The 70,070-nt window shown below is 39.8% G+C and overlaps 3 protein-coding genes, 2 long non-coding RNA genes and 1 pseudogene across 7 annotated transcripts; all 6 read right to left on the bottom strand.

Moving 5' to 3' along the window:
* Positions 1-10,540: 10,540 nt before the first annotated feature.
* On the bottom strand, positions 10,541-16,156 carry LOC130989184 (receptor-like protein kinase FERONIA). The gene is made up of 6 exons (XM_057913126.1): positions 13,429-16,156; positions 11,929-12,914; positions 11,684-11,819; positions 11,427-11,569; positions 11,107-11,230; positions 10,541-11,012 (listed from the first exon to the last, which is right to left on the bottom strand). The coding sequence occupies exons 1-6, from the start codon at positions 16,031-16,033 to the stop codon at positions 10,705-10,707; spliced, it is 4,302 nt and encodes a 1,433-aa protein (XP_057769109.1). The 5' UTR covers positions 16,034-16,156; the 3' UTR covers positions 10,541-10,704.
* Positions 16,157-32,395: 16,239 nt separating this feature from the next.
* Positions 32,396-33,648, bottom strand: LOC130989190 (uncharacterized). Its single transcript, XR_009090527.1, has 3 exons — positions 33,276-33,648; positions 33,042-33,119; positions 32,396-32,642 (listed from the first exon to the last, which is right to left on the bottom strand). It is a non-coding gene; the product is annotated as an uncharacterized LOC130989190 (long non-coding RNA).
* Positions 33,649-36,630: 2,982 nt separating this feature from the next.
* Positions 36,631-46,523, bottom strand: LOC130990800 (putative receptor-like protein kinase At5g39000; annotated as a pseudogene).
* Positions 46,524-50,604: 4,081 nt separating this feature from the next.
* On the bottom strand, positions 50,605-52,648 carry LOC130989191 (uncharacterized). Its single transcript, XR_009090528.1, has 2 exons — positions 51,891-52,648; positions 50,605-51,857 (listed from the first exon to the last, which is right to left on the bottom strand). It is a non-coding gene; the product is annotated as an uncharacterized LOC130989191 (long non-coding RNA).
* Positions 52,649-52,991: 343 nt separating this feature from the next.
* Positions 52,992-59,481, bottom strand: LOC130989183 (receptor-like protein kinase FERONIA). Of its 3 annotated transcripts, XM_057913125.1 has the most exons (7): positions 59,350-59,468; positions 56,784-59,309; positions 56,093-56,382; positions 54,974-55,109; positions 54,745-54,881; positions 54,506-54,629; positions 52,992-54,424 (listed from the first exon to the last, which is right to left on the bottom strand). In XM_057913125.1, exons 1-7 carry the CDS (start codon positions 59,351-59,353, stop codon positions 54,066-54,068), a joined length of 3,576 nt encoding a protein of 1,191 aa, XP_057769108.1. In that variant the 5' UTR covers positions 59,354-59,468; the 3' UTR covers positions 52,992-54,065. The 3 variants fall into 3 exon arrangements, 2 of the variants coding, with proteins under 2 accessions (XP_057769108.1, XP_057769107.1); XM_057913124.1 differs by having other exon boundaries at positions 56,784-59,481; XR_009090526.1 differs by lacking the exon at positions 52,992-54,424 and having other exon boundaries at positions 54,949-55,109; positions 56,784-59,480.
* A 966-nt stretch (positions 59,482-60,447) lies between these two features.
* On the bottom strand, positions 60,448-64,952 carry LOC130989182 (probable galacturonosyltransferase 3). The gene is made up of 9 exons (XM_057913122.1): positions 64,713-64,952; positions 64,094-64,146; positions 63,951-64,011; positions 63,517-63,555; positions 63,324-63,446; positions 63,068-63,202; positions 62,655-62,989; positions 61,618-62,563; positions 60,448-60,815 (listed from the first exon to the last, which is right to left on the bottom strand). The coding sequence occupies exons 1-9, from the start codon at positions 64,839-64,841 to the stop codon at positions 60,540-60,542; spliced, it is 2,097 nt and encodes a 698-aa protein (XP_057769105.1). The 5' UTR covers positions 64,842-64,952; the 3' UTR covers positions 60,448-60,539.
* Between the last annotated feature and the right edge of the window lie 5,118 nt (positions 64,953-70,070).

The following is a 70,070-nucleotide window of genomic DNA, read 5'->3' as shown; positions in this document are numbered from 1 at the left end:
AGTCAGCTCGGACACCAGAGTAGAATGACTCGTCAGAGCATAGCAGAACAGTCAGCTCGGAGGCCAGAGCTGCCTCAAAAACATTTTTCTTAAACCAAAGCACAAAAGACATGAAAGTCCCGATTTTTTATAAACAAGACTTTTTGAAACTTCACAAATTCAAATGAAACATTAATCTAACCTTAGATCTATCATTATAGGCCACTTAATCACATACATAAATCATCAATTAACCATTTAAAGCATAGAGACACATATACCTAATTTTCATCAAACTAACTCATTCCAAATTCCATCCATCACTTCCAATCATCAATCCAATCCATCAATTATAATGTTAATCATCTCATAAGCTCATACTCATCATCAATTTATTATTCAAACCATAAACTCAAGATCTCCCAATTTTTAGTCAAACTAAACTATGCAAAAATTTGCATCACAAGACCAAGCTTTGCAATACACACATCAATCATCTCAAAACACCTCATTAAACATATTTCTCATCCTAATTTAAGAAAAGAACAAGAACGATTTTTGAAGGGGAAAAACTCCCTATTTTCGAAAATCTCACAAAAGGGGTGAGGGAGTGTTTTCTTGCTTCAATCATGCATACACACACATATCTAACTCAAATATGATTAGATCTAGAGATATTTAACACTTGCTCAAGAATTGTTAAGAAAAGTAGAATTTCTTCTCTCTAAACTTCAAGCTCAAAACTCTACTAATCTCTTTGAATCAAGTATAGAAAGTGTTTAGGGCTTGATTTAGTGAAGGATTATTGCATAGATGTGATTTTAGGAAAGCTTGGAAGGTTTCGTCGATGGTGATCAATGGAGGAAAGAGAAAGGTGAGGGAGAGAGAGAGAGGGGCGAAAGTGAGGTGTGAGGGAGAAGTGAGAGGATTTTCTTTGATTTGCTAAGATACACTTTGATCTCCAATTAATGCTTTGTCTCTCCAAATCTCTACACTCTAATCCACTTGCCCACTTGGCAATTAGCACATGTCTTAAGGAGAATAAAATAATAATTGTGAGTGGTGATTGTGTAGTAACTTTATAATCATGAAATGTTACTCATTAATTAAAGACATACTATAGCATAATTACACATGTGACCATAATTAAAAATAATAATAGCACTAAACATTAGTGCACTCACTCAATCAATTAATGACATCATCTTAGGAAAAATAAATTAAAAACATATTGTTGGAAAATTTTTATAAATCGGCACTTTTCGATTTCTCGATGAAATAAATCTCGTTCGTTTTGAAAACTCAAAATAAAACTCACGTGCTATCATTCTCAAGAAAAATCATAGTCACTCAATCATAAATGCACACATAACAAAAGCTACATAATCAGTCAAACAAATAGTCTCACATAACATCATGTCAAAAACAAACGACATTCAAAGTTAAACAAATCATCTCTCAAAACGACTCTTCTCTATAGGTGATGTGTGTATTTTAGCTACTTAGTTTAGTGTGCGTTTCGCCTTGGTTTCATGTGATTTTGCATAGTTTGCAATGATTTGGCGCAGGGATGCGAAGAATTGGAGATGGAGCTGTTGATGGAAGGAATTGATGAAAGACGAGCTTTCGATGGAGTATTGACGTGTAATTTGAAGATAGTTAGAGATTGGGCTTTTAAATACTTGTTATATTTTTATGAAGCTCAAAACTCTTGTTGATGAGGACTAGAATACTCATCAGCGCTGTGCTTGGCAATACAAGAGCATCTTACTTGATTACTATTATTGTTATTAATTATAATAGGAACTAATGAACGCAGGGCTAACTAAAAAGACTTGCTAACAAATGAATACGAAGAGTCAATCAGCCTTGACCAAAGTGCAGAGGTGCTGCCTTGCTAAAGTACAACACCACCAGCGCAAACCAGAGCAGCGCAACAGAGCTGCGCAGCTAGAGCAGAGCTGCGCAGCCAGAGCAGAGCAGCGCAGACCAGAGCAGCGCGGCAGCGCTGCACAACCAGAGCAGAGCAGCGCCACCAAAGTGTCTTTCCACGCAGTCACGTATGATGGTTCAGCTTGGGGATTAAGATCATTGTACTAAGTTTTGGGCCTAAATCCAATCATTAAAGTTCATGGGCCTAAGGCCTTTAGGGTTCACTCTCACATCTATAAATAGAAGGTTAGCATTAGCATTAGGGATATAGTTCACTTGGGAGCAACACTTGTAATATGTAAATACTCTCTCAAAGTATAGTGAAATCAACGAAGAACTCCCGTGGACGTAGATCATTTATGATCGAACCACGTACATCTTGTCTCGTTTATCGTTTCTTAGATTAGGCGTTGATTTCATGCTTCACCAACTGGCGCCGTCTGTGGGAAACGAGGGCTACGTCGTGAGTTCCGACGAGCCTCTAAAATAAAATGGGAAATTGGGATGCTGGGGTCACTGTTCATCGGAGGGTTACTGTTCATCGTCATACACCAATTGCTCAATATCCAGATCTCTTCAAATCTCTTCAAATCGGCGATTATCGTCGTGCCCAGATCGAGTATCCTAAGTCTCTCACAGCAAATCGACGATTACTAGCGTCATTGCCGGAGTTTTGTCGATTTGATCGGCAACAAAAATCCCAAATTAGGGATCGATAAACACCTCTGATTCTGGGATGAATCTCTTGATTTGCTTGGAAGAGGGGAAAGTCCCCAATTTTCTTATTCATACGTATTCTTCAACAATTTCATACAAATCTTGATAAAGCCTGATATCTCTTTGTATTTCTTTGTATTTCTTTGTATTTCAAAGCAGATCTTCGGTAATTTTCTGCAATCGAAGTCCGGCGAGCACCGCCGCCGTTCTTGAGTTTCCATTGCAAGAAATTTCAAATTCCTCCGAGCGGAATCCAGCATAGAAGTTCGGCAGTGCAGCCAGCTCTGGCCGCCTCTTTCTCTTGTTGCCGCTCGGCAGAACAGTGCAGCCAGCGCTGCCTCTTTCCCTCGCAGCGGTTCAGCAGCGCAGCCAGCGCTGCCTCTTTCCCTCGCCACGGTTCAGCAGCGCAGCTGCCTCTTTCCCTCGCAGCGGTTCAGCAGCGCAGCCAGCGCTGCCTCTTTCCCTCGCCATGGTTCAGCAGCGCAACTGCCTCTTTCCCCCGCCACGGTTCAGCAGCGCAGCTGCTTCTCTCCCTCGCCGCGGTTAAGCAGCAATGGATCCAGCATCAATGGTCCCTTCTCACATATTTTCTCATAGTCCCTTCTCACCCTCAGTGTGTGAGATGGATCCAGCATCAATGGTCAAAAGTTTCAAGTACAGCTCCACACAGCAGCAGCAGCCCATGTTTGGTGTCTTGGAAGCTCCTCTTCATTACAGATCCTCTTCATCTCCACACAACGCCACCTCTTTCCAAGATGCATCTTTCTCCTCGTACCTCAAATCCAACGAGCATAAATCCTAACAAAAGATCCTTACCGCCGTCGACGACACGGAGATAAGCATCTTCGACGCGCAGAAGTATTTCAGCGAGAATTCAGACCCCAAAGAGATGATCAAGAAGCAGCCCATGCCGTATGATACGCTCTCGTCGGTTCCCAGGCTCTCGTCGGTCTCCTCCACAGATGGATATGGCGGTCGGAATTTCAGGACCCGCTCGTTCCACGCCACGCCCACGGCGTCGTCGGAGGCCAGCTGGAATAGCCAACGCTGCCTCTTTCCCTCGCCGCCGTTCGGCAGTGCAGCCAGCGCTGCCCCTCTCCCTCGCCGCGGTTCAGCAGCACGTCAGCGCTGCCCTCTCCCTCGCCGCGGTTCAGCAGCACGTCAGCGTTGCCCTCTCTCTCGCCGCGGTTCAGCAGCACGTCAGCGCTGCCCTCTCCCTCGCCGCGGTTTAGCAGCACGTCAGCGCTGCCTCTCTCCCTCGCCGTGGTTCAGCAGCACGTCAGCGCTGCCTCTCTCCCTCGTCGCGGTTCAGCAGCGTAGCCAGTGCTGCCTTTCTCCCTCGTATTTGGGAGTTCTATCTAGTTGTTGCTCTTTTGCTTTTATGCTCTCATTGTAGAGACTCGATATCTATGTTTGTATGTTGTTCTTGAGGATAATTGCTATGTTTCCATATTGATTGAGCAGCTTAAGCTTCATATTGAGACGGTAGCTGAATCCGAGACTACTCAATCGAAGGACTTGGAATCTGAGCAAAGCGATCTTCTTAAATTGAAAGAGAACTTGTCCAAAACACTCTTGATTGTGGAAGAAATGAAACAGCAGGTAATGCATAGCAAAGAATCCGAAGCTGAGGCGCAGGCGCTCGTTGGAGAAACTATGTTGCAGCTGGAAACAGCGAAGAAGATGGTGGAGACGCTTAGGTCAGAGGGACTGAGAGCCACGGAAATGTATAACGCCAGCGCTGCCTTTCTCTCTCGTCGCGGTTCAGCAGCGCAGCCAGCGCTGCCTTTCTCTCTCATCGCGGTTCAGCAGCGCAGCCAGCGCTGCCTTTCTCTCTCGTCGCAGTTCAGCAGCACAGCGCTTCAGCTGCGCAGCCAACTCTGGCTCATCCTTATCTTCGTCTACTTGCTTTTGTTATAATCTTTGGGTTCGAATCTGTCTTTGAACTAATTTTGCTCTATTTTTACTTTATTCTTTACAAGGGCCATCAAAACGGGTATTTCCACACTTATATTTATTCACGAGAACTCTCGAATTAGTGGGCGGTATGCGACAGCGCTGACCGAAATTTTTGGGGACTGCCAGCTCTGCATTCATCTCAGTGCAGCCAGTGTGGCTATCTTAGCTCAGCCAGTGCGGATCATCTCAGCGCAGCCAGTGTGGTTATCTTAGCTCAGCCAGTGCGGTCATCTCAGCGCAGCCAGTGTGGTTATCTCAGCTCAGCTCAGCCAGTGCGATCATCTCAGCGCAGCCAGTGTGGCTATCTTAGCTCAGCCAGTGCGGATCATCTCAGCGCAGCCAGTGTGGCTATCTCAGCTCAGCTCAGCCAGTGCGATCATCTCAGCGCAGCCAGTGTGGCTATCTTAGCTCAGCCAGTGCGATCATCTCAGCGCAGCCAGTGTGGCTATCTCAGCTCAGCTCAGCCAGTGCGATCATCTCAGCGCAGCCAATGTGGCTATCTCAGCTCAGCCAGTGCGATCATCTCAGCACAGCCAGTGTGGCTATCTCAGCTTAGCCCAATCAGTGCGATTGTATCAGTGCAACTAGTGTGGTTATCTCAGTGCAGTCAGTGTGATTATCTCGTTTAAGCTACCACAGATTACCTAAGTTACCTTCGACACAGATCGTCTAAAGTTATCTTAACTAAGGCATTAATGGCAAAACTTCGGGGCATTAATTGCAAAATCCAAGGCATTAATTGCACGACGAGGGCATTAATTGCACAATTCAAGGCATTAATTGCAAAATTCAAGGCATTAATTGCACGACGAGGGCATTAATTGCAAAATTCAAGGCATTAATTGCACGACGAGGGCATTAATTGCAAAATTCAAGGCATTAATTGCATGACGAAGGCCTCAATGTCTATGTTCCGCGCAGAAACGTCGTAAGCCGCGAAAGTTAGACTGGGGATGAGCCTTAAGTGGCAACTCAGCCGCTTTGCGGATATTTGAGCCTTAAGTTAGTCATCTTTGATGGCATCCAAACAATCCGAAGGAAAAACTACTCTCTTTTATCTTAGTTCATTTGCAGCGCTGAAATACTTTACTATTTTTACAAAGATTGACAAGTTCTTATCTAACAAGTGCAGGGAATCATGTATACTAATTTGACACGGGAGAGCAGCACAGCGCTGACTCTATATCACACACCACTGGTTGAACAACAAAGAAGACACGGTTCAACCAGACTAGGGGGAGTAGCTGATGAGGACTAGATTACTCATCAGCGCTGTGCTTGGCAATACAAGAGCATCTTACTTGATTACTATTATTGTTATTAATTATAATAGGAACTAATGAACGCAGGGCTAACTAAAAAGACTTGCTAACAAATGAATATGAAGAGTCAATCAGCCTTGACCAAAGTGCAGAGGTGCTGCCTTGCTAAAGTACAACACCACCAGCGCAAACCAGAGCTGCGCAGCCAGAGCAGAGCTGCGCAGCCAGAGCAGAGCAGCGCAGACCAGAGCAGCGCGGCAACGCTGCACAGCCAGAGCAGAGCAGCGCAGACTAGAGCAGTGCGGCAGCGCTGCGCAGCCAGAGCAGCGCCACCAAAGTGTCTTTCCACGCAGCCACGTATGATGGTTCAGCTTGGGGATTAAGATCATTGTACTAAGTTTTGGGTCTAAATCCAATCATTAAAGTTCATGGGCCTAAGGCCTTTAGGGTTCACTCTCACATCTATAAATAGAAGGTTAGCATTAGCATTAGGGATATAGTTCACTTGGGAGCAACACTTGTAATATGTAAATACTATCTCAAAGTATAGTGAAATCAACGAAGAACTCCCGTGGACGTAGATCATTTATGATCGAACCACGTACATCTTGTCTCGTTTATCGTTTCTTAGATTAGGCGTTGATTTCATGCTTTATTTTATTTTGGATTTACTTTGGAAAGGGCCGAAGCCCATGCTTTATTTTTAGCGGCACTTTTAGGGATTAATTCCCTAAACTTTTGGGAGGAGGCCGCATAGCATATATTAGTTAGGTTAATTCCCTTTTCATTCTACACACTTTGCAGCCGCAACTTTTGAATTTGTTAAGATAGTAGTTGACTTTTTTAATTCATGCAATTTTGAAGTTCATGCAAAATTCACCTCTACACGTTTTTAGCATTAGAATTCCCTTGCTTTAGTTTTACTTTAGATTAGTTCGTGTTCTCTTCATTCATAATTGCGGCTGGATTGGAATTGACGTGCTCTCAAGTTTTAATTTAAATTCTTGCAATTTATTTCATTAGCTTTTGTTCGATTATTTTCTTTATGTTTATTTTTATTTATTTGATTGTTCTTATTTTAAGCATGAGTAGCTAAACCTTTTAATTCGGCGAGAATAATGAAACTCTAATTTAATGATCTGTGAGACCTAATTGGTTTAAAATTGATTCCTATTGATTCCGATTAATTCCTAGGGTTTAAAGATAATTTTGATTTTATTTAAGTCTGGCCAACTTAAGTTTAATTGGATTACAGTCAATTAGTTCCTGCCAATCCGTAATTGTTGGAATAGGGCTGATTAGTGATAAAACTACCATGTTCGTAGTAGGAATTAATTGGTATATTAATTATTACTAGCGTCTCTAGGATAATTGATATAAACTGGGTTCCTTCATCGTAATGCTGTTAGAATATTAAATCTAGGTCTGACGTCTCCAGCTAGGTTATATTTTAATAAGGGAAATAAGCAGGTCTGGCGTCTCCAGCTGTTTATCGACACAGTAAGTAGGAATTGGGGTACGTCCGTTGCGTTTCACGGTATCCTATAACTGGTTGATTGATAGGGATTGATTAATTATTGCGTCAATGATCAGAGTTTGAATTAGAGTGGATCTATTTGAGCCGAATTACCCTTTTTATTGATTTACTTCAAGCATATTTTATTTGATTAATTCTGCATTCTTAGTTTAATTAACTCTTCTAAAAAATTAAGGCGTGGTGGCATCACCGATTTTATAGACCTAGGGATTTGAATGAATTTTAACTGCTCTCTGTGGGATCGACCCTGCTTACCATTGTGCTAATTTATTTTGGTAATTCCGCAGGAATTATTTGGTGGTTGGCGACGTCCACCAATAGGGATTCTCACTCACTTTCTTAGCTCTATATCTAATCAAATGTTCCTGCGAACATATCAAGATCATCGCTCTTGCGGATAACTAGGTATCCGTCATCGGAATAAACTATAATCTCTTCCCAATTCAAACAGCATCTCTATCTCAACTCGTTTTCTCAAAGCTATTCAATTTCTAACTCTGTCATTGGTTCTAACAACTCATATCTCTATCTATAAAGAAACTCTGTCTCATCTAAAATAATAAAAAATCTAACATCTCAATATCTCAGTACTCTCAATAGTGTCTTGGCACTATTACTAATAATGAAAAGTACGGGGTGTTACAATCAGATACTGTGAAGCCAAGCGAGCTAGGAAAATTCCGAAGTTAAAAATTTCATGGAAGGAGATCTTAAAGATGGAAATATATTTTCTGACGCTAAATTAAAAGGAAAGGTAAGGCAGTTATACGAAAAGAAGAAAGCCATGTATACAGATCTTGCCAGATCCCAGGTGAGAGAGATGAAAGCCAACGAATAAATGAAAGCTATAAGACATAAATTTCGGAATGCAATCTTGAAGGAGGCTTTGGGAGATTTTGATTGTGAAATCGGAACATTTTGATTAATGTTTTTGAATTCACATCCAAATCTATAAATTCATAATTTAATGTAATTGAATTTATAACTACATCTATGAATTCACAACTTAGTGCTCTTGAATTCACAACCAGGTATATGAATTCACAACTTAGTGTTCTTGAATTCACAACCAAATCTAACGCTAAATTTGGCAGCCTTTCACACACAAACATAAACAAGTTGCATCATAGAATGCTTCTTTACTTGCAATCCTACTGTCAAACTCAAAAGGTCAATTTTATTCTCTCCAGATACATGGTTGATAGGAACATCTAACAAAACAGAGTTCTAAAATATAGAAGCAAAATCATTCAAAATACTTCAAAATAACTATCCTTCAAAACAACTCCCGATTCAATTGGGTAACAAATTCGAGTCGTGCTTCGTCATCAAGGCAACTATCCTTCAAAACAGCTCCCGATTCAATTGGGGTAACAAATTCGAGCCGCGCTTCATCATCGAGGCTACGAAAGAACACCAATTCTTCTCCATTTTTTGCAAGATATCTCCCTATTGCAACCTTTGCGGGCATTGTTAAGGGAAACACGTTCAACATTTCGAAGACAGATCCTATGTCGTCATCCTTGACTGGCTCCAAGCTTTTAACAATTTGCAAAAGAGTCTCATCTGTTTTTCCAACGAGTCCAGAGACTACTTCAATGAAACCATCTTCACTTGCAACTTTACGCTTCTTTCTTGCTAAAGTTGAACCACTTCCACTAGCAGAATCACATGTCGTCTCAGCTTCTGTTGGATGAATGGTTGGAAGAGAGTCTTCATTTATTGGCATGGACGCATCAATGTTGTTAAACTCGGCATTATTGTTCACATTCAAAGCATCATTCACATCACTTCCCAACAATTCGTTCACAGCCTGAGCGAAATTGACAGAATTGTCACCAGTAAATATCAACCCAATCTTCATAAAGCGGTCAAGATTGATTCATCTTGTTCTTCATTGGTTTATAAGCCTTGATACCATTAGATAAATTGATTTTAGAAAACACATTTAGCATAAGCTTCTACAAGTTTTTGCAATAAAAGTGAGAATAAAGATTAATATTACCTTGCACTGTTCATCCCATGATTCTTGTGTGCATTTAACCTTTTTTTAATAGGGTTCCAATTTGCTCCACAGTTGGATAGAACTCCACACAAGAATCCATATTGTCTTTTCCACACTTGAACCATTGATTTTATGTGGGGATCCGCTGAAATTATAATTCCTGGAATGGTAGCCTTCATTTGTCCCTCAAGGAAGGTATTATGCCCGGTGCTGAATCCATTTTCTCCTCGCCAACCCTTGACAACGCTAAACTTCAGTGCATCAACTAATGCTGCCTGTTCTTCGTGGGTCCAAGACCGTCTTGATTTGCCCATCTTCATTTGACAAGAAGTAATAGATCAAACTCTATCAATTAAAAGCAACGGCACCACGACCGATCAACCAGTACTTCACAACGGTAACAGAAACTGCTCCCACATTTGTAATCAACATTCAAACTCTCGTCTTATTGCAGGGACATTTCTTCACATGGTTATCTACTTCCTAGAGGCTGAGAGAATATATTAAGTACAATACATCATTTCCTCTTTTATGGATTCAAACAAGTACCAAATGAGTAGAAGCTAAACTAAAAGTGCATAAACATGAATTTATATTCAAATATTTTTGTAGGCTCTCTATCTGTTTTTAATTACCATACAAGCAATACAAGCATTTCCCAACAATAGTGAAACTTTGCCATTTACTTTAACTATCTTTAATTTGATTCTCTTATAGCTGGAAACTTTTGGTGAATATACGTACTTACAAAGCCTAATATTATACTCACCTCGTAGCTAAATGATCGTTGTTATCATAACTGCACACAAATTTGATCCTCTTAGAATATGTCCAATAAATATCCCCTAAAAGGGCCATAAAAAGGAATAAATGCCAAAATGTAGCTGAGCTTCTACACTAGATGCATAAAGGTTTTAACTCTCAACAATTCACCCCATACTGATATTATGTGCTGTATGTTCATACATACATGAATTTAGTAGTAAAATACTCGCAAGGAGCTCACCAGTAACAAAAGAAATTTGGATGAGATGATTATGGATAGTGAAATGCCTATGTATGCGCACATTTCATCCTTGAAATCAACAAAAAATATATGGATATTGCATCGTTTTGAGTAGTAAAGTTAAAGAAACCCAAAAGACCAAGTTTGCAAACATAATATGGAGTATATGCATATCAAAGCAAAGAAAAGAAGATTAGACAGCGTCAAATTCAGCTTACGGTATATAATACAACTCGAACTCTCTATTTACTATCACAATAGCAACTTCACAGACCAAGAGACTAAAGACTACGCTTTAGGTCTCTTACTAGTTACTATCAATTCTTTCGAGTGTCTTAACTATCTCCTGCATGGATGGTCTGTTTCTGGGTTCATTTTCAAGGCAAGTTATGGCAACCTTTGCTAATTGTTGTGCTGATTTACTAGGATATCGTCCCTCTAGACGGACATCAATCATTTGCTTCAACTTCCTTTCATTGGATAAATGTGGCTTCAACCAATCAACAAGATTCTGTTGCCCAGAAGGACGACGATGGTCATGTGCGCGCAGCCCTGTCAGAATTTCTAGTAACACCACACCGAACCCATATACATCACTCTTCACATACAAGTGCCCTGCAACAATAATACTAACCAACTCAGTTCGATATGCATGCCCACAATTCATTGGATTCAACGACTAAAAGTATGATATTGGGCGTGTGTTTACCTGTGGCAATGTATTCTGGAGCTGCATAACCATATGTTCCCATAATCTGTGTTGTCACGTGGGATATACTATCTGTTGGACCTATCTTCGCTAAGCCAAAGTCGGATAACTTGGCATGGTATTTCTGAGGATAAAATCACTCAAGCTTAATCAGATATATGTATCATATCCACTCAGCCAGCTCAGAACAAACAGCTCAACAAGGAAGATCCCTTGATAAATTATTAAAATATATGCAATCTATAGGTTTAAAGGTGGAAACATTCATGAATGAAATGGCCTATACTTTAACAGCACTTGACCAGAAGCCGATAACTTACTTCATCAAGCAATATGTTAGATGTCTTGAAGTCCCTATAGATAATTTTTCTATCTGATGCGTGCAGGAACGCCAGGCCCCGAGCTGCTCCAATTAATATCTTAAGCCTAATGTCCCATGGAAGCGGCTGAATAGATGCGCTCCCTTACCAAGAAAAACTCAGTAAGCAAGAAGTAGACATGAAGTAGCTGCCGATGTCCAATGTGAAATAACATGATAAGATATGATTATAGCGAATAAAATGAATTAATCCCTTACTTATAAGGAGATGGTTCTCCAAGCTGCCTTTGGGCATGAATTCGTAGACAAGAAGTAGCTGCCTATCCTCATGGCAATAGCCCAACAGCTTCACCAGATTGGGATGAGAGAGTTTTCCAAGGAAGTTCACCTCAGACTGCAAATTAAGGTACGCAACATTCATTCTCAATCTCATACATATATTATCAAGCTAAGCTAAGTAGAGAAGAGGTGAAAACATATAAGTGAGTGAATTATGTTCATACCTGCCACTCTTGCAAGCCTTGCATACTTTCATAATTCAACAGCTTGACAGCAACAATGGTTGTTTTGGCGGTGGCTCTGTCATCTAGACACCCCTTGTAAACCTTGCCAAAACCTCCTTCTCCCAGAACTAAATCACTTCTGAAATTCCGAGTCACAGCCTTGAGTTCATTAAAGCTGAAAACCCTCAAATTGGGTCGAGATAACTCCTTCCCTGCTGGACTGGAACTTGCATCATCGGCAACATTTATTTTCTTATTTGATTCAAAAAGTTTCGCGTCCGCCTTCTGACATGTACCAGTAGATGAGAGCACCTGCCCTGCCAGACTGTAACTTGCATCATCGGCAACATTCATTTTCTTATTTGCTCCAAAAAGTTCCATGTTAGCCTTCTGAGATGTACCAGTAGATGAAGACACCTGCCGTGCTAGACTTGGACTTGCATCATCAGCAACATCTATTTTCTTGTTTGGTTCAGAAAGCTTCATGTTCATCTTCAGAGATGTACCAGTAGATGAAGACACCTGCCCTGCCGGACTTGGACTTGCATCATTGGCAACATTTTTGTTCTCATTTGGTCCAAAAATTTTCATGTTCGCCTTCTGAGATGTACCAGTAAATGAAGAACCATCCTCAACACTAGTTCTGTCTTTCGGTGGCGAAGATTCTGCCATCTCCTGCTGTTGAATTGCAAGCTCAATTTTTGTTAGAATGTGTATGGTTCTTGGCCGGTTCTTTGGTTCATCATGCAGCCATCTTTCTGCAATGTTGACAAACGTCCTCAGGCTATCTGGTGAGATTTCCCCTCTCAGAGTTGGAGCCACAATACGATCAACTTGTCCCTCACTAATGTTATCCATTACCTGCATAGTTCGACTATGCTGTTCTTTTTCATTTGATGACACCGTTGCTGGAGTCAAAATCATCCCATCAGTTCTCTCAGTATTGTCATCCATTGGAATGCTGCTGGTCCCATGTGATATTGGTGCTGCAAAACTTATAGTGAGAAAAATGCATGGTAAACAATCCAGTTATATCAATGAACAAGTCCATCCTTTCACATTCTTCTATCACTTCAAATATGGATAGTATAACTGGAACAAATTAAAAACCATCCATCAAGTTACCAAAATATGAATTAAGTACATTAAATCTATTCCTTGATTAGCTATCAATAAAGTCGAAGCTCTATTGACAAACTTGAAAAATACATAAAAGACCATATGTACAAATTAAAAGAAATTGTAATGGTCATAACTAAGATGAAAACTCTTCAGAATTACTATCTGCTAAGTGTGTTAGATGAAGTTTGCCTCATTTAAACGTGTCTAGCTATAATACCTATTGGCTGGATACTCATTCATGTAGCATAATAACCAGTATTAAATCCTTATCAAGATTCAGCCACTTATGCCAATTGCTAAGTTTGCAGGTGCTGTGCTATCTACGACGTAGACTAATGTGAACCGGTACAGAATTTACTTTTAGCAGCCAAAACATACCTGATACTGAGGTGCCAAAAAATTCCCTTTTGTTTTTTGAGGGTTTCCTGGTCTTCCAAAATGCATCCCACGGCCAAATTTTTTGTGATATCCGAAGCATCATGGATTTTCTTCCACCTTGTTTTCCAGATTTGATAATCGTGCTGTTAATTTGTTGACTTGGGAGAAATGAAACAGTTTTCCCATTAGAGGAAGACGCCGTTGGTTTCAGGCTACTTGATAAGATAGTTCTATCATTATCAGAACGTGGCATGACATCAGTAACATTTCTTATCTCGTAGGGAGCCGAGGATGTTGCATTCTCCTTCTGAGGCAAGACAATATTTATTTTCTCATTTGGTGCCATGAAATTCATGTTGTCATTCTGATATTTATCGGTTGATGAAAACAAATTCTCAACGCCAGTCCTCTCATTTGGATCCAGAGATTCTGCCTTCTCCTGCTGCTGAAGTGCAAGCTCAAGTTTCATCACAATGTGCGCTATTGCTGGCCGTTTTTTTGGTTGATCATGCAGGCATCTTTTGGCAACCCGCACAAACGTCTCCAGACTATCTGGTGATATTTCCCTTATTAGACTTGGAAGTACAATATGAGCAACCTGTCCCTTACTAATATTATCTATGGCCCACGTAGTCAGACGGCATTTATCTTCTTCATCATATTGCTCCAGTGCTCGTCTCCCACACAACACTTCCAACAACACCACCCCAAAAGAATATGTGTCGCTATTTTTTGTTGGTTTATGAGTTTCACAATAATTGGGGTCCAAATATCCACGTGTGCCTTTAACTAGTGTGCTTTGTTGGCTTTGAGAGTCGCTGCCAAATCCAGTTTTTGCTAAGCCAAAATCTGAAACTTTAGCCACAAACTTCTCATCAAGCAGAATGTTTGTAGACTTTACATCTCGATGTATGATCCCATGGCCCGTATGAAGATAATCTATTGCACGACCAGCTCCAATGCAAATCTTAAGTCGCTGCTTCCAAGAGAGAGGAATATAATCATGGCTTTTCTGGGAAAGTTTGAAGAGATGGTCAGCCAATGTCCCACAGGGCATGTATTCATAAACGAGTATCATTTCCTGTTTCTCTACACAGAATCCGAGGAGGGGAACTAGATTAACATGCCGAAGCTCAGAAAGCATTTCAACCTCTGTCCAAAACTGCTGCTCCCCTTGATTGGAGTCTGGTTTTAATCGTTTTACAGCTACAATCTCTCTGCCATTATCTATGAACCCTTTGTAGACTTTACCAAATCCACCCTTTCCAATGATACATCCGCTGTGGAAGTTATCTGTTGCTGATTGTATCTCAGCTAGTGAAAAGCGACGGCAAGGTTGCTTTGCCCTGGCAGATGGCTCGTTTTCCTCCTTGGAAGAATCTACAGTTCCCCAGAGTTTGTGCAGCAGGTGGACAACGATGTTTACCAGAAAAATCTTAGCAAAGACTACAGTTGCAATAGAATTTTTGCGACCAAGAAGAGAGTGTAGTAGAGTTGGGGTAGAGTGTTGTGGTGAATCTCTTGGTGGAGGCAGAAGATTGGGAGTGGCAAGAGTGAGGTCGTGGTTGCTTAACTTGAAGACTTCAAATCCTTCAAGTGGACCTTGCCTATCCACAAATTCATGTTGAGAGTGCAGAGAAATACAGATTCTGTGCCTACCCTCTCTTTTGTTCCCCTTCACCATCACCATATAGTTATACCAAAGGACACTTTGATTTTCCGATTGTTGGAGAATGTCATCACTAGTCAAGGCTACTGTGTTATCAATCATAAGAACAAAATTCATTTTGGATCCTAGCTCATACAAGTGAACCCTCACCAAATACCTGAATCCCACATCAACAGAAACTCCATAACTCAAATTACTAGCCTTGTTTGCATTTTCTTGAAGAAGTGATGCCCATACCCCAAACATGCCACCAATATCATTGACAAACGACACAGAACCCCATTTTATATTCTGATGATAAACCCTTTCAAGTGCAGTAGTATTGTCAATATAAATCACAGTTTTTTGGCCAAGCACATGAACTCCACTATCTCCACCATGGCAGTAAGAAATGGTGGAAGGTACTGATATAATCTCAATTCCATTAATGAAAGCATAGTTATACCTAGTCTCGGGAGAGAATACTATGTTGAGGGGTTGATTTTGTTGTATGACTATGCAGAATTCTTTTGCAAGAATATTGAGAGAAAGAGCACGAGCAGTTAGGGAAGCACTGAAATTAGCAAGTAGCGTGAAAGGACCAGCTTCGACGGAGAAGAGATCGTGGAAGCTTTCAAAACCATGGTAGTAGACAGGATTGAAGTGAAGGCGGATAAATTTTTGACCTGGAGTGAGGTGAAAGGAGTAGGAAAATTGGGAGCGGGAGATGCGTGCGGTGCTGTAGGGAAGTGGATCGACGGCTGTGATCAGCTCTCCCTTGACAGTGGATGCCTTTGATGAGCCTTTCGGTGTAGCGTATGAGTCTCCGCCCCATTTTCTGCCACTGACAGCTGCAGCTCCGCCGCCGCAGTTGATAGAAATGTGATCAGCAGCTGTATAAGTGAAGAGGAAGCAGAGAATCAAAAAACGGTGCATTAATTTGCATGTAATTCTCATTCAAAATTGGAAATTATCATGAGAAGAAGAAGAATCAGATGAGATTATTACTCTGGTACTTGGGAAATTTTGAAATTGAGGGTCAACTCTCAAGTAAACGGTTTTGACTGTTTATCACGCGGCAACTATTCTACTCTCGCTGTTGGCATATATATATACTCCCTCCGTCCCGGCCAAATACATGCTGTAGTTAATACATGTTAGCAGCAAAATCATTTTTCCATTTACTTTAACATGTAAATGGTACTATTATCTTTAGATAAATGATTCCATTTTTCCTTTTTGTGGCTAGATACATGCTTTAGTGTGTAGCTAGGTTAGAGCAAGAATACTCACATTGTGTTATGGTTTTTCAGAAATATGATATGCTATATTAAGTGTTCATTTTTGCTCATTTGTTAGTGTTGTAGGTGGTGATGTGTTTTAGAAGGTGATGGATGGGAAGGACATCCAATCAGATCTTCATGCTCTTAAAAGACTTTCGGTATGCTATTCTGCTCATTCAACTCATTCTTGTCATGTTATCTCTAATTTCAGGTTATTACCTGAAAATGTGATAAACATATGTTTATCTTTGTATCTTTTTGCCTGAGGATACTCTTTTTTCTATTTTTTTTTTCTTTCTTCGTGGTAATAATAAGCCAGCAAACTACCGGAACTGTTAATAATCTTATTTCGAGGCTTTACTAATATTTTAGTTTTTTGCACTTATTTTCGTAGTGTTTCTGTGCAGCTGGTAGGAAAACGTAGATTAGATTGTATGCATTAACTACAGAAACAAGTGAACTGTGAACTCATTTAGTATCAACCATGAAAGTCATTGCTTGAAGTTCTTGTTTTTGTTCTCGTTCAAAAAGAACAGTGATGGTTTCTGTGATTTGATTAGTGGAAATTTAGCTTGGTGTGATCTTTGATGGAATGAATAGTCCGTCGATTTAATTGGTTTACTATCACGTTAGTTTCTCTGTTTTTTTCTTCCTGTATAATACTTTGGTTTTTGCAGATTCACGGGGTTGCGGAGTTCACATTAGTTTTGATGGGATTTGATTTTCTAGGCTAATATATATATATATATATATATATATATATATAGAAATAATGGTGTCAAATGGCCACATTGAACATGCAAACACAATATTTGGCCACTAATTGAAAAAACACAAATTATGGCCATTAATTAGGCAATATGCCTAATATACCCCTAATTGGGCGGACTGGGTAGGGTCAGGAGCGCGGGTCGCGTGCCGGGTAGGATCAGGCACGCGGGTCGGGTTAGGCACTTATGGCACTATTAGTGCCATAAGTGCCAATGAATTTTTTTTTACTCCCCATGCCCTATCTACCCCCCAGACCCCCGACCCCACCCACCCCCAAGCCAAAAGGAACTTTTTAAACACTTCCCCTAGGGTTTAGATATTCCATTTAGGGTTTAGATTATCCATTTAGGGTTTAGATGATGTTGTTGTTTCTATATTTGTTCTGCATGTTTGGCACTTATAGCACTAATAGTGCCATAAGTGTTAAAAAGACCATTTTACTTTATTTTATTTTGGATTTTCGTTGGCACTTATTGCACTATTAGTGCCATAAAATAAAATAACAAAAGTAAAATTTGATTTATTTTTATCTAGGGGGAGTAAAAAAAATTTTGTTTTTGGCTTGGGGGTGGGTGGGGTCGGGGGTTTGGGGGGTAGACAGGGCAGGGGGACTAAAAAAAAATTTTCGTTGGCACTTATGGCACTAATAGTGCCATAAGTGCCTAACCCGACCCGCGTGCTTGATCCTACCCGGCACGCGACCCGCACTCCTGACCCTACCCAGTCCGCCCAATTAAGGGCAAAAACGTCCCAAAGCTATAAAAATGGCCAAAATTTATGTTTTTTCAATTAATGGCCATAATTTGTGTTTTATGATTCATTTTGGCTATTCCAAAATTTTACTCTATATATATATATATTAGTTGTTCATATTCTTAGATTATTTGTGCTTTAATGTAATTTAATGTACACAATTGGATGATTTTTGGTGTAGGAATTGAAGAGTTCGATGTGATGGAGTCGAGTGAAAGAGATCGGCAGAAGAAGGAGAAGTTGATGCAAAATTATGAAATTATTATTATTATTATAATTATATAATAATAATATATTTTGAAGTGTTGTATACTGAAAGCAAGACTTTATGCTTGTATACATTGATTCCTTTGTTCACTATGATTCTTCTATCTGAAATATTGTTATTGCATAATCCCATTATAGTCCAATTTATCTCATACTATAGATTGTATGGTGTGTTGTAGATCACAGAAGATCATATAATTGGAAAAAGTTGAGATATAAATTGAGTTCACAATCGAGGAAACTATGGACGAATTGCTGGTTTAGATTGTAGCATAAATGGATAAATAGTTTGTCTTGGCTATTTATTTATGCTAGTACCTTCGTGTATTGAACAGGATCACAGTGAGATGAATTCTTATATTCTGACTAATTAAGAATCAAGATCTCGGTGACTTAAATAATCTTAACCTTAGTTGGATTAATCGGTGTGAATAATAGATTGACTATTGCTTTGATTTATCATGGGTGAGAGTTCTCTTGAAACTCAATATACTCGATACTTTGGGTGATAGTAATTATTATTTGACATGCGATTATATTGCAATAAGGAACCGTGTCCTGCTAATAACAGGATGATAATATCCTCTCGAGGAACTTAATAAGTTTATCGTATTAAACCCTGCAGGTGGAATTAGTTCTGATACGGTAATAAGTTTAAGTGGTAGCACTCGAGATGTCGTTTATAATTAAACGACTAATTAATTAATTAATTGATTGTCAGAGGAATTAATTAATTAATGGATATTGGATATCTTAAACACGGGGATTAGTTAAGTCTAATACTAGCCCCGACTCACCTAAAGAATAAAGAGGTAATTCAGTATTAATTTTCTAGTGGAATAAATTAATACTTGTGTCTCGATTTTATTCTGGGCTGAATAGGAAAATCAAGCACTGGGAGGCCAAACTTTATTCAAGCTAGTAGATCCCTGCTTAGCCCAATAAAGGCTTCACTCCATATGGGGCGTCCGTCCGTCTATTTCTCACTTAAGTCTTTGGGCTTTATTTTAGTTTAATTAGAGGATGGGCTTATTATTTAGGGTTTTTATACCTAGGGGTGTAAGTGAGTCGAGCTAGCTCGCGAGCTACTCGGGATCGATTCGAAAATTACTCGAAATCGACTCGGTATAAGTCGAATCGAGCTCGAGCTCGAGCTACTCGACTAGGTATCGAGCCCGAGTTCGAGTTTCATCATACTCGACTCGTTAGGCTCGCGTGCTTAATCGAGCTTTCAAACAAATTACGATTTTATCCCTATATTATAGCTTAATTACTAATATAGCTTATAATATATACAATTTGTTGAAGCATGTATGAGACGAGCTTAAACGAGCTCGAGCTCACCGAGCCTAAAAGAGCTCGAGTTCGATTAAGATTCAATAATCGAGCCGGGCACGTGAATCATATGGAGTCGATCATTGCCGGATTTGCAAGTAAGATTTTATTTTGTATGTATTCGTTTGATATCCGAAATGGATCACGGGCACGTGAATCATATGTCAAAATATGGTTCCTTTAATTGGTATCAGAGCCGTGGTTCCAGAATTTCGGCTCTATCGGATAAATAAATAGTAAAACCATTAAGTTTATTTTGTTTTTCCTGTTGTTGTTCTCCGTGGATTGTTGATTCGTGGGATACGTCGGTTTGACGTTGTAATTATTTTTTCACCACGAGAAAATCCATGGTTAAACTAGATTTTCGAATTCTGTATTTTGTTTTCGGATGTAATCTGCAACAGCGAAGAACGAGACGGAGAACAGAGAAATAAACAACGGCTGCTGGTGGCCACCGCCGCACCTCCGACGAGCGCCGCCGGGCTTGGCGTGCACAGACCACCTGGGCAAGTTCACTGACCATGTTTCGCGCCAACACTGCTATCTCTCTCGCCGGCGTCAAGGGCTGAGGTTTCTCCGCCAACCTCTACCTGTTCGACGGCCCAACGGTGAGTGGAGGCGGACGGCGGACGGCAGAGCTGCAATTTCGCAGCAACAAACGCGACTGTAAGGGGAGAGCAGCTGCGATTCAATCGCGCTCCATTTCCACCCCTATCTCGCTGGCGGCGGTTTCCCCAGGGTGGAGGCGGCGTGCGGCGGCGTCTTTGCGTGTGAGTGACCAGAGAAGATGGCAGGCAGCGGCGCCGCGCCTTGGCAGCGCAACCCTAGGCGGTGCCTGATTCACCAGAAACCCTAGCAGGTCGCGCGGGTCAGAGGAGTGAAGACGCGGATCCGGGTACTGTTCGCGGGTATGGGCTGCTCCTTGCGGGCCTGGGCTTCTCCTTGCGGGTCTGGGCGGCTGCTGAACGGGCCTGGGTGGCTGGGCCGCGGATTTTGGGCCTAAGTGCTGGGCTGGAGAGCTTTTCCAGCCAACTTAATGGTTGTTTTGGGTTGTATTTGCCCATTTTTTTAATTTCTTTTCTTTTAATCTAATAAATTAGAAATGGGATTCCACGAATGGGCCGCGAAGAATTTTTTCTTTATTGTTCTTAGCATGCCGTGGATTTTATCACCGTTAAGGTGTTTTGAGCATGATTTTATTTGCATTGTGTGAATGTAAATGCGCATAGAATATCATGCTAGGTTCTATCACGTTTTTTCACTAAGCACGTTTTAATTTCAAGCGAGCATGTTTTATTACATGTGTTCTAGAAATGCATGCTTAGGTTTTCCGTGTCAACGTGATTTAACCTGTAAACCTTTTGAAGTACTCCCTCCGTCCCAATATTCAAGTCTCCTTTCCTTTTTGGCATAAATTACAATACAATTAGTTCAATTAATTAGGTATTCTCTCTCTCTTTCTAACTTTAATCTCACTCTCTCTCACTCTCACTCTCACTCTCTTTCCCAAATCTGTCACTCTCTCTCTCTCTTCGCCTCTTCTCTCTCTCGGACGCCTCACCACCACCGTTCCTCTTCTCTCCCGGTGACCGCAGCGACAAGGCCCTTGCCTCGCCGCCCGTTTTTCGGCGACCAGGGCTCTGCCCTCTCCTGGCGTCAGTAAGGCGCCGCCGCCTCCTATCTCTCCACCGCCTCAACCCTCTGCATCCACCGCCTTCGCCTCTGATCTCCTCCGCCTCCACCGACTCCCTCTTCCAGACACATCCGCGCAGCCAGCCGCCGCCCATTTTTCTAGCGGCGGCGCCGCCCTCTGCAAAACCCTAACCCCTAATTCGCCTCTCTCTCTTCCTTCTGCTGAATCTCTTCAACGAACGGCCTCTCCCTCCACTCACAAATCCAGCACAGAGCCTCGCGCCTCCGCCGCCTCGAGCTTCGACGATTGGTTTTGTTGCAGATCTATCACTCAATTGATTTGGGGAGGGTTTCTCCACCCTTGCGACATGAGATGTAGAGGTGGGAAATTTGGGAAGATTTTGATTATTTTTGCTTCTGTGGAAGATGGGTTTAGCTGATGATGGCTTAAAGATTGAATCTTGGGGCGTTGAGAAATCAAAGGGGAGGAAGAGCGAGATCTGTGAGATGAGAGATTAGGGGGTGGCGTCGCCGTCGGCGGGAATTAGAGAAGGTGGATCTCCTGCTGCCTCGCCAGAAGTCGAGCACAGCAGCGGCGGCAGCGGATTTCCAGATGGTGGAGGAAGTCGAGCACAGCAACAGCTTCGCCGGCGGCGGCAGAGAGATACAGAGAGAGAGGGCGGACTTCATTAGTCAATTTAATTAGTTAATAAAATAACATTAAATAAAACACTAATTATGTGGTCCCTACTAATTTTACATCTAATTTAACTCTCCTAAATACCTGTGCCCAAAAGCAAAGAGACTTAAATATTGGGACGGAGGGAGTAAAAGACTAAGCGGATAATTCAATTTTTTAAATAAAATTGATATAGACCTCCACAGTTGGTTTAAGACAAAGTAAATTAATAATTGGTGTAAACGTCCACACGAACGTAGCTTGCACTCGTTATTAATTTGCAGCTTTTGTCGGTTAAACTTCTAAATTAAAAATATTTTAATCTTGTGAATAAGTGGGAGTTTTGCATGTAAACGTTCACACTATCGTGACTTGCATGTATTAATTTCAGCGAGTTATTCTAGAAATGATTAAAATTAATTATTTTAACCTTGAGAATAGTGGGAGCTTCTCGTGTAAACGTCCACACGAACGTGGCTTGCACGGGTTAGTTTTCATGGATTATTCTAGGAGGGGTTAAAATAAAAGATAGTCATAAAGTTGACTAAATTGTGGTCATTGCTTAGACGTTAATTTCAAGTACAACTCCCCAACGGAGTCCCTTCTTGAAATTGCGTGGTCTAGTTAAGGTCCGTTTGTTGGTCCCATTTTGTCATAAGGATAAGTTGACAATTGAATGAGACCAAAGACTGGGTGTCTGGTCAAATGAAGAGCACATAAACGTCCACACGAACGTGGCTTGCGTGTAATTCGATTGGGCTAACGGAGGTTTCAATAATATTGTTTTATCAAAAGGTTACAATATTATTGCTACGAATCTTTATGCAATAACTTGTTTTCTAATGTGTGCTTGTTTGTTTATATTTCAGATATGTCTGTTACCTCGCTTTTGAATGTTTTATCTGCTAAGCCGCTTACTGGTCCGAATTTTTTGGAATGGAAGCGCAATCTGGGATTTGTCCTAGACGCGGAGGAGTATAAGTTTGTGCTTACTACTCCCGCTCCCGCGAACCTTACTACTCGGTCTTCCGAAGAGCAAAGGGAGGCCCATAAGCGGTGGCATAGGGCGAATAATATGGCGAAAGCTTATATTATGACCACTATGTCTTCTGCGTTGCAGCTGCAACATCAGTCGTTGGAGACTGCGGCTGCAATTATGAGAAACCTCGAGGAGCTCTTTGGGGAATCGGACCGATCAGTCCGTTTTGAACTCATGAGGAAACTCATGTCTTCAAAGATGACGGAAGGTTCGTCTGTGCGCGAGCACGTGCTTGGAATGATTAATCATTTCAATGAGCTGGACGTGCTAGGTGGAGGAATCGAGGATGCTACTAAGGTAGACATGGTTCTCCACACTCTGTCCAAATCCTACGAAAACTTCCGACTCAATGCGGTAATGGGCAAGAAAAAGTTCACTCTAAATGAACTGCTTAATGAGTTGGTAGCGGCCGAGGGGGTCATGGGAAAGAGTCCACAGGCTTTGGCCACTGCCACAGGGCCCAGTTTTCCACCGAAAGGTAGGAAGAAGAAAGGGCCCCATGGCAAGAAAGGCCAAGCAAAAGGTGGGAGCAAGAAGAAGCTAGGCCCGACCGGAGGCGTTGGCAAGCCAAAGGGGAAAGGGAAATGCTTCAAGTGTCAACAAGTAGGACATTGGAAGTCTGATTGTCCCATGATGAATAAAGCTCAAGGTATTTCTACTGCTCTTGTAATGGAAACATATTCAGTTTCGAGATCTTCCCATCAATGGGTTGTTGACTCGGGTGCAACTGACCATGTTTGTTACACCTTGCAGGGGTTCCTGCGGACAAGGAAGCTTAGTGGAGGTGAGCTGGCACTCTCCATGGGAAATGAAGCAAGCTTACTTGTTGTTTCAATTGGAGATGTAAATTTGTTGATTGATGGACATGTTTTGGTTTTGAGAGATGTACTCTATGTTTCGGGTTTTCGGAAAAACTTGATATCGACTATTCAATTACGAAAGTATGGATATTCTGTTCTTTTAGAAGACAGTGCAGTATTCATCAAAGATGGTCAAGTTTTATTTAGAAGTGCGGCTGATTCTCTTTATACTTTTTCATGTCCATTCGATTATTCTTCATCTGCTTATACTTTTACTACAAACCAAAAGAAGAGAAAAGCTTCTTCTCTGGAGAACCAAACTCTTCTTTGGCACCAAAGATTGGGTCACATCAATCTAAGGAGGATCCAAAGATTGGTTTCCGATGGTATCTTGGAGTCTCTCCAAGTAGAACCAATCCTAGTCTGCAAATCCTGCATAGAGGGAAAGATGACGACTCGGCCTTTCAAGGCAAAGGGGTATAGGGCCAAAGAAGTGTTGGAACTGGTTCATTCTGACTTGTGCGGACCTATGTCCACACAAGCTCATGGAGGGTACGAGTATTTTGTCACTTTCATTGATGATTACTCAAGGTATGGATACATTTACTTGTTGCGCTACAAGTCTGAATGTTTTGACAAGTTTCAAACATTCAAGGCGGAAGTAGAGAAGCGACGTGGTAAGTGTATCAAGTCACTGCGATCTGACCACGGTGGCGAATACCTCAGTAACGAGTTTAGAGCATACTTGTTAGAATCTGGGATTACATCTCAGTTGACTACACTGGGTACACCCCAACAGAATGGTGTAGCAGAGAGAAGAAATAGGACTCTTCTAGAAATGGTTCGTTTGATGATGAGTTTCGCTACTTTACCTATTTCGTTATGGGGATATGCCTTAGAAACAACTGGTTACATTCTTAACTTAGTGCATTCTAAGTCGGTTGCAAAGACTCCGTGCGAGCTGTGGTCAGGGTGCAAGCCTTCTCTTAACCACATCCGGATTTGGGGCAGTCCAGCACACGTGCTGAACAAGGATGCCGATAAGTTGAGCCCTAGAACTGAAGTAAAGTTGTTCATAGGATATCCTAGAGGAACGAAAGGTGGTTATTTTTATTGTCCTAAGGATCAGAAAGTCGTTATTAGCACTAACGCAAGATTCTTGGAAGAAGACTATGTAAATAACCACAAAAGTATGAGCAAAATCATCCTCGGTGAGGTCAAAGACATTGGCATGACAAGTCAACCAACTCAGCAAATTGTGCAAGATGTAGTACCCCAAGTCTCATCAAAAAACGCACAAGCTGTCGATACTGAATCTGCAATAGTACCACATCGTAGTGAGAGGGCATCAAAGGGCAAACCGCCCAATCGATATGCGTTTGTCAATGAATCTACGGATTCAGTTGATGATGGGCTTGTCGAAGAAGATCCCTGGACTTACTCAGAAGCACTAGCAGATCCAGATGCTCTTGAATGTGAAGCATGTATGGTTTCTGAATATGAATCCATAACTGCCATGGATGTATACGAGAAATGTTTGCTACCTGTTGGTCGTGAGGCCATTGGCAGCAAATAGGTATACAAGCGCAAAAGAGGACCAGACGGGAAGGTTACGACCTTCAAAGCGAGACTAGGGGCGAAGGGTTATACTCAACGACCTGGTATCGATTATGAGGAAACTTTTTCGCCAGTAGTCATGCTTAAGTCTATTCGAGCTCACTTAGCCATGGCTGCCCATATGAACCTAGAGGTGTGGCAAATGGATGTCAAGACCGCATTCTTGAATGGGTATCTTGAGGAAGATAGAGACATCTATATGCTACAACCAGAGGGGTTCATCAAGGAAGGTGAGGAGCATCTAGTGTGGAAGCTCAAGAAGTCCATTTATGGACTTAAGCAAGCTTCACGATCCTGGAACAAATGTTTCGATGACGTGGTCAAAACTTATGGTTTTGAGCAATGTGTCAACGATAGTTGTGTTTATAGGGTCTGTATCGATGAGAGTTTGGTATTCCTTATACTCTATGTGGATGACATACTTTTCATTAGCGATAATGTGAATGTATTGTCTGGCATTAAGGAGTGGTTATCCCAACAGTTTCAAATGAAGGATCTGGAAGAGGCAGCATATATTCTCGGGATAAAGATTGGTCGTGACCGATCTAAGATAATGTTGAGTTTGTCTCAAACATCCTACATTGACACTGTTTTGGCGCGGTTTAGCATGCAGAATGCCAAGAAAGGTTTTCTACCTTTCAGACATGGTGTTCCGCTATCTAAGGCAATGTGTCCCACAACGCCTGAGGAGATAGCGAGCATGAAGATAATTCCCTATGCCTCGGCTGTGAGAAGTCTCATGTATGCAATGCAGTGTACCAGGCCTGATATTTATTTTGCCGTTGGCATTGCGGCAAGATATCAGGCGAATCCAGGTCAAGCTCATTGGACTGCTGTAAAGCACATACTCAAGTACCTTAAACGGACTAAGGAGTATGCGCTAGTTTACCAGTCTGATGATCTGACACCAGTAGGGTATGTGGACGCCGATTATCAAGGTGATAAGGATAAGAGGCGGTCTACTACTGGCTATGTGTTTAAGTTTGGGGGCGGAGCCATTGTGTGGAGAAGTGTAAAGCAGAAATGCAATTCACTATCCACCATGGAAGCCGAGTATGTAGTGCTTGTAAAGCTGCTAAAGAGGTTGTATGGCTCAGGGACTTTCTAACTGAGATTGATGTGATCCCTAGTTTGCCGAAGTGCATCACAATTTATTGTGATAACGAGGCTGCTATTGCGAATAGCAAGGATTCAAGATGTCATCAATCCATGAAACATATTGATGGCAAGTATCATTACATTCGGTCTATGGTCAAGCATGGTGATGTAGCTTTGATGCATATTGCGGGAGTTGATAATCTGGCTGATCCTTTCACGAAGAGTCTTCTTGGTGCGGTGTTCAACAAGCATGTTGAAGGCCTTGGAGTTCGTGGCCTCCCTATACTAAATTAAACTTTAGTATAAGTGGGAGATTTTGTAATAGCTAGAGGATATTATCAGTTTTCAGTCATATTGTATACTAAAATTTTGCTTTAGTATAAGTGGGAGAATTGAAGGGTTGTATACTGAAAGCAAGACTTTATGTTTGTATACATTGATTCCTTTGTTCACTATGATTCTTCTATCTGAAATATTGTTTTTGCATAATCCCATTATAGTCCAATTTATCTCATACTATAGATTATATGGTGTGTTGTAGATCACAGAAGATCATATAATTGGAAAAAGTTGAGATATAAATTGAGTTCACAATCGAGGCAACTATGGACGAATTGCTAGTTTAGATTGTAGCATAAATGGATAAATAGTTTGTCTTGGCTATTTATTTATGCTAGTACCTTCGTGTATTGAACAGGATCACAGTGAGATGAATTCTTATATTCTAACTAATTAAGAATCAAGATCTCGGTGACTTAAATAGTATTAACCTTAGTTGGATTAATCGGTGTGAATAATAGATTGACTATTGCTTTGATTTATCATGGGTGAGAGTTCTCTTGAAGCTCAATTTACTCGATACTTTGGGTGATAGCAATTATTATTTGACATGCGATTATATTGCAATAAGGAACCGTGTCCTGCTAATAACAGGATGATAATATCCTCTCGAGGAACTTAATAAGTTTATCGTATTAAACCCCGCAGGTGGAATTAGTTCCGATACGGTAATAAGTTTAAGTGGTAGCACTCGAAATGTCGTTTATAATTAAACGACTAATTAATTAATTAATTGATCGTCAGAGGAATTAATTAATTAATGGATATTGGATATCTTAAACACGGGGATTAATTAAGTCTAATACTAGCCTCGACTCACCTAAAGAATAAAGAGGTAATTTCAGTATTAATTTTCTAGTGGAATAAATTAATACTTGTATCTCGATTTTATTCTGGGCTGAATAGGAAAATCGAGCACTGGGAGACCAAACTTTATTCAAGCTAGTAGATCCCCGCTTGGCCCAATAAAGGCTTCACTCCATATGGGGCGTCCGTCCATCTATTTCTCACTTAAGCCTTTGGGCTTTATTTTAGTTTAATTAGATGATGGACTTATTATTTAGGGTTTTAATACCCAGTGTAAATAATAGGTACAACCCTAATTCTAATTACTTGTGACATTAGGTGAGATAAAATAGAGAGAAATATGTGAGAGCACAAAAAGTGAGGCGGCGCGTTTCCATAGGAAAAGGAGAGGACTTGAAGATCGTTGTCATCCAACGTCAAGTCTTGCCGTGGGAACAAGTTGAAAGATCAACACTGGAGTCGATCATTGCCGGATTTGCAAGTAAGATTCTATCCTCTTGCTATAGGCACATGGTTTTTGTATGTATTCGTTTGATATCCGAAATGGATCACGGGCACGTGAATCATATGTCAAAATATGGTTCCTTTATATTTGATAATTAGCCACAAGATTGGTGAAGCTGATGGAATTAACCTTGAGTTTTACCTTGGCAAATCAACAGTGGCGGCTAGGACGTGAGGTGAGGTGTATTAGTTTGGCGGCTGGAGTTGGATGCAATTGAGAGAACTTTTTCTTGTGTAATAGAGATTGGCGCAAATAGCATAGAAAGTTAATATATGATTTTTAATTTCTTGGCAAGGATTAGGAGACAGTGGATTGGCATTTGATTTCAGTTCTAATTTTTGGTGACAATTTTATTTATTCCGATTCTTGCTTATGTTTACTTTATTTAATTTTATTGTATTCTATTTTAATAGTATGAGTAGTTAAATTTTCTGATTCGATGAGAATAATGAAACACTAGTCTAAAATTTGTTAGACTTAATTGTGTGTTTAATTAATTTAATTGGATTTTGATTTGTTTCCTGAGCAAAGTGCTTTAATCTGGTTTTTTTTAGACTGGTCACCTTAGGTTAATTCAGATTAGTGTCAATTAGTTCCCTCAATTCATAATGGTTGGAGTCGGGCTAATTAGTGACGAAGCTATCGTACCAGTAGTAGGGAATAAATTGTTAGATAAATTATTACTTGCGTTTCTTGGGTAATTTGTCTAAATCGGGTTCATTTATCTTAATGCTATTGAAACATTAAATTTAGGTTTGACGTCTACAACTAGGTTATGTTTTAATAAGGGAAATAGTTAGATCTGGCATCTACAGCTAACTATCGATAAAGTAAGTGGGAATTGGGATACGTCCGCTGCATTCACGGTTATCCTATAACTGGTTGGTCCATGAGAATTAATTTATCTTTGCATCTATGATCTTTGAACCGAATCTGTTTTATTCTTGATTTATCTTCTATTTGCTATTTTAGTTTATCTATCCTTTCAATTTAAGGCATGGTGGCGACACCAAACTTAATCTTTAGGAATTTGAATGCTTTTACCCTTTCTCTATTGTTCGACCCTGCTTATTGCTATACTAATTTAATTTTTGGTAGGATTGCAGGAATTATTTGGTGGTATACGACCACCAATTTGGCGGCGGTGTTAATTGTTTTTTCTTTTTTCTATTGATTTTTTTTATTTTTCTATTGTTTATGAGTAGGTCTTCCAAGCCAAATCTCCTTTACGATTTTGAAATTGAGAAAACGACGAAAAGGTTGAGGAAGGAGTCAAAGGAGAGAAAGCAGCAGAATCTGTCAGAATCGGAAATTGCTCCGTCTGCCCAGACAGAACCATTTTTCGAAACTGAACCCAGTGCCTTAACTAGTGAAGAGGATATGTTTGCCCAAACGGACTCTTTCGCAAAAACAGGAACAGACACCGAAGAAGAAGTTGAGCCTACTTTCGTTGCGATCACTGAATAAGACATGGCTGCCAATGATCCTAAATTGTGTGACCTTTCAAGTCATGAGGATGATGATCCTCCTATGCCGATAAGGATGCCGGAGTCTAACACACCAATTGAGATAAAGTAGGGATTGCTCAATGTTCTTCCCAAGTTTTTCTTCACATTGTTGAGATTGTCTCTTGCTGGTTCTTTTCTTCTTCTTTTTGTTGCAGCGATTAAAGTAATCAAAATAGGAGCTTGAGATCAAATTCTGCTGCAGAACTTTAATTTCCCTTTGATTTATTTTCTTGGAAGGACTTCAGTCGAGAACTTGGTGTGCTATGTTTTCTTTAATTATAAGAACTCTACCTCTGCATTTTGTACATCAGTTGCTCGACGGTTTGCTTGAGAAAATTTCTCTTTGTCTTTACTCTTGATTTCTTCAATGCTCTAATTTTTGTGTTCCTTAACCAAATTCTAGCTTGTTTGTACGAAGTAGGTTGGCAGAAATTAGATTTCATTTTAGGGAGACTTTTGATTTATTGCCCCAAGCTCATAGTTTACTTCCAAGTAATTTAATTGATCAGAACTTATCTTTTCCCTTTTTTTTGAGGAGAAAGGAATCAACCATGTTTTGTTGTTCTATACGCACATGTGCATGCATAGATGAGATTAAAAAAAAAAGTCTTTCAATCATCATTATTGCTCCAATCACTCTATATATGTGATTCACTTTCATGTAACGCCCAATTTATCAAATTGCTTTTATGTATACATCGTTTTATACATATTACTACACTAATGCGTACACATGATACTTTTGACATATCTTGATTTTGATATGTACCATAGATATTGATACAATTCTTCTTTTGTAGGAATTTACAACTTTGAGGCTTGGTTGAGCGCATCGATCGATGAGCTTGCTTGGAGTCTTTTCTTGATTACTTTTCGGAACGCTTCAACATGGTTTACTTCAAGGATGTTTGTGTCTCCGGAAAGAATTACTTGGTAGTTTTGGACAACAAGGAGCAACCAACTGACAAAAGAACACACCTCAAAGTGCATAAACCATTGATTGGTTATTATGCTAGAAGATGGTCCAAATTTGCAAATCCTTTACACAAAGCGATGTGGACCCGAGAGGCTAGACTAACCAAAACAACCGCGGCTTGAACTTTGATGTTGGCTCATCATCAACCAGTTTACGAGGTGACTCCCTTATTGACTTTGGGTCGACGGAACGTTGAAGGAAACGCCAAGTGGAGAGATGACATGCAGTTTTTGGGAGAGTTTCGCTATTTCAAATGATATTGGGAATGGAGTGAAGACATTCTCAGCCGATTTGCAAGTGAGCTTCGAACTGTCGGAATTTACGTCCTCTGTATGCTTCTCTTTTTACTTATGATCAAAACATGGATGTAATGAAAGCGTTCTGTGAGACTTGGTGCCCAACATCAAATACTTTGCTAACGTCAAACGGTGAGCTATCTATTTTATTATGGGACTTATAATTCTTGTTCCAGCAATGGGCATACTTTGTGACGAGATGATACCCTGCACGGAGGAACTTATTGTTGTCAATCAGGATGAGAATCGATTTGTTCTTGTAAGCTGCAAATATTTGTTCCATACCTATCATGCTATTGGGAATGACAATGAAAAGGCTCCAAGATGCTCAGTCACGATTGAGGACTGGATCAAGTTTTGGTCCAAAAAGAAGTCAATATATCAATCACCTTCCCCAAGCAAGAAAAAGAAATCGATGCGGTCCAAACTTACACACAATCCTACTGGCGAGTTCCAAGCTCATAAACCATGGTCTTCTATCGAGAAAGGCTTATTTTTAAAACTTAACATCAATGAAAGTTATTGGGATGAGACTTATTTGGCTGCCTATCTTACTTGTTGGTTGTGCTCATTTGTTCTTTCCGAAGGTGACGCTACATTGATTAGGCCGAGTACAATCAAAATGGCGTGCATAATAGTGAGAGACACCTTTATGCACGCCATTTTGTTGAGTCACCATTATGCATGCTATTTTGAATGTGCTCGGCCTAATCAATGTAGCGTCACCTTCGAGAAGAACAAACGAGCACAACCAGCAAGCAAGATAGGCAGCCGAATACGTCTCATCCCAATAAACTTTCATTGACGTTAAGTTTTAAAAATAAGCCCTTCTCGACAGAAGACCATGGTTCATGAGCTTGGAACTCGCCAGTAAGATTGTGTGTAAGTTTGGACCGCATCGATTTCTTCTGCGTGGGGAACGTGATTGATACCTTGACTTCTTTTTGGACCAAAACTTGATCCAGTCCTCAATCGTGACTGACCATCTTGGAGCCTTTTCATTGTCATTCCCAATAGCGTGATAGGCATGGAACAAATATTTGCAGCTTACAAGAACAAATCGATTCACATCCCGATTGACACCAATAAGTTCCGCTTACAAGAACAAATCGATTCTCATCCCGATTGACACCAATAAGTTCCTCCGTGCAAGGTATCATCTCGTCACAAAGTATGCCAATTGCTGGAAGGCCGGAATAAGAATTATAAGTCTCATAATGAAATATATAGCTCACCGTTTGACGTTAGCAAAGTATTTGATGTTGGGCATCAAGCCTCGCAGAACGCCTTCATTACTTCTGTGTTTTGATCATAAGTAAAAAAAGAAGCATACAGAGGACGTAAATTCCAGCTGTTCGAAGCTCACTTGCAAATCGGCTGAGAATGTCTTCACTCCATTCCCAATATCCTTTGAAATAGCGAAACTCCTCCAAAAACTGCATGTCATATCTCCACTTGGCGTTTCCTTCAACATTCCGTCGACCCAAAGTCAATAAGGGAGTCATCTCGTAAACTGGTTGATGATGAGCTGACACCAAAGTTCAAGCCACAATTGTTTTTTGGTCAGCTTAGCCTCTCGAGTCCACATCGCTTCGAGTCCACATCGCTTCGAGTCCACATCGCTTTGTGTAAAGATTTACAAATTTAGGTCATCTTCTAGCATAATATCCAATCAATGGTTTGTGCACTTTGAGACGCGTTCATTTTTCAGTTGGTTGCTCCTTGTTGTCCAAAACAACCAAGTAATCTTTTCGAGAGATACAAACATCCTTGAATCAACCATGTTGAAGCTTTCCGATAATTAAATGAGAAAAGGCACCAAGCAAAGCTTCTCAAATAATGCGCGCAAAGTCTCCAATTCCTACCAAAAAAAAAAGCAAAGAAAAGTAGTATGTAAATATCATAAACCAAAGTATGACTGCTTTTAAGAGGTGCAACAAGGTCAAATAACTCATGTGTTATATGACATGCACACTAGCATCAAGAAAATTGATGAATTTTATGGTTAAAAGCATGTGTATATGTTACAAATATTTGAGGGCAACAAAAGATTTAAAGTGAAGAAATATAGTAGAATCCGTTGAAAATAAAAGTTATTTGAAAAAAAAGAGCACGAACAGAGCATTCCGATCAGATCAAGCGCCGTTACAAATTTCAACTAATTCAGATTTGCCATTGAAAACAAATTCACCATGATTGAAGCCATTGATTTCAAAAACTTACAAGGAAAGAAGAGGCTTTGGTTAGTGTAATCACTTACAAGTAAGCCACGAATTTGAGGCAAAGACAGTAGTGAAATAACTCAGTCCAAGCAAGCTCCTAAAGATACCAACAGGGCCTGCAGAATAAAAAATCAATGCACGATGAGGAACGCATCAAAACTGATGAACAAAAAGTTGAAATATAAGAGGAAATTTTCTCAGGCAATCTGTCGAACAGGTGGTTTGCAGAACCCCAAAACTGATTTCTAACAGCCATGGATGATTGAGCTCACCAATGAAATTCAGCCACCACTGACGAAAAGAAAAACAAAGGCAAAGATTGTATCTGTAATGGTTGCTTCAATTCGTATAAAAAATCTAATGCCATGAACCTCTTTATATAGTTGAAGCCCTCTCATCACATATGGAAACCTTCCTTTCATTCGTTGTTTTGAGGAAGAAAGAAAGATATTGTGAAAATAAAATCTGTCAATTTAATATTGCTTCGAGCTGCAAAATACAATAAGATTTTTGTTGCCATAAGAGGACACGCTGCGATGAAAATTTCCTTTCCACGATTTCTTGAGGAAGAAGAGATATGGCGTGAAGATAAGTTCTGCCATGAATAATTCCTTTTGAGATATATATATATATATATATATATATATGTATACATAGGGTTAGGTTCAATGAAAAAGGCCTAAATATAAGAAAGAAGAGAGAAGTAATCTCATCCGTTGATCTAACGGACATGATTTATTCACGCCATGTTCAACGAATTTTTTCGTTGAACATTCGTGAACATATACAATATTTTTGGGGTTCTGGGTTTCGACCCCCATATGTTCAACGAAAAAATTCGTTGAACATGGCGTGAATAAATCATGTCCGTTAGATTAGATAAGATCAACGGATGAGATTACTTCTCTCTTCTTTCTTACATTTAGGCCTTCTTCATTGAACCTTAGCCTATATACATATATATATATATTTAAAAAAAAACAGAAAAAAAAGGTAAACAGGATCCAGGCTCTCGCTCGGCTTAAATAATAAAGAGAAACATATGCGAAGAGAGGCAGCAGCTCTGAGAAAGAGAAAATAAAGGAAAATAATTTGAATCTTTCTCCGATACAAAGTCGTGTCTTCAACAAATTGTGAAATTGGTTTGGGCTTATAAACTATTTACTCAATTCGTATGGGCCCATCAATTAAGCTACGAAATGGGCTTTATATTGAATTATACATCGGCCTAATTTTGGGGTGATTCTATTCATAGAAACACGTTTTACTCTTTATACTCACTATTTAAAATAATTAGAAATTTACTATTTTATACTATATTTTATAGCCCTTTAAATTAAATTTATAAGAAATTAATAATTTCATTTAAATAAATTCGAAAGAATAAACATGTATAACTCTCAATCACGTAATCTGAAAATATTTATAGCCTCCTATTATATAAGCACGTTTAGACAGATATAAACCCTGCAAAAAATTATATACTCTCCAACTCAAAATTCCAAGAACTATTATGGATTGATCCAACGACGATTAAGCTCGGGCACCGAATTGGAGAGGGACTTAGGCGGACGCTGATGCACGTTAGAGCACCCAAAAGTAAATCTGTAAAGTTGTTCAAAAAGAAATTAATACTCCATCCGTACCATTAAGCTTGTCTCATTTCTTTTGGGCACGAATATTAAAGAACATATAATTAGTATAGTAAAAGTGTGTAAAGGTGTGGTGTCATATTGTTTATAGTGTAAAATTATTATTAAATACAGAAACAGGACAAGATAAATGGGACAATCTAAAAAAAAAAAGAACAAGATCAATGGGACGAAGAGAGTATAACATAACTTACTTTACCTAAACATAAATACCATTCTGCGTAATTTTGTATCCTAATAGGAAATGAACATATTAAGAAGATGATTGTTGTGGTGAAGATAACATATAGTGGGTAGTTTGTTTAATTACTCAGATAATTTGTTGAGAGCCCAACCGATCCAAGAAACAACTTGTTTCTTGGGATTGGGGATGTTAATGGATGAATTTTACCCGAACCAAAATCATGAAAATTGTTCTTGTTCCCGATCTAGAATCACCCGTTAGTTATTGGATGCGAACCATACCCGGACCATTGAATGACAAAATCAAATGCTCTTAATAGATTAATTACCCATGAGCCAAATAATACCCACGTCCAGGAAAGTCCAAAACTAATTATGTTGCCACTCCACCCCCAAGACAAAAAAAAATACTTTTTTTTTCGATTTTTTCGCCACCCCATCCCACCCTTCAAGACAAAAGAAAAAATTATTTTTTTTTTCAATTTAAAAAAAATCATTTTTTTTTAAAAGTGACCTTGGAGGTGGTGGGGGAGGGTGGGTCAGTGGTGAAAAATTTATATTTGTGGAAAGTGCAATGCATTTTTTGTACAATTTAATGCATTTTTGCGTGTAAGGTTATCTATTTTTGTAAAAAAGAAATTAAAAAAAATAATTAAAAAAGGGGAAAAGTAGCAAATAGCCACCTATCATACAACCCCCTAACACGATTACCTCATTATCTTTTGATTTTGGGCTGTTAGCCCCTCAACATCTCATAAAGCGTGCAAAATGCCCCCTGCTCTTAATGGACACTTAACACCGTTAAGTGCTTATTTTTCATTTATTTATTTATTTATTTTTTAAATGGGTTCCACTAATATATTTCTTAAGCAAAATACACTCCTACAAATAATTCTACCCAAACCTTAACCTTAATTAATAATTAACAACTATCATTAAATATAAATTCACATATTTGGAGAATAAATTTAAATTTACCTATATATATATTAATTCTTAATTAAGAAATTGATTTTTAATTAATACAAGGATATCTTTGTTATGTTTTATTTTTATATACTATATATTAATTGGTACGATTTATTTTTTTGTTTATAATATATATGTATATTAAATCTTATCTAACTTTAATTGTTACAAGAACGCAGTGAAAGTGTGTGTGTATTCAAAAATGATTTTATTTTAAAAAATATTACAAACATTTAAATTTAAATTCGAAAAAAAAATTATATACTTATAGTAAGAAATATTAGTAAGAAATAAAAAAAATAAAAAAATACTTAACGATGTTAAGTGTTCGTTAAGAGTATGGGGCATTTTGCACTCTTTATGATATGTTGAGGGGCTAATAGCCCAAAATCAAAAGATATGGAGGCAAACGTGTTAGAGGATTGTATGATATGGGGCTATTTGTTACTTCTCCCTTTAAAAAATGATAACGGGTCGGATCGGATCGAACCCGAAACAAGTGGGTTGGATCAGGTTTGGACCAATTAAGTTCTGGATCTGAACGGGTCGGATCTAGAACTAGAACCAGAACTATTATTTTATATCTTAATGGGTAATCAACGGTTTCGGATCGATCCAGATAAAACCCGCCCATTAACATGACTAGTTCGAAGCAACCCCGGCCGAGGGGAGGCCAAACAGCACGACCAGTAGAAGTAGTTTAGAAAATAAAAGAGAGAGGAGGAATAATATATTGCCTGCCCAAAGCTGCAACTCATGGTTAGACATGCGGTGTAGTATGGGCAAGAACATGGAGGAAGTTTATTTAAGGACCCAAAAAAAAAAAAAGAAAAAAGAACATGGATGAAGATAAAATAGAAAACATTTTGAAATACATATGCATGAACTCGAACAACAAACTTTGTGTCAAGCACAAAATAGTAAGCATTTATTTCACTCAATTTACTATCACAATAACAACTTCACACCACCGCTACTGACTAAAGTGTACTTTACGTACGCTGTGTAGGTCTCTCACTGGCATAATTAATTCTTTCGAGTGTTTTAACTATCTCCTGCATGGATGGTCTGTTTTTGGATTCATTTTGAAGGCAAGTTATGGCAAGCTTTGCTAATTGTTGTGGTGATTTACTAGGATATCGGACATCAATCATTTGCTTCAACTTCCCCATATACATACAGCTGCCCTGCAATAGTAACCAGGTGATCACAATTTATATATGTTGGAATATGCGAGTTGGCCATTTTACTCCGGAGCAGCATAACCAGATGTTCCTAGAACCATTGTTGGACTCAACAACACCAGGCCAAAGTCAGATAGCTTGGCTTCGTATGACTGCACATAAAATCACTCAAGCTTAATCAGATGTATATCTCCACTCACCCATAAATTATTAAAAGAAATTCAGTGCAATCTATCGGTTTAAAAGTGAAAACTTTCAGGAATGAAATAGCAATTTACTTGAACAGCACTTGAGCAGAAGCTGACAACTTACTCCATCAAGCAATATGTGAGACGTCTTGAAGTCCCCATGAATAACTGTTCTTATTGATGTGTGCAAGAACGCCAGACCACGAGCTGCTCCAATTAATATCTTAAGCCTAATCTCCCATGGAAGCGGCTGAACTGATTGTTACAAACGGGGTGCACGATCGAGAGAACTTTTACAATTCAAACTAAACAATTGTAGCTAGGAAACTGAACTAAGAAAATAAACAAATTAGAAGAAACAAGGAAACTAGAATGAAAAGACAATGGAAATAAAACAGACGTGAACAAGCGTCGAGTCGAGATGGAACTCTTCCCGCAAGAAGATTATCGCCCCGGTAGTGCTCACGGTGTTGGCGAATCTTCCCCAAAGGTAAAACGACGACGTCTCGTTGGATGTAGCACCACAATCCGGCGAGCTCCGGCGAACGTAATGGAATCGAGAACTGAGCAATATGCAGTGAGAGTATGTGAGCAATATGCAGATTTTCGTGTGTTCATGCTTATGCACTAAGACCTCTATTTATAGGCATCTCAACACTCACGAGGAAGATTAAATCCTCCATGAAGAGGATTAAAATCAAGAAGCTGTTATGGATGTTACAAATTCAAAACCATTTGAATTTGTTGTTACAAATTGATTCTGCATCAATGCCAGAAATCAATTCTTGTGCAGTTTTCAAAACTGTTCTGCATGGAGAAACTGTTCTGCTTCACTGCAGAATAAGGCTGTAAGATTGGGCTATTACATATTACAATTGGGCCAAAAAATAATAAGTCCAACAAGCCCAAAAGTATTTTGTCCAAAAAATTATATAGTTTGGACCCAAACACCACCCAAAGCACCAATTGCCAAGATCCAAGTCCTTGGCCGCGGCCCGCCGGTCCGATCGATCGATCGATCGATCGTCGGCGGCGGCGCGCGTGTGTGTGTGCGCGAGGCCAAGGCCTTCATCCAAGCCCACTAGCAAGCCCACAACTTATTAGCTCCATGAGCATTGCTATTCTTATACAAGAGTAATCTTCCCTTGTTTTCCAATGTGGGACAATAGCACTTCACAAGTGTTATTTCCCTTCTCAACATCCAAACTTTGATATACAATATCTCACTCACCGGAAATCGGTTTTGAGACTTCTAGTATACCACGTTCGTCTACTCGAGATGTAGATTAACATCCAATAATTATTTCAATTAAATAATAAATATTTAATTAAATAATTAATTCCAGAAATGGTCTAAAACCATATTTCCAACAATCTCCCACATGAGTGAGAAAGCCGTATGCAGATGTATGCAGACACTTAGCTCAGTTCTCTTAAGAAACAACATTGCATTTGAAAAGGTAGCTTGTGGCTTTGAACCTACCATAGTCAATCTTATCGAGTATACCGACGGCTTATTGGATATGGTTCCTTGAACTAGTCCTCCTCGGTGTATACTAAGTCAACACTATTGACACAATATTGCTTCAACCCTCATTCGTTCTTACGTTTGTGTCCATTACGGGCCTTGGAACACCCCTTTGGATTCATAAGTGTTTCAATCGAAGCGGCCACACTTCACACTTATATAGGTAACTCTTAACTCAAGCATCCTGTTATACTTGTCCTCATTAAGGAATTCTAGAGTTATTAAAAGTCAAGGACTTAACCTCACCACATGCAGGTTTCCGAACACTCACTGTTCTACAAGGAATAGGCAACTCGAGTGTTCAACACACAGATTCTCATAGCTTAGTTGTCCCATTGAACCAAGTTCTTGGGATCCTCCAGTCATCATGGTTGGGTATCCACTATGATCATCTTTAAGATGTAGATTTTAAACCCATTTCCCCTAACAGTCTATACATTTGATCTCGATGGATACTTTTAGTCAACAGATCGGCTATATTATCAATTGATCTTATGTAATCAATTGTGATAACACCACTCGTGATCAAATGTCTCACGATATTATGGCGTCGACGAATATGTCTCGACTTACCGTTATACAAATTATTTTGTGCTCGTCCGATGGCAGCTTGACTATCACAGTGAATTATCACGGACGACACAGGTTTCGACCAACATGGAATATCCTCGAGGAAATTTCTAAGCCACTCGGAGCTATAAATTCAGATTCCATGGTCGATCTAGCAATACAAGTTTGCTTCTTGGATTTCCAAGACACAGCACCACCCCCCACAATGAATACATAACCGCTCGTTGAGAACGAGTCTTTGGCATCAGATATCCAATTTGCATCACAGTACCCTTCAAGTACAGGGGGCTCCCTAGTATAATGAATTGCATAGTTCTGAGTAGATTTCAAATATCTCAAGACTCTTTCAAGAGCTTTCCAATGTTCATTACTATGATTGGCTGTAAAGCTGCTCAACTTGTTGACCGAGCATGCTATATCGGGACGAGTGCAATTTGTTAGATACATCAAGCTCCCAATAATCTTAGCATATTCTATCGCATCAACAGGTTCTCCCTTATGTACATTCAAATGTACACTAGGTTCTCATGGAGTCTTAGCTATTGGCTTGTCACAAGCATTGAACTTCTTTAACACTTTCTCAACATAGTGAGATTGTGTTATAGCAATACCATCAGGCTTTCTTAGAATTTTAATTCCAAGAATTACATCAGCTAAGCCCATATCTTTCATGCTAAAGTTTTTACTTAGCATGTTTTTCGTTTCTTGGATCACTCGGGAATTACTCTCTATGATGAGCATGTCATCTACATAAAGACAAACAATAACATAGCCATTATTGGAATTCTTAATGTAGACGCACTTGTCACACTCATTGATCTTAAATCCATTTGACAACATTACGCCGTCAAATTTCAAATGCCATTGAAGCGGTGCTTGCTTCAATCCATATAAAGACCGTTGGAGTTTGCATACTTTGTGCTCTTGCCCAGGTACTACAAACCCTTCAGGTTGCTTCATATATATTTCATCTTCCAACTCGCCGTACAAGAATGTAGTTTTCACATCCATTTGGTGAATCTCGAGATTGTGCAAAGCAGCAATAGCGAGAAGCATCCTAATAGATGTCAACCTAGTCACAGGCGAATAGGTATCAAAGAAATCATACCCTTCTTTCTGCCTGAAACCTTGAACAACAAGTCGGGCTTTGTACTTATCTATAGTACCATCAGATTTGTACTTCTTCTTTAGGATCCATTTGCATCCTAAAGCTTTACTTCCAGGTGGTAGATCCACTAACACCCAAGTATGATTCTGCATAATGGAATCAATTTCAATATCTATGGCTTCTTTCCATAGAGCTACATCAGAGCCAGATAAAGCTTATTTGATCGTCACCGGTTCGCCGTCTAACATTAAGACAACATAATCCGGTCCATAGACCTTAGCTTTTCTAACCCGTTCCCCACGTCTTGGTTCTACATCCACAGGTTTAGACCTTGGTCTTTTCCTATTAGGTGGTACAGGATTAGAACTCGTGGCATCATCTACTTGTGTAGAACTACTGGCTACGTCTAGAGGTTTAGAACTCGTAGCTTCACTCTCAACTCCATTGTTTGAGTTAGACACACCCTTATCCTTATTGGGATAGATATTTTCAAAGAATATAGCATTCCTTGATTCTATCGTTGTCCCAACATGTATATCGGGTATCTCTGATTTGTGCACTATGAAACGATAGGCACTGCTATTAAGCGCATAACCAATGAAGATACAGTCCACCGTTTTAGGTCCAATTGTAACTTGCTTTGGTAAAGGCACTTCTACCTTAGCTAAACACCCCCACACTTTGAGGTATTTATACGAATGTTTCCTTCCTTTCCATAGCTCATAGGGAGTTACATCTTTCCCTTTGAGTGGAATCTTGTTCAAGATATAGTTAGCAGTTAAGACAGCTTCCCCCCACATGTTCTGGGGTAATCCTGAACTAATCAACAAGGCATTCATCATCTCCTTAAGAGTTCGATTCTTGCATTCAGCAATGCCGTTAGATTGTGGTGAATAAGGAGCTGACGTTTGATGGATTATACCACTTTCGTTGCATAATTCAGCAAACGGAGCTACATATTCTCCACCTCTATCACTTCGAACCATCTTAATTTGACACCCAAGTTGATTCTCGGCTTCATTTTTGAAGTTTTTAAAAGCTTCAATAGCCTCATCTTTACTTTTCAATAAGTAAAGGTAACAATATCTTGTGCAATCGTCTATAAAAGTGATAAAGTACTTCTTACCACCTCTAGTTTGCACAAACTTTAAATCACAAACATCGGTGTGAATTAGTTCTAATGGTTTAGTGCTCCTTTCAACCGAGTTAAATGGTAACTTAGCCATTTTGGCTTCAACACAAACTTCACATTTCTCTTGTGAGTTAAATTCATCAACTTTTAGTAAATTCATTTTTACTAATCTTTTTATAGCATTTAGATTAACATGTCCAAGTTTACAATGCCATAAATCGGAACACTCAATCAAGTAAGCAGAAGAAGTAGATGCTTTCTTATTGATAGTTGCCTTGGCAGGCTTACAAGCTCTCACGCCAAGTTTGAAAAGCCCTTCGGAGGCATAGCCTTTCCCAAGGAACTTTCCCCACTTGCGAATTACAACATAGTCGGAATTGAAAAACAATTCAAAATCTTTCTTAGTGAGCTTAATGCTCGAAATTAAATTCTTTCGGACGGTGGGAACATGTAGCACGTCCTTCAAGGTGATCTCCACGCCTGAAGTGAGTTGAAGAATCACATCTCCCATGCCAAGGACTTAAGAAGTCCGCTCGCTAGCCTCCATGATCGTCTTGTTTTCCACTTCTTTGTAGTTGTGGAACAACTCACGATTGATGCAAATATGGACTGTAGCGCCGGTATCCACGAACCAAGCATTTGGGCTATCAACATGATTCACCTCAGAAATCATCGCCGCAAGGTCATCTTGGTCCCAATCGTCGAAGTCCTTCTCGACATTGTTGACGTTGTTCTTCGTCTTCTTCCACTTGGGCTTATGGCAATCCTTAGCCATGTGACCATGTTTGTCACAATTGTAACATACACCATCAAACTTTGATGGTTGGCCTCCACCTTGCTTTCCTTTGCCCTTGTTGTTGGGGTTAGGGCGACCACGCTTGTTGGAAAGACCGCCTTTCTCGGTGAGATTGGCCTTTGCATCCATCGGCACTTTGCCCTTTTGATCACGACTCCTCACGTGATCCTCCATTTGAAGCTTTGACACTAAGTTTGCCACGGACATCTCCGAGCGCTCATGCTTCAAAAGGTTTTGAAAGCTCCTCCAACTTGGAGGCAACTTCTCGATGATGATCGCTACAAGTAGCGCATCCGCCAAGGGCATTCCTTCGGCTTGAACTTCGTGTGAAAGAGTTTGGAACTCTTCCACTTGGTCCATCACGGGGCGGGAGTCGACCATCTTGTAGTCCAACCACTTGGCGACGACATACTTTGTAGTATTCATCTTGTCCACTTGATATTTGAGATCAAGTGCCTCCCACACTTCCTTCGCGGTCTTATGGACCTTGAAGACATTGTAGAGCCGCTCGTCCAAGGACATGAGAACGGTGTTGCGGCACAAGTAGTCGCCTTGGCACCAATTCGCATACCCGGCACGAACCTCGAAGCTCGTCTCCCCTTCACTCGGGGTTGGAGGCGCATCCTCCGTCAAGAAACCGGCAAACCCCACGGTTGTGAGGTAGAACAACATCTTTTCTTGCCAATACTTGAAGTTCTTGCCCGAGAAAATGGAGGGTTTCTCGGCAAGACCCAACGTCCTCGACGTTTACAAATTCAAAACCATTTGAATTTGTTGTTACAAATTGATAAAGTATTTTGTCCAAAAAATTATATAGTTTGGACCCAAACACCAATTGCCAAGATCCAAGATCCAAGTCCTTGGCCCGTACCCGACCCGACCCGACCCGCTCGTCCGGAGGCAGCGGCGGCGGCGGCGTCCGATCGATCGTCGGCGGCGCGTGTGTGTGTGTGCGAGAGGCTAAGGCCTTCATCCAAGCCCACTAGCAAGCCCACAAGTTATTAGCTCCATGAGCATTGCTATTCTTATACAAGAGTAATCTTCCCTTGTTTTCCAATGTGGGACAATAGCACTTCACAAGTGTTATTTCCCTTCTCAACATCCAAACTTTGATATACAATATCTCACTCACCGGAAATCGGTTTTTGAGACTTCTAGTATACCACGTTTGTCTACTCGAGATGTAGATTAACATCCAATAATTATTTCAATTAAATAATAAATATTTAATTAAATAATTAATTCCAGAAATGGTCTAAAACCATATTTCCAACACTAATGCGCTCCCTTACCAAGAAAAACTCAGTAACCAAATTATATAGCACTAGATTGTAAGAGAGAATGTGTATGCCCAATGTGAAATAACATGAGAAGATATGATGATAGCAAATAGAATGAATTAATCCCTTACTTATAAAGAGATGGTTCTCCAAGCTGCCTTTGGGCATGAATTCATAGACAAGAAGTAGCCGCTTATCCTCATAACAGTAGCCCAACAGCTTCACCAGTTGGGATGAGAGTCTTCCAAGGAAGTTCACCTCAGACTGCAAATTAAGGTACACAACATCCATTCTCAATCTCATACATATATTCTCAAGCTAAGCTAAGAAGAGAAGAGGTGAAAATGTACAAGTGAGTGAATGATGTTCGTACCTGCCACCCTTGAAAGCCTTGCATAGTTTCACAATTCAACTTCTTGACAGCAATGGGGGTTCTACTCCCAGCTTTGCCAGAGGATTTCTCATTCAGCCAGCCCTTGTAAACCTTTCCAAAAGCTCCTTCACCCAGCAGAAAATCACTTCTGAACTTCCGTGTGGTAGCCCTCAGTTCCGCGAAGGTGAAAATCCTTAAACTGGGTTCGGGTAACATCTGCCCTTTCGGATTAGGACTCACATCGTTGTCAACATATATACTCTCATGTGATACCATAAGACTCATGTCCTTCTGATATTTATCAGTAGATGAAAACACATTCTCAACACTGGTCCCCTTATTTGGATTCAGAGATTCTGCCTTCTCCTGCTGCTGAAGTGCAAGCTCAAGTTTCATAACAACGTTCGCTATTGCTGGCCGTTTCTTTGGTTCATTGTGCAAGCATCTTTCAGCAACCTTCACAAATGTCTTCAGACTATCTGGTGATATTTCCCCTCTAAGACTTGGAGCTACAATATCATCAACTCGTCCCTTACTAATGTTATCTATAACCCATTCAGTTAGACTAGGCTTATCTTCTTCATTCAATGGCTCCACTGCAGGTCTTTCGCACAATGCTTCCAACAACACCACACCAAAAGAATACGTGTCACTTTTTCTTGTTAGTTTACGAGTTCTAAAATAGTTCGGGTCCATATATCCAAACGTGCCTTTTATTTTTTTGCTGTCTTGGCTTTGCGACTCACTGATAGTACCAGTTTTAGCTAAGCCAAAGTCTGAAACTTTAGTGACAAAGTTATCGTCAAGCAGAATATGTGAGCCTTCACATCACGATGTATGATCCCTTGGCCAGTGTGCAGATAGTCTAGTGCTCGACCAGCTCCAATGCAGATCTTAAGTCGTTGCTTTTACTGGTTTTTCTGGCTAGTTTGTAGATATGATCGGCCAACGTCCCACACGGCATGTACTCATAAACAAGCATCATTTCCCGTTGCTCCAAGCAGTATCCGATGAGGGAAACTACATTAACATGTCGAATCTCAGAAAGTGTTTCAACCTCGGTCCAAAACTGTTGCTCCCCTTGATTAGAGTCTGGTTTTAATCGCTTTATGGCCACAATCTCTCTCCCATTATCTATGAGCCCTTTGTAGACTCTACCAAATCCACCTTTTCCTATGAAATCAGGACCGTAGAAGTTGTCTGTGGCTGATTGGATCTCAGCTAGTGTAAAGTGACGGCATAGTCGCTTTGCCCTGGCTGATGGCTTGTCTTCCTCCTCAGTTAAGTCCGCTCCTCGCATTTCACAGAGCAAATGGACAAGGATATTTACCAGACAAATCAAAGTAAACACAACAGTTGTAATAACATTTGTGGGACCAAGTAGAGAGTGTAGTAGAGTTAGTGGTGGTGAATCTCCACTTGGAGGAAGAGAATTGGGACTGGCAAGACTGCCATCAGGGTTGCTTAACTTGAATACTTCAAATGGGCCGTGTCTGTCCAAGAATTCATGTTGAGAGAGAAGAGAAATAGTGATTACACGCTCACCCTCTCTTTTGTGACCTTCCACCATCACCATATAGTTTTTATACAGAGAATGCTTTGATTTCCCCTTTGTGGGAGCATATCAGCACTCAAGGCAGCCATGTTATTAATGAGAAGCATAAAATCCTTGTGTATGATTCCTAGCTCACACAAGTGAACCCTGACCATATACCTGAATCCCACATCAACAGACACTCGCCAGCTCCTATTATAAACCTTGTTTGCATTTTCTTCAAGAGTTGAGGCCCTCATCCCAAATATGCTCTCCGACATTTTGTATCTTGGCGATGAACAATTTCAAGTGCAGTGGTGTGAACATGGAACGTGTAGTTTTGCTCGAGCACGTGAACATTACTACCTCCACCATGACAGTAAGAACTGGTGGAAGGCAGTGATATAAAAACACTAAGAGAGCACTATAGTTTCAATCGGAGATTTCCTAGCTGTCGACGATTGAATCGTGCATTTGGAATCGTTCCTGCATCGAATCGACATACACGTGGATACCTTAGTAGTGGATTCACGGCAAGAATCGAGACGCACGTTTACCACACAACGAGTAAGTTATTTTACGTTGTGTGCCTATCTCTACACATGATGCATTTGTAAATCTAGATCTAATCCTTGAATGTATATTCCGCTGCGTATCATTAGATGATGTCAAGGATAACTAACAGTGGTATCAGAGCCCGGGGCTCGATTTACAATTGCTATTGTGTTCTAATTGTTTATGGGTTAAGAATATGTGATTTTAGAAATCTGAAACCGAAAATTGAGATTTTGTTGCTGGGTAACGTGTTCTGAAAATTTTAAAACTTGGTTTTGGAAAATTGTTAAATCTTACAATCTGAAGTTGGTTAGAATCGCCGGACGACCGAACCGCCGCCGGAGGCTGATGACACAGAGACAACGGCAGGTGATTCGGGGCTCGCCGGTGTGCAGCGCCCGACCACCTGCCGGCAGCTGCGTCATGGCTGCAAGCCGACGCGCCGCTGCATCTGTGGCAGCCCGCCATCTCGGACTTGGAGTTCGGCGGTGGAAGGCGAAGGCAAGGTCGCGAGACGGGTTGGCGCGCGACGGGAGGACGACTGCCGGTGGAATTCTCAGCCGAGGCGAGAACTCCTCTGCCGGTGGAACTCGCACAGTCGGACCCTTAGAGGGGCGGCGGCGAGGAGACCTTTGCCACAGCCTCCTTGGACGCCTGTTCGTCGACGGCTGGAAGTGGAGATGACCGGCGAAGGCGTGCCTTGGCCGGACGTCGCAGCCACTCCTCCGGCGCGGCACCGAACATGGCGGACTGATGGGAATCGAAGGGAGGCGCTGTTGTTGCAGCTGCAAGCCCAATTTTTGGTCTGGAAGATGGATTATGGGCCCGGACTGGGCCTGGGCCTGGGCCAGCTGGGCTGTGTTTTAAAGGGCTGGGCTTGCGATTTTTTTAAATATAAAGGCCCCTATGTGGGCTGAAACTGTTTTAAAAAAAAAAAATCTTTTATTAATTTTGAATTAATAATTGAACCCCAATTTCAGAATTAATTTATTAATTTGATTAATAAATTTAAATTATTGTTATTAATTTTGAATTAATAATAATAGAAATAAATTTATATTAATTTAGAATTAATATAAATTGATTAACCCATATTTAATTAGAGAATAAAATATTAATTTGATTAATTATTTTATTCGTAGAGTTTTATGTCTTTATGTGATAAGCATGCTATTTGATTTTATGCTTATTATTTAAATATAGTAGTTAAAGACCGCATTTATCTTGGGTAGGCGGCACCCAATATATGTAGTCCGCTTTGCTATGTATGGGTAGGCGGCGCCCAATATGTGTGGTCCGCATTTTATATGCCTTGGTAGGCGGCACCCAGTAATTGTGTTACTATTTAATATTGGATATTAAATATAAGCAATTAGTATCACATGCTAAATCCCCATTAAATATAAATCTTTGTGTAAGCACAAAACGCGTCGTCCATCATAATTGTCTGAGCAACCCATCCTTTTCGATCAAGAGTATTTACACCCAAGTGTTTGCTCTAGTCTACAAGGCCAAGGCTCATTCATAGGTTGGCACCGTGTGATGGGGTTGACTTGCTTGATCATTTGTGGCGTGAAACTCGACCAAAGTGATTTAAGGACGCAGATTAATTAGATTAATCAACCGAGAGTTGCAAAATTGTTGTTGCAATTGGCTTAGAGGCCTACTAAGTAATATTATTGCAGTCATCAGCCCAAGCAGAGGCTGCATAATATTGACTTGGATCTCGGACCACTAAGATTTATATAACATATAAATCCGTATTTTACATTGGGGGCGTAAAATATGTCAAAAATTAGTGGGAGCTAATTAATACGATAGCCCATTGTTTGATTGGTGATACAATGTGATCATAGTTTACTCTTTCTAATTTGCTTTTCTTTATTTATTGATCAGATAATATGTCGAATTTGTCACTGAAATGTTTGATGGAAACAAACAAGTTGACTGGGTCAAACTTCACGGATTGGCTCCGTTGCTTGCGTCTGGTCTTAAGGCTAGAGAAGATTGAGTATGTCTTGGACAACCCAATCACTGTCATTCCTGACAAGCAGTCTGCTGAGTATGCATCATTTGATGAAGCTGCTCACAAGAAGCATGTTGAGGATACAACATCGGCACAATGTGTGATGTTGTCCTCTATGACTACGGAGTTACAGAGGCAACACGAACACATGTTCCCTTATGATATGCTAAAACACTTGAAGAGTCTGTATGCTTCAGAAGCTCAGACTATGGAGTATGAGATACTCCGAGATCTTTTCAAGTGTAAGCTTCATGATGGGGGTCAGGTTTCTGATCATGTACTGAAGATGATCGGGTTGATTGAGAGGTTGGCATCGATTGGAACGATGCTACCCGCTACTGTCTCTGTCAATCTGATTCTGCAGTCTTTGCCTGCCTCATTTGAAAACTTCATTGTGAACTTCAATATGAACGGCACGAAGGCAAGCCTGCCTGAGCTTCATAACATGTTGAAGACCTATGAGTCTTCCACCTCTAAAGGCAAATCTGTGCTCATGGTGAGCTCTACTGCCACGTCTTCCAAAAGGAAGTACAAGCAGAAGAAAAAACAGAAAAAGGCATTTGATGTTGGTTTGAAGCCTAAAGGTGGAGGGGCTCAGAAAAGGCCGAAGTTGTCAAAGGATGAGTGCCTATTCTGTCATGAAAAGGGGCACTGGAAGAGAGACTGCCCGAAATACAAGGCACAAGGTGCATAGACCCTGCACATTATTACAAATGTGTGAGCCACAAGCTGTATCTAATACCCAGGATTGTGAATTGTTAATAGACATGTTTATCTCAATAACAAACATACCTGAGCTCATACACGATGCACCTTGTGCCTTGTATTTCGGGCAGTCTCTCTTCCAGTGCCTCTTTTCATGACAGAATAGGCACTCATCCTTTGGCAACTTCGGCCTTTTCTGAGCCCCTCCACCTTTAGGCTTCAAACCAGCATCAAATGCCTTCTTCTGCTTTTTTTTTTTCTGCTTGTACTTCCTTTTGGAAGACGTGGCAGTAGAGCTCACCATGAGCACAGATTTGCCTTTAGAGGTGGAAGACTCATAGGTCTTCAACATGTTATGAAGCTCAGGCAAGCTTGCCTTCGTGCCGTTCATATTGAAGTTCACAATGAAGTTTTCAAATGAGGCAGGCAAAGACTGCAGAATCAGATTGACAGAGACAGCAGCGGGTAGCATCGTTCCAATCGATGACAACCTCTCAATCAACCCGATCATCTTCAGTACATGATCAGAAACCTGACCCCCATCATGAAGCTTACACTTGAAAAGATCTCGGAGTATCTCATACTCCATAGTCTGAGCTTCTGAAGCATACAGACTCTTCAAGTGTTTCAGCATATCATAAGGGAACATGTGTTCGTGTTGCCTCTGTAACTCCGTAGTCATAGAGGACAACATCACACATTATGCCGATGTTGTATCCTCAACATGCTTCTTGTGAGCAGCTTCATCAAATGATGCATACTCAGCAGACTGCTTGTCAGGAATGACAGTGATTGGGTTGTCCAAGACATACTCAATCTTCTCTAGCCTTAAGACCAGACGCAAGCAACGGAGCCAATCCGTAAAGTTTGACCCAGTCAACTTGTTTGTTTCCATCAAACATTTCAGTGAATAATTCGACATATTATCTGATCAATAAATAAAGAAAAGCAAATTAGAAAGAGTAAACTATGATCACATTGTATCACCAATCAAACAATGGGCTATCGTATTGATTAGCTCCCACTAATTTTTGACATATTTTACGCCCCTAACGTAAAATACGGATTTATATGTTATATAAATCTTAGTGGTCTGAGATCCAAATCAATATTATGCAGCCTCTGCTTGGGCTGATGACTACAATAATATTACTTAGTATGCCTCTAAGCCAATTGCAACAATAATTTTGCAACTCTCGGTTGATTAATCTAATTAATCTGCGTCCTTAAATCACTTTGGTCGAGTTTCACGCCACAAATGATCAAGCAAGTCAACCCCATCACACGGTGCCAACCTATGAATGAGCCTTGGCCTTGTAGACTAGAGCAAACACTTGGGTGTAAATACTCTTGATCGAAAAGGATGGGTTGCTCAGACAATTATGATGGACGACGAGTTTTGTGCTTACACAAAGACTTATATTTAATGGGGATTTAGCATGTGATACTAATTGCTTATATTTAATATCCAATATTAAATAGCAACACAATTACTGGGTGTTGCCTACCCAGGCATATAAAATGCGGACCACACATATTGGGCGCCGCCTACCCATACATAGCAAAACGGACTACATATATTGGGCGCCGCCTACCCAAGATAAATGCGGTCTTTAACTACTATAGTTAAATAATAAGCATAAAATCAAATAACATGCTTATCACATAAAAAATCTCTACGAATAAAATCATTAATCAAATTAATATTTCATTCTCTAATTAAATATGGGTTAATCAATTTATATTAATTCTAAATTAATATAAATTTATTTCTATTATTATTAATTCTAAACTAATAACAATAATTTAAATCTATTAATCCAATTAATAAATTAATTCTGAAATTGGGATTCAATTATTAATTCAAAATTAATAAAAGATTTTTTTTTAAAAAAACAGTTTCAGCCCACATAGGGGCCTTTATATTTAAAAAATCGCAAGCCCAGCCCTTTAAAACACAGCCCAGCTGCCTCAGGCCCAGTCCGGGCCCAAAACTATAACAGCCCAAATTCAATTTCAGCAGCAAGGGTTTGAGAGGAGATTTAGCAGCAGCAGCCGCTTCCTTTTCCCGGCAGCCCGCTGCCGCCTTCTCCTTCCCGTCCCCACGCCCGGAGCCCTGGAGCCACGCCGCCGCCGCTCGAAGCCACGATGCAGACGACGTCGCGCGACCTCGCCGGACAGATCCTCGCCGGTCGCGGCTCGAAGGCGCGTCGGAGGTAAGCGGCGACGTCTCCAGACGCTTGCCTGCGTCCTCACCGTTCCTTAGCCACTCCGGCAGGAGCTCGAAGCTCCCTGTCGCCGTTCACCGCCCGGAGGCGTGCAAGACCTCCACCATTGCCGGACTCCAAGATCGAGTTGGCAGGTCTGTTAAAGAGATGCAGCGGACGTTGGCTCGAAGCCACGACGCACCGCGACGCAACCAGCGGCAGGTGGTCGGGCGCTGCTCACCGGCGAGCCCCGAGCCACTGTCGCCGCCTCGTTCATCAAGGTGGTCGGCTTGGATCCGGTGAATGGCCCAGCAAAGTTTCAAATGTTGCCCAGCAACAAAATCCCAATTCCAAAACTTTCGATTTCAATTCCAATTCAAAAGTCGAAACAGATTTCCAAAATTTCCAATTTCAGATTCATTTTAGAAACCATTTCTAAAATCAAATATTCTCAACCCATAAACAATTAGAACACAATCACAATTGTAAATCGAGCCCGGGCTCTGATACCACAGTTAGTTTTCCTTGACATCATCTAATGATACGCAGCAGAATATACATTCAAGGATTAGATCTAGATTTACAAATGCATCATGTGTAGAGATAGGCACACAACGAAAAGAATAACTTACTCGTTGTGTGGTAAACGTGCGTCTCGATTCTTGCCGTGAATCCACTACTAAGGTATCCACGTGTATGTCGATTCGATGCAGGAACTATTCCAAGTGCACGATTCAATCGTCGACAGCTAGGAAATCTCCGATTGAAACTATAGTGCTCTCTTAGTGTTTTTCGTATATTCTTCGTAAGACCAATCTCCTTTATTTATAAGCGAAGAAGACAATTCTAAATTGTCTTGTCTTCCTTAGTCAACAATTACGACTAAGGAATTCACACTTGAGTCAACAATTACGACTAAGGAATTCACACTTGAATTGTCTTACTTAGTATTAGAATATATCAAATATATCCTAATCTAGTACATAATATCTTTCAATAATCTCAATCCCATTAACAAAAGCATAATTAAACAAAGTTTCCGGAGAGAATACTATGTGTAGGGGTTGATTTTCTTGTATGATTAAGCAGAATTCTTTGGCAATAACATTGAGAGCAAGAGCACGAGCAGTTATGGAAGCACTGAAATTAGCAAGTAGCATGAAAGGACCAGCTTCGACGGTGAAGAAATCGTGGAAGCTTTCAAAACCGTAGTAAGGCACGGGATTGAAGTGAAGGCGGATAAATTTCTGACCTGGAGTGAGGTGAAAGGAGTAGGAAAATTGGGAGCGGGAGATGCGTGCAGTGCTGAAGGGAACTGGATCGACGGCTGTGATCAGCTCTCCCTTGACAGTTGATTCCTTTGATGAAGCTTTCGGTGTAGCGTCTCCGCTCCATTTTCTGCCACTGACAGCTGCAGCTCCTCCGCAGTTGATAGAAATATGATCAGGGTAATGAGACAATGCATTTGAATGCCGTATTCATTCAAAACTTTGTGAAAATGCTAGGAGATGATGATTATATAGAGATATTGAGGGTCAACTGCAAGTCTCTGATAGACATCCTTGGTCTTTTCTTATTGTTTGTTTTGTTGGTGGGGCTGCATGATGAATGATTGAACTCACCTTTATATGCTTTTCACCACTTTTTTATCTGCTGTTTTCTGGCCACAACAATAGGATTTGTATTATTCAACTATTCATTCGTTCAAGAATCATGCACACCAATTCTACATCTTACTTTTTTTTTTTTTTTTTTTTTTTTTTTTTTTTTTTTTTTTTTTTTTTTTTTTGATCGGTCAAAGTCATGTTAGATGTTAGTAGTTAGTTCCCCATCCACTCCAAGAACCACCTTATCTCTCCATTCACCAAACTCCACCTTATATCTCCAATCACCAATTCGTTCCCAAGAGGGATCGAACCCGGGTCACTTCTACATCTTACTTATCATACATGAATTGAAATTTACGCTTGAAATTAAAAATACATGGAACTTGAAATCTGGTAAAAAGAGATAGAGCTAAAATAGAAACTTTTCAGAAAGATAAGATAATGAGGATGGACTCAAACAACAAGTTGGTACAGTTTATGCTTCAAAATCTATACTCTATTTAATTACTATCACAATAACAACTTTCAACACGGACCGATTGACTGCCTAGTGACCAAAGTATACTCTAGGCTCCCTCGTTAGAAGAAGCGATTCTTTCCAGTTTGTGCACTGAGGGTCTTTATTGGGTTCACGTTCAAGGCAACTTAAGGCGAGATAAGCTACCTGCATTGCTGATTTAGACGGACATCAATAATGTGCCTCAACTTCCTCCTATCTGATAAATATGGCTTGATCCAATCACCCAGACTGTGGTGTCGTGTGCGTGCAGCCCTGTCAGCATTTCTACTAACACCACACCGAACCATACACATCGCTCTTCACATACAAGTGCCCTGCAATACTAACCAACTCATTTCAATATGTACGGCTACAATCTATATAACCATGTGCATATTTACGTGTGGCAATTTATTCCGGTGCAGCATAAACATATTGTCCCATAACCAGTGTTGTCACGTGGGAATCACCATCTGTTGCTTGGCTTGGCATGACTACGGATGGAGGTTAATCAAACATAGGCATCCACTCATGTACCTGTACATTCCATATTGACATATGGAATGCATATATAAACGTTCACACCACAAAACAGTAATCTATTATGGTGCTCTGCGATGCAGGGTGCCAGTGATCCCAGTCGCCAGCGTAGTTGATGGAAATGTCATGCAACATGTACCGGAAAATTTATCGGAGATGAGAAAAATGTTTCTTCATGATTGACTAAGAATAGTTCTTCTTCTCACTTTAAATAAGGGTTCTCATCTGAACCTTCTCTTATATCTCTCTACCTGCATTTGCTACCTGTGTGAACCCCTCCCTCCTCTTTATATGATAATAATCTGCGAAGCAAAGTCTCCACTTCTTGACGTGGATATTATAGAAATCTACTATACAACCTGACCTGATTGATATTTATCAGCTAAAAATGGTATGAAGATTCATATATTCCTTATCTGAGGATAATCATTTGGACAAATATCTAGGCTGAGGACTAAAGTGAACTCTAGGCTGTCTTGGTGCCTCAGCGGCTGTTTCCAGTGTCTCTACCACTTGCTGCATTGTGGGTCTGCTTTTTGGATTCTTTTCAAGACAGTTGAGGGCGAGCTCAGCTACTTTTGCTGCAGACTTCGAACCATAGTTTCCCTCTAGACGCGGATCAATTATATTCTTCAACTTCCTCCGGTCAGATAAACGTGGTTTCATCCAAACAACTAAGTATTGTTGTTCAGCCGGACGTTTCTTGTCAATTACTCGCAAACCTGTCAGCATTTCTAGTAACACCACGCCAAATCCATACACATCACTCTTCTCCGTTAAGTGACCTGATCAGATCAATGCAACCACAGTTTTGTTGGGATATGATTTTTTTCAGTTAAAAAATTATATAGAGATGCTATATATACCTGTCATCACATACTCAGGTGCGGCATAACCATATGTTCCCATAACACGTGTTGACACATGGGTTCTATCAGCGAAAGGACCCGTTTTTGCAAGACCAAAATCAGATATCTTGGCGTGGTACAACTGAGAATAAGAAGAACAAAGTATGGAACATCCTTTCAGCCATGAAATGAGTAAGTCTAGTTTCATAATGAGACATTTAATACTTAAAAAATGAATAGTACTAGACGTAGCTTACTTCGTCAAGCAATATGTTTGAGGATTTGAAGTCCCTGAAGATAACTTTTATGTCTGAAGAATGCAAGAATGCCAGACCACGAGCTGCTCCAATCAATATATTAAGCCTAGTATCCCATGGCAGTGGCTGACGAGAACCTAACCAAGCAAACTCAAGAACTTAGCTATCTAGCTAATTAAAGTTATTAATAGTTAAAGTTGGTACCTGCATAGCCATTTAATCTCCTTACTTTGAAAAAGATGGTTCTCTAAGCTTCCTTTTTGCATTAATTCATAGACAAGAAACAGCTCGTTATGATCCCATCCGTATCCCAATAACTTCACCAGATTAGGATGGTAGATTCTTCCAAGGAATTGCACCTCAGACTGCAAATATAAATCGACACAATCAAAGATATTATTAAGAGTTAATGGGCTCAATTAGCCGTTCTTGTATAAGAAAAGGAAAAAATGTCCACCCAAATAAAAATATGGAAAAACTAGCCTTTTCTAACGTAAATGTACAATTATACCCTTAATACTGTTACACACTTTTTCGCAAAAGTGTGTAATAACATAAAGTGTGTAACTGCGAAAAGTGTGTAACAGTGTATTTTACACTGTTACACACTTATCACAAAAGTGTGTAATAATGTAAAAGTGTGTGGTTGCGAAAAAGTGTGTAACAATGTAAAATACACCATTACACATTTTTTTCGTTTCTAAAAAGTGTGTAATAGTATATTTTATATTGTTACACACTAAAAGAGTATTTTAGTCAGAAATGCTATTATTTCCATATTTTTATTTGTATGGCTAGAATTTCCTATGACTAAAAGGTTTTGGCTAGACTAGGGTGCTGCCTCTATTATTAAATACCACTTGATTTTCATACCTGAGAGGGGTGCATAGGCAAGTGGAAGAAAGTAAAAGTTAGTCTATACGGAGTGTGTGTATGTTCTACTCATCTAGGGTCAACTTTATGTAATATGACCTGCAATTCTTAACTATGTGTAAACCAACTATTCTCCGTAGAGAGACAAAATTGCACTGTATATGAGAATCCAAATATAATCATATAAATAAGAGAAATTTTTTTTGGTTTGAACAATAACGGGGAAAAGAAACAAGTAACAATAAGATGGAGAAAAATATTGTGCCAGATAATCTTCTGAATCTGATAGGCTCAAAAAACATATTTAACTTTTCTGAGCAATATGATGAGGGGAAAGACATCACCTATGGCACCATCCATAATTTCAATTTCGTGCATTAAAAAGTAAAAGTAATTAAGATCTCCAATTTTAACGCATCGCTAAAACAGAAGACTACCAATTCAGGAACTACTTGAACAGAATAGTGGATAATACCTGCCACTCTTGAAACCCCTGCATGCTTTCATGATTCAACTTCTTAATAGCAACCACAATGGATCCTTTTCCCTCTTTGGTACTGGACATCTCATGTATCCAGCCTTTATAAACTTTCCCAAAACCTCCTTCTCCAAGAACTGAATCACTGCGGAAATTTCTTGTGGCAGCCTTCAGTTCCTCAAAAGAGAAAATCCTTAAAGTTGGAGTTGAACTCATTCCACCTATCTTCTTGTTAGTAATAGGGTTGCCTCCCAATGTAGTATTGATGGTCCTACGTGATAATGGTGCTGCAAAATATACCCGTAAAGCCATTGCAAGAATATTGTCAGAAATTTGGTAACTAATTGATTATATCACTGAAGTAAGCCTATTCATTTTATCATTTCAAAAAAGACTGGTATAAAAGAATCAAAATACCATAAATCAACTTGAAAACAACATGAACTAAGTCCATTAATTTATTTATTATAACTGAAAATACATAGATGCAGTTTTCCACGTTTAATATCCGGTGTAATCTATCTTTTAGTTGGATAATTCAGCATGCGGCATAATAACTTTGTATGAAATCCATATATAGGTTTGGTCACCATTGTTCTCATTTAGTCGCTTAGCATTCAATTGGTTATGGTGTGACTTAGATCAAACTGCACTATTACAGATGTTATTATTGTAGCTAAACGCATACCTGATAGTGAAATTCCAACCATATCCCCTTTGTTTGAGGGTTTCCTGGTTTTCCGAAAGGCATCTCGTGGCCAAAGTTTTCGTGATATCCTATAAATCATGGATTTTTTCCCATCTTTTCTTCCCGAATTGATCATTGTGCTGTTACTCTGTTCTCTTTGGAGAGATGGATAAGTTTGCACACTAAAGGAAGACGCCATTGGTCTTGGGCTAACTGATAAGATAGTTCTATCATTATCAGCACATGGCATGGCAGCACTAACATTTCTTATCTCATCATTCTCCTTCTCGTGCAAGGTATCTGCTCCATTTATGTTCTCCTGCTGAGATTCGTCAGCAGATGAGATGATGTCCTCAAAACTAGTCCTCTCTTCCGGTGCTAAAGATTCTGCCTTCTCCTGCAGCTGAAGTGCAAGATTAAGTTTTATTACTAGGAGCGCTGCTGTTGGCCGTTTCTTTGGTTCATCGTGCAAGCATCTTTCTGCAACCTTCACAAATGTCTTCAGACTATCTGGTGATATTTCCCCTCTAAGACTTGGAGTTACAATATCATCAACTCGTCCCTTACTAATGTTATCTATAGCCCATGTAGTCAGACTACGTTTATCTTCTTCATTCAAAGGCTCCACTGCAGGTCTTCCACACAATACTTCCAACAACACCACACCAAAAGAATAGATGTCACTTTCTTTTGTTAGTTTACGAGTTGTAAAAAAGTTCGGGTCAATATATCCAAATGTGCCTTTAAGATTTGTGCTATCTTGGCTCTGTGACTCACTGAAACTTCCAGTTTTAGCTAAGCCAAAATCTGAAACTTTAGCCACAAAATTCTCATCAAGCAGGATATTAGAAGCCTTCACATCACGATGCATGATCCCATGGCCAGTGTGAAGGTAATCTAGGGCCCGAATGGCTCCTATGCAGATCTTAAGTCGTTGCTTCCAAGAGAGAAGATAAAAATCTTTGTTTTTCCTGGCTAGTTTGTAGAGATGGTCAGCCAATGTCCCATTGGGCATATACTCATAAACAAGAATCATTTCCTTTTGCTCAGTGCAGTATCCGATGAGAGAAACTAGATTCACATGTCGAAGCTCAGAAAGCGTTTCAACCTCCATCCAAAACTGAAGCTCCCCTTGCTTGGAGTCTGGTTTTGCTCGCTTTATGGCTACAATCTCTCTCCCATTATCCATGAACCCTTTGTAGACTTTACCAAATCCACCCTTTCCAACGATAAATCCACTGTAAAAGTTGTCCGTGGCTGATTGGATCTCAGCTAGTGAAAAGGTACGGCAGAGTTGCTTTGCCCTGGCAGATGGCTGGTTTTCCTCATCAATCTCAGTCATATCAGCTCCCCGCATTTTGAGCAGCAAATGGAAAACGATATTTAGCAGACAAATCACAGTAAAGACAACAGTTGCAATAGCATTTACGCGGCCAAGAAGAGAATGTAGTAGAGTCTGTGATTGTGTATCTCTTGTAGGATTGGGAGGCAGAGGATTGGGACTGGCAAGACTCCGGTCATGGTTGCTTAGCTTGAACACTTCAAATCCTTCAAGCGGCCGCCCGTGTTGAGAGTTGAGAGAAATAGAGATGGTACGTTTACCCTCTCGTTTGTGGCCCTCCACCATCACCATATAGTTATACCAAAGCATGCTTTTATTTCCCCCTTGCTGGAGCATATCAGCACTAGTCAATGCAATCATGTTTTCAATGAGAAGCGTGAAATCCATTTTGAGTCCTGCCTCACACAAGTGAATCCGGATCAAATACCTGAATCCCACATCAACAAGCACTCTCCAGCTCAAATCACCAGCCTGTTTTTTAAGATTTGATGCCCATATCCCAAACATGCCGCCGACATCATCCAGAACAGAACCCCATTTCATGTTTTGATGATAAACCCTCTCAAGCGCACTAGTATTGTCGACATAGATGACAGACTTTTGGCCAAGCACATGAATTCCACTATCTCCACCGTGACAGTAAGAAATAGTGGGAGGTACTGATATAATCTCAATCCCATTAATGAAAGCGTAGTTATACTTGGATTGGCTAGTTTCGGGAGAGAAGACTATGTTGAGGGGTTGATTTTGTTGTATGATTAAGCAGAATTCTTTAACAAGAATATTGAGAGAAAGAGCACGAGCAGTTATGGAAGCACTGAAATTAGCAAGTAGCGTGAAAGGACCAGCTTCGACGGTGAAGAAATCGTGGAAGCTTTCAAAACCGTAGTAGGGCACGGGATTGAAGTGAAGGCGGATAAATTTCTGACCTGGAGTGAGGTGAAAGGAGTAGGAAAATTGGGAGCGAGAGATGCGTGCAGTGCTGTAGGGAACTGGATCGACGGCTGCGATCAGCTCTCCCGTGACAGTGGATGCCTTTGATGAGCCTTTCGGTGCAGCATCTGAGTCTCCACCCCATTTCCTGGCTCTGCCACTGAGAGCTGCAGCTCCGCCGCAGTTGATAGAAATGTGATCGGGATGATGCGCAGCGGCTGTAAAAGTGAAGAGGAAGCAGAGAATTAGAAGACGCTGCATTTGCATGAGATTCTCATTCAGAACTGTAAATCATTATGGGGAAGAAAGATGATCGGAGATAATGACGAGATTATTCATTTCCGGTTTCATGAAGCAGCACGGCAACTAGTGTTACGCGTAAGCGAGTTTGAAACTCACTTCAGCCTCACATTCATACCTTTGACTTTGACTACTTCGCCTACTAGAATTTGACTATTATAGATTGAGATTTGAGAGTTCCAAATCATTACCTTCATAAATAAGAAACCATTGTATCTTTCATCTACACTCAAGGGGGTAAATTCTACCCCGCACAAAGGTGCCCGGCACCCTCTATCTTGATTGTCGACACGTGTCCTTACACTATTTATGAATTTTGAATTTTCTTTTCTAGAGTTGAGTTAACGCTGTTAACTCCTTCCGTCAAGCCATCATTACGTTCTCGGGGCACGTTATAATTCGGCATCAGAATTGGGCAAGGGAACCTAGAATCGTGCTTTTGGTTTATTACATAGATAACTTTAATACTCCCTTCCTAAATACTTTGTCCTTCCCATTTCACTTGCCCTGTTATTACTCCTTTCCTAGATCCATCCGATTTGGTCTATTTTCTTTTTTAATAATAATTTTTCATTATAATAGATATGAGGCCTACATATTTACACTATATTCTTATTCGTCTTAACAATCGTGCCAAAAAGAATTAGGCTAAATGAGGTGGGACCGAGGGAGTATGAGTTTTAAAAAAAGATATTTATATATTTGATGATTAAAGAAGAGATCTTACAAATTAAAAAAAAAAAATTATGATAGATAGTGGATTTACATGGATCCATTAATAACAATATATATAAATATATGAAATTATAATGGTGATAATCAATGAAATTATGTAAAAAAAAATATAATAGAAAAGAGTTTTATAAAGGAACAAAAATAGAAAATCACAAAGATGTTTTGTGGACTAAACAAGTAAGATTCATCCTTTTACAAATACCAATTTGAAAAACAAAAAAGAAGTTAGTACTACTTGGATGAACTATATCACCAATATTTTAACTTCACGCATCCAATAAAGACAAACATATAAAAAGGGAAGTTGGAGATTCATGTTGGGCTACAACTTAGTAACACTAAGAACACAAGAAATGAAATAACAACATAGTTAAACATTAAACGTGTATGAAAACTATTTTATACTACATGATATTGCGACGTATGAAGAAAAAGAGCACCCCCCATTATTCATTCAGGTTGCACACTTGTAAATAGAAGTTATCATACATGACATATTTGGACCAGTAAGATCTGTACTTGGCTATGGCAAGATCCAACCATGGTTTATAGTTTCCATTATAATGTACAACACCAGCATTCTCTATCTCTGTCTGGTTAAGAGCAGGGTCGTAGCCCAACCCCAGAACATGCCAGCTCCGATCCAGAGGGTAGGTCAAATTGTAGAAAGTTATCAGCCCCGGTGGCAGCGTGCCAAGTTTCCAAAGAGTCCTGTCCTCATTCTGCAATCAAACATAAAGTAAATGATTGAGATGCGTGATATACATTCAAGACTGAGATGCCGTATTATCATTTTTGGTCCAACTGCAGATATCTTGCGGCACCAGGATCCTGAAACCCAGATTACTCAACAGTGGCTTGACTTCTAGTAGAGAATCTAGGTCATTTATTGTGTATATTTTAAACACTACCACCTTTGCTCTAAAAGCTAGGTCATACATGAGTTTCATGGACTAGCAACCCTTATCATGATATCACCACATGTGGCAAAGTCAATACAATGCATGACATATAGTACATCAAGGTATGGGAAAGACAGTATAAGGCAGGGTACAATCTAATATAACGTATTAGTAGGGGGAGACTGCACGACCATGATGATGATACTACGTTGCTTGTTGAAGGTAAGTCTTACCTATGGGATTGTATTAGATTAGTAGTGTGATTTAAGCTGTAACGTTGGAATGTAAGCATTTTAAGAATTTCCTGGTTTGCTGATCTACCGAAAAAGAAAAAATCTATTCACCTTGATACGTAAAAGCCTAAGAATCCTCCAGTAAAAACAAAAGAAGAAAACATGTACTGGTGCTACTAGACAGTAGAAAATTGCATGCTACTCTATGCACATCCAGTTCATTTTCTAAGAGCAATGTGTATTATAAGCAGCAATTGGCCCTTTCCAGTGAAGTAGCTTCAAAAATTTAGCCACACATCTGAACATATTAAATGCATTTTGTTTTAGTTTTTCTTCTTCATCAAAAAGCACCACATAAAGGGAAAGGTTAGAGTAAGATGTAACCATACCATTTCTTGCCAGTGATGATATATTCCAGTAATGTCGCGTTTCCTCCATTCGATCAAATCAAACATATTCATGCCAAATGCCCAACCACAAGCGTTTGGATCAAAATTCTCAGATATCTTTGGATTTGAAAAGTTCAGGTACTTGTCAAACCTATGGAAGCTCTCTTTGCAGGTTTCCACAGCACCATTTACCATCCCATGTAGATTAACAGACCATAAAGGTGTCAGGTCCTTCTGAACAACAATGTCATCATCCAGGAATAATATCTTACCCAGCTTCGGGTAAACTTCAGGAAGGTAAAATCTAAGATGATTAAGCATTGACAAGTACTTTGGGTTCCTGTATTTAAGATTGTCAGCACCAGAAGTGAGAGATGATGATTGATGTGCCTTGAAATAGTATTCTATCATTCGTGCAGATTCAAGCTGACGGAGGACAGGACAGTATGAAGAATTCAGCCAAGTGAAGTCATCCACATTCTTAACTTCAATTGTTGCACCTCCAGGAGCATTAACTAGAAACCACATTTTCATAGCTGCAAAATTCAGCTTATCTGTGACTATATGAAACACATGCCTTTCAGGTTCTTTTGCATGTAGTGCTGTTGAGTTCACGACCACAGATGTTGCAAGTACATTATCGGAAAAGATGGCATAATGGTACAAAGACGGATCTTCGAGTTTTTCTTTGTTAGGAAAAACTCTTCTAGCATAATTACTTAGGTGATAATCTGTGGTGAGAACTAAGGGAATGCAATGCAATGGTCTGGGAACAGTTTTCGCAGCAAGCTGTATCAGAAATGTGCTCTTCTTCTTGAACGTGTTTACATTAGTTTCACTAGATTGAAGCATTACTCTCAACTTTCTTGCTATCTGAACACAATCATATAACTGGTCCTTTGCTGTAGCTAGAATGTGTCCCATGGCTTTCGCTTGATCTAGCGCACTGATAAGAAAGGAAAAGGAATAAAAAAAATTGTATATCAGATCAAAGCTAACATCTGAATTTTTTTAACAAACATTTGATGTAACAAAACCTTGGAAGAAGTTCAGCATCATTTGTTGCTTCTCCTATTGCTAGTTGACTTTCTCTGGACTGTTTAATCAGAGAATCATAAAGCACAGTCTCATTCTTAGCCTTGGCAATTGTTGCATAAGCCTTGGCCATTATGATCTGGTCTCGTATAAGTTTTACTGTGGAGTCGGAGTTGGGATTTTCATACTCTTTCCTCCATATGCTGTATTTCCCCTTGATATTGGTGTCAAGCTCCCTAGCTCGTTTAATGGCTACTTCTTGCATTTGGTTTTCTATTTCTTTGTCTTGTTTGATCAGATCTGCAGTTCTCCTCTCCCTCCTTTCCCTTCGTAGCATCTAAAGTAGGAGGTGAAGTTACTCATCAGATCAGCAAAAGAAATATATCGTCTGTGTATGCATACATACAAAATTTACCTGTCTCTTAAGTTTCACAGGATGCACCGGATATGTTTGTGTTTGAAGGGTTTCACCTTCAAATTGGCGATTGTCACTCCAATTGTCCCCATTGTTTCTATAGATCAGTTTAGCTTGAAATGGATCCTGTACTACCTAAGACAAATGATGGAGAGGTAAGTAACCTACAATCAGGACCAAAATGGATTTCAGAGAATTGGGAGAGAACATAAAATGAAGATATAGCTGTGGATAAAATCATCAGCGAACATCTTACTCTATCATGTTTCTTCTTTCTAGGGTTTCTCCATACCCATGAAGAGGATAGGTCTCTAGATCTGACACTCCTAACTTGAACAGCACCAGAAGGGTCGCTGTATGTTATGATTATGTCAAATTCCTGCATGAAATGATCAATCAAACTTAAATTGTTATTCAGATTGCTCAAATGAAAAGAAAAAAGGTCTTACCTTCCAAGGATGATCAGTAGAACTAGTATTTCCTTGATCCTGCCAAGCCATTGTTTGGTCAGCCAAATGAAGCATCAACATTTTTTTTTTTTGCATTGTTTGGCCAATAAAATCAAACACTCTGTTTTTAGTGGGAAAATAATTGTCTTAGAGACTAAAGAAACTTGTTTGTATAGGCAAAAATTGTTCAAACTTATAAGCATGCTTAGTTTCTCATCCACAGACAAGCAAAAAGGCACAAAAATAACTAAGCAAACTCTCCACATAGACTTAGGCCATGCTGCATTAGATGTTACGCAGCAGAAGTCCCGACGGGCAATCACATCAATTCTAATGGCAACCACGAGATTAATGTAAAACAGATCTACTACTTAGATAGCTTGAATAAAAACAAAGGACATTTAAGAACATTGGATTAGAAATGAAATCATTACCTTTCTTTCAATACAGTTTGGACAGTCATATAATGGGGCATACAGCTTATGTTCTCTTCGTCTGGAAAAGCAGATTAAAGATGTTCAATAAATCATGTGATGGTAATGATAGAAGCATCCTTACTAACTGCTTAGAATCTTACAGCGTAGATGCACGTGTATCCTCTGCTCTGACTGACAAGAAAATGTTGATACCCTGCATTAATATGTGATATGAGATCAAAATAATACTAATTCTTCTGAAACTCTTCAAAACACATTAAGATTTACTCGATGTCACACAAGAAATTAGTCTAATCCCCACCCTTGCTTCAAAATGGAAACGTAAAACTGAAAACAATATAAATATGCATCAATCAAGCAAAAGTAAGCCAGGAATGAACTAATTAATAAAAACAAAAGATATTATAATGGCTAATAGATGAAACATAATGCAGCAAATTTGATGGGCATTCCAAATTGGACAAACAAGTAATCAAAGATCAGCAGGAATAGAGCTGCGAAATGAAGGATTCCGCCATACAATGCATTCAAATGGCTTCAGGAAGCAAAGCCCTTGTGCTTGTATGGCAGCACACTCACACACACACACAACACATACATGCGGTAGTGCGATTAACAGTCCGATCTGAATGCACTGAAGAATCAGGAATCAATGCAGGAGAGCAACACATTCTCATGGAAAGCATTGGCATCGGACACATGCGCAGACCAAATAAGATTGAATCAGCAAAAAATGACAGAGAGATATATTGGAATTACGAGGAAAAGGAAGATCGCGGAAAGGGATTGTGATGTTAAACCGCCTCTCATCTTACGAGAGCAGTAACCACTTGAAATTCGATCAGCTGATTGAAATCTTCTTCCTTCTTTCTTAATTTTACAATTCATAAGTGGTAACTGGGAAGAAACGAACAGTGGTGTGAGCGTTGGCCGACTGATTTAGAATTTTTTTCGTTGTTTTTTTTTTCTTTCTTTTTTCTTTTCCATTGGACTTTGTATAGTTAGGGGCGTTCGGTTGTCGAGATTAAATTAGCTCGATATTACCTAAGATTGAATTGGCCCAAAACTAATTTTGTCATATAGGAGGTAAGCCAAGACTCATACATCAAGACTAATTCTATGTGACACTCTCCTAAGATTGAATCACGGGTCGTATCCATCAAACCGAACAAGATATGATAAGATTAATCTAATCAAGTCTATCTAATCCTTCAAACCGAACGGCTATTTACTCTATTTGAAAGACAAAAATAAAAATATACTCACATAAGACTATCCTCACTAACTTTTTCTCAACCCAACTTTCAATTAAAATAGAGAAAATAGGCCCCTAAAGTCCGAAAAATCGATCAATTAAACCCCTTTGTTAGTCAAGCATTAGTCAAAAAAAATTTAACCCCCAATTTTTTTCTTTTTTCAATTTCTACCCCCATTTCTATCCCCAATTCCAATTAAGCCAAGCCCTCGCCGACATCTCCATCGGCGCCGCCGTTAGCCTCTTCCTCAATCCGGCGCCGCCATCGCCGCCGCCACCACCGAGGTGCAAGAAGCACGCCGCCGACCTCAGCTGAGTTCGGCGCCTCTTTGTATAATCGAGATTAAGAAAGGGGACGGTTGTCCAGAGATCTTCCCAACGTTTAGAGAGGATTGTTGTCCCAACAACTTGTATAATCGGTAAATACGAAAATATGTGGAAAATTAAGGAGTCGGGAAGCTCACTGAGTCGATCATGAGTTCTGCTGCGCTTTGAATTTCCCATCTCGTAGTTTACATAGAATGCAGAAGGTTTTCAGCAGCAATACGAAAAAAAAAAGACAGATACGCAAGAAAATAATTAGCTCATTTTAATCTTCACATGGATTCTCAATATCTGTTTTATGTTTTTTGTAACTTTTTCCCATCTTTGAGAGATTTAAGGAATAATATTAATGGAGAACTGAAAAAAAACTAATGGAGAAGACAGTTGAAACTAACAGTTGATTCCTTGTTTCTTCAATTCGCAAAGACACAACACCTATGCAAATAATTCCATCGGCTTGGAGATTCAATTAATAGCTGCCCCAGAAATCCCTCTCCAAATTTTTGTCTCCTTTAATCGAACACCTGGTGTGCGCCTTTGTGTGTGTAAAGTTGTGGTCTGTTTGATGTCGAGGATGGTTACGGCTGCACCAGCGAGGGCGGCGATGGTGAGGATTTAGGGAAAAAGTAGAAGGCGCCGCTGGTGTAGATCTGTTAGGGTATAATTACGCGGTTAGGTTATGTATAATTACGGTTGTTGAAGTTGGCGGCGTGCTTCTTGCACCTCGGTGGTAGCGGCGACGATGGTAGCACCGGATTGAGGAAGAGGCTACTGGCGGCGGCGATGGATATGTCAGCGAGGGCTTAATTGGAATTGTGGATAGAAATTGGGGGTAGAAATTGAAAGAAGAAAGAAATTGGGGTTTTAAAAAAAATGACTAACGTTTAACTAACAACTGTTAGTCAAAAGGGTTTAATTGATCAATTTTTCGGACTTTAGGGGCCTATTTGCAATTTTGCACACACAGTGAGTAAAGGGAGCTATACGCTATAGGGGCTACCACTACAATGGTGCATCTGCACTTTTTTCCATTCAGATATTCATTTCACTCTCTTCCACATACACAACCCAATCTTTATCGTAAATCTACTCCTATTAGTGACACTCATTTGACCCAAATATTTATTTTATTTTATTTTATTTTTATTCTTATATTAGTCATAATAATTTTAAATATATTTTTAAAAATTTTAAAAATAGAGAAAAATAAATAAAAAAATATTTTACTTGATCATAAAATAAAAATTACGAAAGCTAAATAAAATTAAAAATACATAAAATAAATTACAAATACATATAGAAAATTTAAATTACAAATACAATATATGCAAATTACATATTCAATTAGTCGTGCTGAATTTTTCTCATATGTGCTCAATTAAGTCCTTCTGAAGAGCATTGCGAGCTTCTCGATTACAAAGTCGATCTCTGTTGACCATGTGATTAGACAAACTTGCAATTCTGTCAGTTGAGTAGTGAATAGATGCATCTTCATCAGAAGGTAAAACCATTAAAAATTTTGTGGGATCATAATAATTTTGGTATGTGTCCCGTTCATTTTCCACTATCATATAGTGCATGATGATACAAGTTATCATAATTTTTCCCATCAAAATCTTATCCCAAATGAGACAAGGACGTTGAATAAATACAAAATGAGCTTGTAGAACTCCAAAGGCTATCTCGACATCTTTTCTTACAGTCTCTTGGTATTGAGCGAACAACTTGTGCTTTTGGAGCACTAGACTTGCAATTGTATTGACAAATGCAGCCTAAGAAGGATATAAGCCATCAGTGAGATAATAAGCTCCATCATTTTGATGACCATTGATCACATAACTTATCTTTGGTGCTCTACCTTCTAAAATATCACTAAAAATTAGAGATCGATGACGTACATTAATATCATTGCACGAACTTGGAGTTCTAAAGAACGCATGCTGATGAGCCCATGTTTGTGCTCGTTTTTCGTATCTGTTTTAGGTCTAGATAGAGTCTTTTTCCTTTGTTTTGCTAGAGTCAGTCGCCTGGGAGGGCGTAGTTCCAGGGCAGGTCTGTTCTTTGGGCAGAAGGTGCTTTTAAGGCATAATGCTGCTGCATTCTGCGAAAGAGGCATGAGTTTGAAGCAGAGGAGTTTGGGACACTCAAAAGCTTGTTTTGAAGACCAAAAGTCCGAGAAGCAGGATGTTGGGCAAACCGACCCTTTTGCCCATAAGTACCGCGCGGGATCCAGTTGCATCAGAAGAAGGTTCTGGGCATAATGCGACTTCGGTTCGGGGAAGAAGTGTGAGCACAAATGCAAAACCGATTGGAGCTTGGAGCAGCAGGTTACAAAAGCTTGGATAAAGTTTGGAGTTGCTCAAGGCAAAACTGACCCTTTGCCCATAAGTACCGTTCGGGACCCAGTTGCACCAGAAGATGATCGTGGGCAGAAGGTACAGACGGGGCAGAGAAGAGAGGAGAGAGGAGGGAAGCACGAATTTGAGAGACCATTGCTGTAGTTTTACTTTCCATAGTTAGGTAGGAGTAGTCGCCCCTTATGGGCATAGCTGTTTAATTTTATGTTCATGTTTTCTGCGGCACTTTTGGCCGTAAGTACCCTTTTGCCTTAAGTAAGTTTCTATTTCAGTTTTTACTTTATGTTTTCCTTTATGTCTTTTGCCTTTGTTATTTACTTTATGTTTGGCTAAGTTTTATATTCTGATTTGGGCAAGATGATCTAAGCATGAACACTTAACTCGAGAGGTCTAATTTGGGCATAACAACTGTATAAGCATATTCCCGATACACTAGGTTTGATTCCAAAAAGGTTGTAACAACTTGGTTAATTAATTGGTCACTAGTTAACTAGGGAGTTCTGGCCACAAGTAATATTTTGGGCAAAAGGCGAGTTGCCATCGACCTCCAAAATAGTACAACGAGTGTTGGAGCCGTGACTGCTGTGAAATATCGGCGTAAGAGTCAAGTGGGTCTATCTAGTTCTTAAAGCATTCTGGGCAAAGCACAACTAGCGATAGACCATCGCAAAGAGCGTGGATGTTGCCCGGGGTAGTTGATTTCCATTAGCTGACCCTTCTAAGGGATCATAAACTGAAAGGATAGATTGGGCGAGGGGTTTTTGCGTGCGTGACGAGTGACAATAGGGGCGCAACAATTCTTATGCCTATAACCACTGGTATGTGAGTATAGTGATTTATCTTTGCACCAATGATCGAGTGTCCAGTTCATGTTTAGTGATTCAAACCCAAGTCAGAATTATTTTGTTATTTGATTTATCTACCTTGTTATTTCAGTTTTAGTTGAAAACCCTGTTATGCCCATAAGCACGTTGTGGTCAGAACACTGCAGGATACAAAACCTTTTTAGTGACACCCTTGCAGGAGAAGTTACTGCTCAGTTCCCTGTGGATTCGACTCTGGACTTACCACTAGCTAGTCTAGTTGTGGGCACATGATATTTTATTTGCGCGAAGCTCAAACGACAGCTTCGTCACATGCCATATCCATAAATCATATGATGCAACGGCTTCCAAAATGATTGTTGGTTTTCCATTTCTTCCTACATATTCACCAGCCCAGGCAGTAGAACAATTCTTTCATTCCCAATGCATGCAATCAATACTTTCAATCATGTGCTAAAATTACACAATTGAAAATTACATAAATTAAAATTATATAATTCAAAACTACTTAAGTCAAACTTACATAAACTAATTTCTTCACTTTGAAAATAAAATTGCAATAAGGTGGCTTTTCATCTCTTCCTCTATTAGAGATAAATGATCATTCACCAGCAATGCGACCAACATTTTCTTTTCTATATGCAGAGAATTCATTTTAATCTTTTCATGTTCCATTTCAATTTTAGCAGTCATTAACTCGTTTTCATGATCTCTACTAAGTCTCAATGCACGAATTTCCTCATACATTTCAGTAGATTTAGAAGTCATTGCCTTACCTTTTCCTTTCCTTTTAGCTTTGTCTCTACATGTAGAACGAGACATAGTAGAACCGCCAGTAATTGGATTTTCTGGATTGGAAGTGATAAAGTAATTACCATCTTCAGAAGTCTTAGATCTTTTTGTGCTGCCACCACTTTCCTGATCATCACCCAATTTATTTATTGCTAAGTTTCACTTCGGATGTTCGTTCATAACATCATTGAAAACAACCAAGTCTTGAAATTTGCTGCCACCTGCTTCATAAATTGAATGAGCTTCCATCTCTATATCTTTCTGGCTCATTCCACTCATTTTTCTAGCATTTGCTTCTTTACAAGCAGCAATCCACTTGTTTGCATTTTCATTAAGTCGTTTTAAACGACCTTTCATTGATTTGATATTCCTTGGGCTGATCTCATTTGAATTTTCTTTTTTAGCTTCATGATACATTTTCTACACACATTCCCACATCGTCGCCCTTTTTTTATTTTTTTCCTTTGTTGCTATGTTCGCTAACGCAGATCCAAGAAGACATAAGCACTGCATCTTCTTTCATGCACCAAGCTACATTTTTTGCAGCTTTTGGATTTTTCTTTGG

Source organism: Salvia miltiorrhiza, chromosome 6 (genome assembly GCF_028751815.1).
Source record: "Salvia miltiorrhiza cultivar Shanhuang (shh) chromosome 6, IMPLAD_Smil_shh, whole genome shotgun sequence".
Classification (NCBI taxonomy): domain Eukaryota; kingdom Viridiplantae; phylum Streptophyta; class Magnoliopsida; order Lamiales; family Lamiaceae; genus Salvia; species Salvia miltiorrhiza.
Note: the sequence above shows the minus strand (reverse complement) of the source record. Positions and strands in the feature narration are given on the sequence as shown.

What these genes read in the sequence shown, in the direction of transcription:
- LOC130989183 (XM_057913124.1), bottom strand. Translation starts at nt 59,325, where the DNA reads ATGCAAATGCAGCGTCTTCTAATTCTCTGCTTCCTCTTCACTTTTACA. An exon ending in GGTTGGAATTTCACTATCAG is followed by an intron (nt 56,383 to 56,783) that starts GTATGCGTTTAG and finishes TATATTTTGCAG; the next exon opens with CACCATTATCACGTAGGACC. An exon ending in AGGGGTTTCAAGAGTGGCAG is followed by an intron (nt 55,110 to 56,092) that starts GTATTATCCACT and finishes TTATATTTGCAG; the next exon opens with TCTGAGGTGCAATTCCTTGG.
- LOC130989184 (XM_057913126.1), bottom strand. Translation starts at nt 16,033, where the DNA reads ATGAGAATTACATGCAAATTAATGCACCGTTTTTTGATTCTCTGCTTC. An exon ending in TTTTGGCACCTCAGTATCAG is followed by an intron (nt 12,915 to 13,428) that starts GTATGTTTTGGC and finishes TAAGTTTTGCAG; the next exon opens with CACCAATATCACATGGGACC. An exon ending in CTAACATATTGCTTGATGAA is followed by an intron (nt 11,231 to 11,426) that starts GTAAGTTATCGG and finishes TTTTATCCTCAG; the next exon opens with AAATACCATGCCAAGTTATC.
- LOC130989182 (XM_057913122.1), bottom strand. Translation starts at nt 64,841, where the DNA reads ATGAATTGTAAAATTAAGAAAGAAGGAAGAAGATTTCAATCAGCTGAT. An exon ending in CTGTGAAACTTAAGAGACAG is followed by an intron (nt 62,990 to 63,067) that starts GTAAATTTTGTA and finishes CTCCTACTTTAG; the next exon opens with ATGCTACGAAGGGAAAGGAG. An exon ending in GATGCTGAACTTCTTCCAAG is followed by an intron (nt 62,564 to 62,654) that starts GTTTTGTTACAT and finishes CTTTCTTATCAG; the next exon opens with TGCGCTAGATCAAGCGAAAG.